The 72,089-nt window shown below is 32.2% G+C and overlaps 3 protein-coding genes across 5 annotated transcripts in view; 2 read left to right on the forward strand and 1 right to left on the reverse strand.

Annotated features, from left to right (window-relative positions):
- LOC109159540 (protein FAR1-RELATED SEQUENCE 5-like) overlaps nucleotides 1–1,719 on the reverse strand; it is a 2,529-nt gene extending 810 nt beyond the window's left edge. Inside the window, exons 1-2 of the mRNA XM_019307639.1 lie at nucleotides 722–1,719; nucleotides 1–602 (exon numbers count right to left, since the gene is read on the reverse strand). The exon at nucleotides 1–602 is cut by the window's left edge and continues 563 nt beyond it. Coding sequence (XP_019163184.1) covers nucleotides 1–602; nucleotides 722–1,719 — 1,600 coding nt within the window. The remainder of the gene's footprint in view (nucleotides 603–721) is intronic.
- Nucleotides 1,720–16,238: 14,519 nt separating this feature from the next.
- LOC109159600 (DEAD-box ATP-dependent RNA helicase 50) lies at nucleotides 16,239–22,055 on the forward strand. Its single transcript, XM_019307716.1, has 8 exons — nucleotides 16,239–16,674; nucleotides 17,636–18,174; nucleotides 18,758–18,952; nucleotides 19,837–20,024; nucleotides 20,456–20,669; nucleotides 21,277–21,408; nucleotides 21,498–21,673; nucleotides 21,775–22,055. The coding sequence occupies exons 1-8, from the start codon at nucleotides 16,302–16,304 to the stop codon at nucleotides 21,995–21,997; spliced, it is 2,040 nt and encodes a 679-aa protein (XP_019163261.1). The 5' UTR covers nucleotides 16,239–16,301; the 3' UTR covers nucleotides 21,998–22,055.
- Nucleotides 22,056–60,606: 38,551 nt separating this feature from the next.
- LOC109159592 (katanin p80 WD40 repeat-containing subunit B1 homolog) lies at nucleotides 60,607–71,848 on the forward strand. Of its 3 annotated transcripts, XR_002050621.1 has the most exons (19): nucleotides 60,607–61,201; nucleotides 61,407–61,537; nucleotides 61,916–62,033; nucleotides 62,131–62,357; nucleotides 62,686–62,788; nucleotides 63,896–63,966; nucleotides 64,269–64,343; nucleotides 64,456–64,599; nucleotides 64,692–64,920; nucleotides 65,108–65,638; nucleotides 66,865–66,924; nucleotides 67,129–67,250; nucleotides 68,527–68,661; nucleotides 69,896–69,970; nucleotides 70,083–70,195; nucleotides 70,694–70,810; nucleotides 71,147–71,215; nucleotides 71,296–71,476; nucleotides 71,576–71,848. XR_002050621.1 is itself a non-coding variant. In XM_019307701.1 (18 exons), exons 1-18 carry the CDS (start codon nucleotides 61,171–61,173, stop codon nucleotides 71,357–71,359), a joined length of 2,415 nt encoding a protein of 804 aa, XP_019163246.1. In that variant the 5' UTR covers nucleotides 60,607–61,170; the 3' UTR covers nucleotides 71,360–71,848. The 3 variants fall into 3 exon arrangements, 2 of the variants coding, with proteins under 2 accessions (XP_019163246.1, XP_019163247.1); XM_019307701.1 differs by having other exon boundaries at nucleotides 71,296–71,848; XM_019307702.1 differs by having other exon boundaries at nucleotides 68,536–68,661; nucleotides 71,296–71,848.
- The last annotated feature ends 241 nt before the right edge of the window (nucleotides 71,849–72,089 follow it).

Genomic DNA, 72,089 nt, shown 5'->3' on the forward strand with positions numbered 1-72,089 from the left:
TTGCTTGGGCATGTCGTTGTGCACTAATAGCACTATCAAAATGCACCAAAAACTCAACCAAACTGGAATGACCATTGGAGAAACTGCCAAAAAAACTATTTTGAGACTCTGATCGAGATGTTGTCCTAACAAATCCCGACATAAACTCATCATGAAAGTATGGAGATGCCCAAAATGTACGAGACTCAAACAAGTAACGAAACCAACCATTATCACCCAAACCATATTCCTCTATAATACGACTCCATAAATCCTCAAAAGTTTTGGAATCTATAGATTTGTTCCAAACAATGCCATTCAACTTCCTCCTAAACACCTCGTCCTTAGCTAAAACCGGTCCAACCTTCTCGCCAACCTTGCACATTATATGCCACATGCAGAATCTATGTTTTGATGTACCAAACACACGAGCAACTGCAATCTTGACAGCTGGATCTTGGTCAGTAACGACACAAATAGGTTCATGACGCATGGTTTTCTTAAATCTCTCCAAAAGCCAAACATATGAGTCTACGTCTTCCCTCGTAAGTAAACCAGCACCAAATGTGATGGATCTCTTATGGTTATCAATTCCAGTAAATGGGACAAACACCAAATTATACCTACATAATGCACAACCCAATAACTACTGAATATACTAAATATAACAAAACACACTATTTGAAATCAAAATATGCACCAATATATTATACATAATACACAATAACTATAAATTACTAACCTGTTAGATCGGTATGTAGCATCGAATAAAACAACATCACCAAACAATGCAAAGTTCTTCCTTGATACTGCATCTGCCCAAAAAACCCTTGTAAGCTGATCAACATCATCAACGTCATATTCAAACTCGAAAGCCTCACACAATTCACGCCTTTTAAAAAGCGTATCTATGAATAGTTGAGCATCACCATTCAATATGTATGCCATCAAATCACGCTTGAAATTCTTAAAATCCACCCCAGTAGCCCCAACATTGGAATACTCACCAACAATCTCCTTAAACAGCTTATACGACCGAACATACCAAATATTTGCCCGAACACAACTTGCAATGAACATTTGATGGCCAGTATCAAGACTACGATTCACCTTTAAAAACTGCTTAGCAATAATTGAACACATCACATGAGTGTGTCGTTCCTCCAAAAAATGCACAACAAACAGTCCATTAGACTTACGCTTAAACACCACTCTAGCCTTGCAGCCAACCCTATTTGTCACCCTCCGTCTCTTCACAACAATAGGCTTACCATCACCAACACACGTAGATTGAGTACTATAAATACTCTGTTTAAACCCCTCTCGGCTACAAAATACCTGTCTCTCCACAACAACACCATCCCTCCTCCTCCGAATTGTACCCTTTCTACAATCAAAACCAACATACCCAGCATACTGTTTATAAAAAACAATAGCACAATCCAATGAATCAAACGTTTGCCCCACCATAGGCTTCAAACTATCAGTGCAAACTGGACGCCAATACTTAGTCAACCCAGGAGACGTTTCCAAAACACATGCATTGTCTTCCGCCTCAACATCAGTCAAACAGTGTTCACTGGCACCCTGACCACTAGTCTCTACAGCAACATCAGTTGAATTCCCTTCATCACACTGACTCCCACTTCCTTCTACGCAACCATCAATATGACCACCACTGCCTTCTACACCGGCATCAATTGACGTATCTTTATCACAAACGAAGCCCACCGGGTCCATAATAATACACCATGTATATATAATAACACACTAAAATAACCAATGCATGACATTTGGTAACTACAAAACACATAAAATACTATACTACTTAATATGCACCACAATCATGCAACTTTCACACTATATTAACACAATAACACACAACATCGTAACAACAACAGTGACTTATCTCACCACCAGAAAAATATCAAACCAGATAAAAAAATGCTATACTACATTAATATGCACCATGATGATTCAAATTTCGCACTGTATTCACGCATTAACGCACAACGTCGTACAGCAACATCGACTTATCTCACCCCCAAGAACAATATCAATCCATATAAAACCGATATAACACATCCATGACATAACAAACGCATATTATTATGATCAAAATAAAACTACAAACGTCAATACATCAATACATACCATTCTCCATCGCACAAACTGCCCGGTATACTCAGATTGCCCTACCAACTGATCTCCGGCGACCTTCTCCGATTTGCGAACCGATCGCGATCTTGAACTTCCCGAAATTGCGATGTGATCGCTATCTTGATCTTCTCTTCACCAAGTTGCCGATTCTCTCCGAGTTTACATATATAGAACAGAATAGAATAGAAATTACCTTATATACATTCCCGTAACCATGTAAATGAAATTACATAACTACCCCCACTTACCAAAACGCGAACAACTCTTCCTTATTTTTGAAAATACGCCTCTGCCGTTAGATTGCCTTGATCCAATGGTTCAAATATAACCACACTGCCACACCTAACTACACTGCCACATTTGAGCATTATTCTATATATATATATATATATATATATATATATATTTAAAATTTTTTTACCAGTAACCTATTGGTTACCTGTAAATTAGGTCTAATTGCACAATTTTAAAGAGTTGAAGTGTGTAATTGAACCTTTTTAATGTTTAAGGGCCTAATTGCTTTTTCATCAAAAGTTAAATGGTCTATTTGACCCTTTTCCCTTATAATTATAATAACAAATCCAAACTGAAGGATAATTTACAAAACAAATCTATATAAGTATTCAGTTGTAATTGTATATGGTAAAATGAGAACAGGAGGAGAATTATTTGTAAATAATATAGAGTTACTATTTTTTTTTTTTGTTGATAAAAATAGAGTTACTATTTTACTATCACAAAAATGTTTGAATAAAGTTTTGATTGTTAAAATTCCTATGTTTTCAATTTATAGTATATTATTTATAACCTTTTACTCAATTAGAGTGATGGTATGATTGATTGACTTTTTTATTATGAATATTATTGCAGTATATCTTTGGCACTTTATATAGTAGGAGAAATGTTTGAATAAAGTTTTGATTGTTAAAATTCCTATGTTTTCAATTCATAGTATATTATTTATAACCTTTTACTCAATTAGAGTGATGGTATGATTGATTGACTTTTTTATTATGAATATTATTGCAGTATATCTTTGTCACTTTATATAGTAGGAGCTGAAAAATCTTGATTGATCCGACACGACTAAAATAATATAATTGTAAACAAAAATGGTCCACTAAGAGAGAAAAAGTGGGTAATTCTATTTGCATCACCCTAATTGCTATTTACACCACCCTTTCATAGGTGTACTAGCTTTATAGGTGGTGTAAATAGAACAACTTGCTATTTGCACCACATTCATTAAAGTTAGTCAAACATTATATTTTTATTTAAAACTAGTATTTTCACCCGTACGATGCACGAAATGGATTTGTTATAATATATTGAGAATATTTGGATCAATATACAATTATTTAAATTATAACATCAAATACTCTGTATTATATTGTGTAATTGAAGATATGGTTTCAATCGTTTATGTTTGTTGATGTTATCATTACTTGAATTCGATCAAGTAATTGTTCAAATTAATAGTTAATGTGTAGATGTACACATGTGGTGCTGTAACTTTAGAGATTTTTATATATCATTGTTTAGAATTTTTATAAATTGGGTAAATGTGCTCTTTCTCTAGCAACTTAGTTATAGTAATCAATTGTTATCCTAATTCATTTGTATAAAGGATATATTTTCGTTTAGATATATAGCAATTTTGTCATTTTGGAAAAAAAAAAACTATCATCGATTGTATTTACACATTATTGAAAAAATCTGTGTAGACGACATTGGTAGTCGCAACACAATCTTGTCCATCCTTGTCTAGAGCTAACACCTTCAGGCCATCAGGATGGGTGACTCAGGAGAAAGCAACATACAATTGTTTATGATTAAAGACTGTTTTTTTTAACAATAACCCAACGTGAGTTAGTGTTTGACCTTGACTTTTGTTGATAGTCATGGAATATGCAAGCATCAACGGGAATGGTTTACGCTAGAACTTGAAGGAAAATCTCGTATCAAAAGGAGTGAGAGACAATCGGGGGATAAGAACTTTGGTTCATTCATGTATTCCATTAACTATTCTTGCTTCGACAATGTGATCTACCAATCTTGTGATGATGAGTCGTGTCCCGTTACAAAGACCAATATAATAGAGTGGTCTATGTTCCGCAATAACATAACAGGTTCACCGACCATTAATGTCAATGAATGATTATGAAGACCCGATAGTCTCAAACTATTTAAGAATTCAGGTGTGTGTACTTCTGATAGATTTTCACTGTCTGATTCTGCCTTACACAAAGAGTTACAAGTTAAATATATTCGTCCTTCTACAGTATCCATGTCGCACATGTACTGATTAATTTGATCAATGACATCTAAAGTCGGCGAGAGGATCGCTCGACCTTCTAGCTACGACTCATCAAGTATGCCATATCTCGAGCTTGGGAATGTGCTTTTCACTATAGTTGCTATGGGATTGTGTCCACACTTCAACAAAAATCTGTGCCAGAATATCGATGTCAAATAAACCGTTGTTTACAACCCTTGCAATCCCATCTCGGATATCTGCAATCTATTTTGAAAACCAATCAACCGTCTATCTATCTTCCTCTAAAGCTAAGGTCCGTAGTCTCAAGTTCTTGGTGAGCCTTAATACCTTCCAATTTGTCCATAGGTATGAAGAATTAATATTTTCTCCAACAACTACTGATCTTGTTGCTTTCAAAATAACAGGTGGGATTTGTTTAAAATCGTTGCCCAAAACTATTATCTTTTCACCAAAAGTCTTTTCAGCACTCCCTGGTATGGTGAACCTTAATAGATCCCTCATGGTTTTGCGAAAAACCTCATAATAGTGTTTGTGCATCATCAGTGTTTCATCCCATATGATCAATGGCTATAACAGAAAGGTAGTTATGTTAGTTACAAGAGGGAAGAGGGGTGGTTGAATCTAATACTGTAAATCTATTTGTTACAAGAATATTTGAGTTGTTGCATACTGCATGTGCTGACAGAATTGACATAAATCCATGCAATTCTTGAAAATGTGAAGTGTTGAACCGATGTTGAATGATAATTTTGCTTTGATCAAGACTTGATTTGATTAATGTGTCTTGTGACTGAATGACTCGGTCGATATAAAGAAATGGTAGCTTGATGGTATCGATGACCTGCACTTTCTCAAAATACTTCTATAGATATGTCATCTACAAAGTAATCCTTTAGCATTCAGATACACATTCTTGCATGCTTTCATCAATTCCAACTCTCGATATGTGACGATAACACGTGGGGTAATGCATCCCTCAATTGTGGCTTTGAGACAATTTAATGCCCAAGTATAATTGGACTCATTCTCTTTGTGCATGAAGGCGAACACTATGAAAAATGTCATATGGGTCAAAGTTACACCAACAATTTCGATGAGGGGCATCGAATACCTATTTGTTTTATATGTCGCATCTATCAACAAGACATGTGGAAATGCACGCTACTTCTCCAGAGATTTAGGATGAACAGAGAACAAATCTTCCAACTCATTTGTTGCATTATTAGTACGGCTCTCATGCACATAACCATTGTCATGTAAAATAGACATAACAACTTGCATTTGAGTTTTACATGTTTTCTCCATCATCCAAAATTTTTTGCGTGCATTGTATATGGCTTTTGTAATGGAAACATTATTCGAATTTTGGCTCTTCACAGACGTTAAAATATCTCGCGGTTTTACATGCATGGCCGACAAATGTTCCACAAACTTTAAAATATAGTTTTACCATTTCAGTAGAAATTTCGCACGCAACATCGAGATTTGGGTTCATCTGATCATCATTTTTATTTCCATTGTCATCATGAAGTTCGATTGCATCTTTGTAATAAACAGACAAACGAATTACAATTTTTAGTAATGATATTTGAAAGTATATATAGAAAAAAATAACAATTCATTAATAATGTTTGACATCATATATATAAATAATACAAATGAAATTGGATATATGATAAAATATATTTCAAACAAATAACAACTTAAAATACCTCATAATGTCGTTGGCTTTGATTTTGATCATTGTAACTATATATATATATATTAAAAAAAAAAAAAAAAAAAAAAAAAAAAAAAAAAAAAAAAAAGGCTTTGATTTTGATCATTGTAACTAAAAAAACTTCTATCCAACCATCCATGGCTTATAGATTGTGTGATACATATACATAACACATGCATATATATATATATATATATATATATATATATATATATATATATATATATATATATATATATATATATATATATATATATGGAATAAGGGTCAAATAGGCCATCGAACCGCACACAATAATGCAATTAAGCCATTGAACTCAAAAAAGCAACAATTAGGTCCCTAAACTAACCCATTTCAAACAATTTGTCCAATTTACAGGTTTTCCCCTTTCTAACAGGTCACTCAATTTAAAATATATTTTAAAAATAATTTTTTTAAAAAAATTTAATCCAAATAAACTAAAATTATTTATTAAACAAAAACAAAAAAAAAAAAAAAAAAAAAAAAAAAAAAAACTTAAACTTCGTCTCCGCCGGAGACGAAGATCCCTTCGTCTCCATGGCCGGAGACGAAGATCCCTTCTTCATCTCTGGCCGGAGACGAAGAGTCTCCTCGTCTCCATGGCCGGAGACGAAGAGTCTCTCGTCTCCGGCCATGGAGACGAAGAATGGATCTTCGTCTCCGGCCAGAGACGAAGAACGGATCTTCGTCTCCGGCCAGAGACAAAGAACGGATCTTCGTCTCCGGCCAGAGACGAAGAACGGATCTTCGTCTCCATGGCCGGAGACGATGATACGTTCTTCGTCTCCGGCGGAGACGAAGTTAGTTAGTTTTTTTTTTTTTTTTTTTAATAAATAATTTTAGTTTATTTTAATTAATTTTTTTAAAAAAATATTTTTAAACATATTTTAAATTGGGTGACCTGTTAGAAAGGGGAAAACCTGCAAATTGAACAAATTGTTTGAAATGGGTTAGTTTAGGGACTTAATTGTTGTTTTTTTGAGTTCAATGGCCTAATTGCATTATTGTGTGCGGTTCAGTGGCCTATTTGACCCTTATTCCTTTAAAATATATATATAGAGTCATATGAGTCCAGTTAGTATTCTCTACCGCCCAAATTACCAATAGTTTCATCCCACAAATATCAATGTTGACTAAGAAATTTAATTACACAAAAAATAAGGTATTGAAATTAGAATTTTCAAAAAAAAAAAAAAGGTATTGGAATTAGCCCGGAGATTACCGACCCACTATCAAGAGTCTCGAGCTCGAGAACTTAAACCAACAAGCAGACTAAGAGAGATATCCAACCCGACATCGTGCTTAGTATTGTATTCGTAGTCATACCAATCGTATATACGACATCATTTGGCACCATTTGTGAACCGGCACGAATATAGCCAGCCAGTTAGCTTCTATAAATCTCCAAACATGTATCCCTACATGGATTTTTTCAATGAACAAGAGGCCGGGGACAGCAGCTCGGACTTGCGTTCCCATTTGAATGCTAGGATGGACCTCAACCACATGCCTGTTGGAGCGATGCCGCCTCTCGAACCCGTAAACGTCGTCCAACAAGGACCAATGTTTCAACCAATCCCTACCCAAATGCCATATCCATACCCAATGGCGCCTCCAAGGATGGTCGACTCGGCATACCAGTGTACGTGTCGGTGCCGAATCCTTGGGTATACCCCCCACCCCCCACCAGTGTACGCGTCAGTGCCGAATCCTCGGAAGGTTACATCGGCCCGGGGGCTCGGGATCATGGAGCTCGAGCTTTGTAGATGAGAGCATTGTTCGGCCCGCGAAAGGTATCAGCCTAGTCACATCAGCCAGTCTGGTCCGGGTTAGGTTCGGCCGAGAGATCGAAAAAGGGGGCTCAACCCCGAACAAGCGCATTCGACCAAATCCACCCATCCATTCCAGCGCGTTTGGGAGTACCCAACGAAAGAAGAACGTCTGTCGACCTCCGTACGACTAGTAGGTGAGGGGATTCAGATGAAGTTAGTTCTTGTCGAGGGCAACGTCGTAGGGAAAGGAGTCGGGAGGATCAGGTCGGCCTCCCTCAGGGGATCCTAGACCAGGTCCGCCAGGAATTCAATAGGTGGAAGCCGGAGCAGGCGCCCGATCTGCCAGGATCGATGCTACACTATTAAGAACGCCATTCTCCCAGGAGATTATCGCCCAACAGTACCCCATCGACTTGCGCATACCGGGCAACAAAGACTACGCCAGAAATACTGACCCAAAAGAGCATGTTAACTCCTATAGGAACATGTTCATGATGGGAGTGTCTGACGCCGTGATCTGCTGAGCGTTTTATTCCACTCTGACCGGTAAGGCCGCTGAGTGGTTCAAATCCTTATAACTTAGGTCAATCAACTACTTTGCCGACCTAGCCACCAAGTTTGTGAGACGATTTGCAACCTCCCAAATCGTCAAAAAACACTTCACATATTGAGAGGCAGCCAAGTAGCAATAAGGAGAAACTTTAACCGACATCCTCGTGAAGTGGAATAACGCGATTGGCGAGTAAGATCCGATGGCCGATCAGACTGCTATCAATGTTCTCCAGTCTTCGCTCCGAGCAGCGGCATTATATCAAGACTTTATCGTGCACCCACCGCACTCTTACGAAGAGGCCTTCCGCTGGGTGACCAATTATACCAACACCATGGAGGCAAACACGGCAAAAAGGCAGCAGGAAGCCGGCTCAGGTTACCATGACCGCCGACCAGATCAGAAGCGTTGGGATAGACAGCAAAGGCCCCGAGACAGATGCGACTTTACTGTGTGAAAGCGTCAAGTCATAGAAGTACTTAATTATGCCAAATCATGCAACTTAGTTCAGCTCCTAGAGCTTGGTCGTGACGACCAAGACAAGTCAAAGTATTGCGCGTATCATCGGAACCGGGGTTACGATACAGAGAGTGCAAAACCCTGAAAGGGGTGATCGAAGAGTTACTGAAGTCAGGGGAATTGGCCCAGTTCGCTGAAACGAAAAAAAGGGTAAAAAATCATGGAAGAAGATGTTTAAAAAATCAGACAAGGACAAAAAAGACAGAGATCCCGAGTGGGACACGAAGCCCTCGTCGACCAGTTCTAAGCAGGTGATCCACGTAATCTTTAGTGGTCTGGAATGGGAAAACAACACAAAAGAAAGACGCCAATGGTGTCAAGACTTGTAGGTCGGGCTCATAGACTCTGGATGGAGTGAAAAGTAGGCCAAGGTTGAGTCGATCGTGTTCTTAGACGACGTCCTTCTCGCTAATCTCGACCATAATGCGGAGGACCTAGTAGTTACGATCGACATCGTGGGCGTCGATGTGCAAAGGGTGATGGTTAACACAGGCAGTAGTGTCAACGTACGATACATGGATGTTTTCATGAAGTTGAAGCTTTACCCGATCACTTTAACTTCAGTTCGAACTCCCCTGTCAGGCTTTACAGGAGATATGATACAGCCGAAGGGAATAATCAGGTTGCCCGTAGAGGTTGGCAAGTATCCCCGGATACTGAAAGTCGAAATGGAGTTCGTCGTTGTTAACCTTGCTTATGTTCATAACGTCATATACTTGGCCGGCCAGGTATCGCCCAAATTGGTGCAATCATATCCATTCCACATCTGTGCAAAACCCAAAAATACTATGTCAAAGTCATACAGAAGCAGGAGGCCAAAACGTCTCGAGTTAACACAATTGCAAAGAAGGGAGATGAAGATAAGAAGGAACAACCGGAACCATCCGAGGAGGTTAAAGAAGTTCCGCTTTGTGAGGGTCGCCCCGAGAGGAAAACACGAATTGGTAAAGCACTCAGCCCTGAGCTCAGGAGCTTAGTCCTTTCGGTTTTGCAGGAATACACGGACATTTTCGCTTGGGGTCTCGAAGATATGCTCGGAATCGACCAGACGGTAATTTGTCATCGGTTGGCGGTTAACCTAGCTGTGAGACCGATCAAGTAAAAATGGATGCATCTTTCATTGGGCAGGCAGGAGTTTGTCAAGATAGAGGTCAGAACCTTAGTAGCCATTGGACACGTCCAGGAAATCGCGTACCCGGATTGGGTCGCAAATGTGGTCCTAGTTCCTAAGCCACCGGCATGGCGCATGTGTATTAATTATACTGATCTAAACCGGGCCCGCCCGTTGGATCCATATCCCTTGCCAAGTATGCATCCGATGGTCGATGAGACGGCGGGGGCCGAGCTTATGAGCTTCATGGATGCCTTCAATGGATATCACCAAATAATGATGGCTGAAGAAGACGAAAGCAAGACCTCATTCATCACACCGGATGGCTTGTATTGTTACCAAGTCATGCCTTTCGGTCTATGAAATGTCGGGGCCACTTACCAAAGAATGACTAACATGCTCATTAAAGATCTGCTCGGGAATACTATTGAGGCCTATATAGACGACATGTTGGTTAAGAGCTCAGATCGGGATAAGCATAGTCAGAATCTCCGCACTTGCTTCGAAATTATGCGCCATTATCGGATGAGGTTGAACCCGACCAAGTGCACCTTCGTTGTGCAGACCGGGAAATTTTTGGGCTTTATGATGACCAAGCGCGACATCGAACCAAACCCGACCAAAGTAAAAGCAGCCCTAGATATGCAACCCCCTACTACAGTCTGGAAGTGCAGCAACTGGCTAGAAGGCTAGTAGGTCTTAGCAATTTTTTTTGTCCAAACTCACTGAACGGCCTCTCCCGTTCTTCAAAACTCTTAGGAAGGTCAATGCGTTCGCGTGGGATGAGGACTGCCCACCCGCGTTCGAGAACCTTAAGGAATACCTGTTGTCCCCCCATCGTGTTATCTAAACCAGAGCCGGGAGAGGATTTGGAAGTTTATCTGGGAGTATCAGACTAAGCCGTAAGCGCAGTACTCTGCTGGACCGATCAGTAGGGTGTCCAAAGACTGGTATATTACGTCCTAGGGCCCCAAACGTCGTTACTCCCATTTGGAAAAGGTTATCGTCACCTTATATACTACTGCAAAGAAACTCACGCCTTATTTCTAGGGTCAAACTATCCGAGTGTTGACCGACCAACCCATTAGGGCTATCCTCCGTACCTCCGTTCTTCAGGTCGCTTGGTGAAATGGGCCATGATGCTCACCCAGTTCACGATCGAGTACAAGCCACGACTGGCAATAAAATGATAGGCCTTGGCAGATTTCATGGTCGAGTGTACATTGAGGGATATTGAACAGGTAGAACAAGCCGATCCGAACGGGCCTTGGTGGGAGGTCGCCACCGACGGATCCAGTAGCAAGAGAGGGTCTGGCGGGGGCATTGTCATCACCAGCCCAGAAGGATTCAAGCTTTATTATGCTCTGATCTATCAGTTTTCACCAACGAATATTGAGGCCAAGTATGAGGAATTTATCTCCGATTTCCGTTATGTCAAAGACCTTCGGGCCAAATGTGTCAAAATACAGACGGATTCGGCATTAGTTGCCGATTAGGTGTTGGGTGGCTCTGAGACGAATAACGAACGATTAGTCCAGTACCGAGATCAAACGCTCGCTAAACTTGTGGTTTTCCAAGGGCATATAGTCGAACATGTTCCCTGATAAAAAAATGTGGATGCCAACATCCTGTCCAAGCTCATTCAGGAAGCTCCCAATCATATCTCAAAGATAGCTCGGGTTGAGGAGGTTTCAAGCGCTAGCATAGATGTACCATCGGTCGAGCCAATCGGAGAAGAAGAAGAGAATTGGATCACAGACATTGTGAGATACCTAGAGAGCGGCCAATTGCCCGAAGACGAAAAAAGGGCCCGCAAGGTCAAACTTCGGGCTCTAAGATTCTGGTTCGTAGATAGCCGGCTGTACCCGGCGGTCGTATGGTGGCCCGTTAATGAGGTGCCTTAACTATTTTGAAGCTGACCTGGTCATGACCAAGCTCTATTTCGGAATTTGCTCGGCTTAACAAGGAGGGAGAGCCCTTGCCTGGAGAATCATGCTAATAGGTTATTACTGGCCATCCATATAGTTAGATTGTCAGAAGCTGGCCTGGGAATGCGAGGCATGACAGGTGTTCGCCTAGGTGCCTAGAAGCCTGGCTACGTTATACCAGCCAGTTAGTACGGTTATCGCGTTCGTCCGGTGGGGCGTGGATATCATAGGATCTTCCCCCGAGTTGGCCGAAAGGAGGAAATTTATCATAGTGGAAGACCGGCTATGTTCTACCAATTTCTCCCCAAATTTAAAAACATTGACAATCCTACAAATATTCAGTTAAATGTGTAAGATAAAGTAATAAAATGTGCACTTAACAAGTACAGTTAACATAAAACAAATAAGCACTTTAAGTCAAACTTACACATTCGGATCCTTAGTTTCAAAAATCTAACGCTTAAAACCCTTCTTAGCGGCTGTGAATACTTGAAATAGACTCACTTGTCTTGATACAAACGGAGATTTCTTTGGATCTGAAATTTTTATTGATCTCTGTGTCACTTCTTTTTGTCATTGCACTTGAAGGGGTGATGCTTGAGCTTTTGAAGCCTTTCTGGACTCATATCTTTTATGCACTGCGGCTCCAGTGTCCTTCCTCGAGTCAGAAGGTTGCTTTTGTAGTGTGGCTGCAGCTGCTGTGCTTGAGTCATCAAGTTGTTGCACCATGGCAGGCTGTTGCTGCTTCTACTACCTTCCACATTTCAGGATGTTGTTGTGCTATAGCTTCAAAATACACCTGAACAAGGGCATGGGCAACTACTTCAAGTTCTGTAGTCCTACTACTTTCAATCTGCTGTTGCATTTGGGTAGGTACTACAACTTCTGGAACAGAAACTTCGTGTTCTTCAGCAACAACTTTGCCTTTCTCATTCTTCTTCGCAGCAACTTGTCGATCAACTTCTTCATGAGCCCGTCTAGCAGCCTGTTGGTCATCATTCTTAGGAGTGTAATGAGCAGCAATGTTTGCAACGTCATCCCAATGAGCAGCTTCTGGTGGAGTGGGGGTCAATCCAAGGTTGAAACGTGGAATATCAGACACATCCATGATATATTCTTGCCTCCTTTGTATAGCAAGGTTAATGGCAGCAAGAGTGTCTAGTTTTCCCCAGAATGAGTCTTGGCTGCTCTTGCTTCAACATCTTCCTATGAAAGAGATGGTTGCAACGCCTCTTTCTTAGCACCAAGCATCTTGTGAGCCATAGACTGGAAGGTCTTCATATGCTCATTGTCTTCAATCATTGATGGAGTTTTTTTTTTTTTTTTGGCCAAATCAATGATCTTTAGCATGTTTCTACCAAACGATTACAAACTCTCTATAAACTCAGAAATGTATGTCTGTTTTCTAATCAAATTTAAAATATATTAGACTGTGAGTGGTTTTGGAGCTTAAGGTGCGTGCTAATAAAACTTAAGGTGCATGCTAATAAAGTTTAAGGTGCGTGATAATAAAACTTAAGTGCGTGCTAATAAAACTTAAGGTGCGTGCTGATAAAACTTAAGGTGCATGCTTTTAAAACTTAAGGTGTTTTTAATAAAATTAAAACTTAAAGAATGAAGAACACACCTGCAGCTCATCAACTGGCCCAAATTGGACCTGAGATTGAACTTGAGGAGATGCTTGACATTGTGCTTGAACCTCTGGAGCGGTTGGGGATGGTCGTTGAACATCGCCAGCTACTAGTACCAACTCAACTGGAGGAGGTACATAACGAGGCTCAATTCTGCCCTATCCAAGACCACCAGCCGAAAGCTCTTTCATTTCTCGATCCTTTAGATGTTTAGATGTCCAACCTTAGAATGCTGGAAGAGCCCTACGAACAGGTCGCTCAAATTGAAGAACAACACGATCAAAATAATGGACCACTAATTTCTCAAAAAAATGCTTCTTTAGCTCTTAATTTTAGTTTTTTATGTATTTAGATGGTTTAAACAATCTTTTGAACAATTTTACAACCACTTACGTAAATAATTTGTAAGAAATAACTAAGGAAACCTTATGTTTTATTAGTGAATTTTGATAATTTTTAATTTTTAATTTTTTTAATTAAAAAAATAAAATAAAAAATCGGCGCCTAGGGGGGGGCGCCTAACGTGTTTTGCAACATTGGTTTTATTGCTTTCGCTGTTTATTTCAGATTTAGGCATTATCTATCTATCTCTCTTAAGTTTTAAATGCTTAAAATTATGCCTAGATTTGGGGGTGTTACAACCCCTTTCTTGCCTCCAAATGCCCTTGCAACCACTCAAACTCCCTAAAAATGCACAATTGCCCCATAATTAGTCCTCATATGCAACTTCACCAAAATAAGGCAATTAAATCCACAAATCAACTCAAAATGACTCAAATAAGGCACTAACAGGTACCAAAACGCTCTACGAAACAAAGCATCTTTAGCACTTATCATATACCATGTAATCCTTAACACCGTGAGGGTCAAGAGTGACCGCAGTGCAATATCAGCATGGGGTTCCATAGCAAGATGTGCCGTATCCACCACAAGGATTTGCCCAGACGTATCAACCATGGCTCGGGACTCCCGAGTACTACTTTGTAGCGTCTACTCCTCAAATCCCAATTGCGGAGTAACAACAACGAGCCGCACAACATGTCCAACAACCGCCCTTGCAACTGCAAAATCACAACCCAGAGGAAATAAAAGTGGTAGACTGGTCACGAAGGCCCAATCTAAAAGGATGAGAAGATAACCATCAACCTGACATCACTCAACAAAGAAGTGTTTTTGACCGAATTCAAAAAAGTCTTAGGTCCTGATTGGGTTCCAAAGACAACCGGAACCGCTCAAGGTTGAAGTCTTGAAGCACTGTAGGGTAGCAGCGCGAGAAGAGCAGTCGGTCGGCTACCGGTAGAGAGTTTGTCCGGTCGACTATTTGATCAAAGTTCATTTGTCACTTGTCCCTACCATTGAGCTACCAACTGACCAGATCATAGAGAGTTTGCCTAGGATAATCAACCTACGCGTAGCTATAGAGCGCCCGACTGACCAGACCAATGAGAGCGCGCCATGTCAAGCCACTGCCATATAGAGCATTTCATGCTTAGCCAACTTGCTTAGTATAAATTTGGGGGGGGGGGGGGGGGGGGGGGTCTTCCCCTCAATTGTCATATATTCATCACATTACAGCATCACACCACTTGTGATACTCATTACATTGCAATATCATACCACTTGTGATATTCACTACATTGTAACATTACAGTGCTTGTAATCATATCGTCTTCTACTAATAACACAATAAAGCCTTAGTCCACTCAGTCGTCCACCTAACAGACCGACTAACTGAGCGCCATTTTCTTGCTCATCATATACGTATTCTTAGTGTAGTCGTGACCCCCGGTCTAATTCACTCTATTAGAAATCAAGTCGTTGGCTTGATTTTGGTTCCAAACAATATTTTTAAAGCAGATGGGATTGGATATCCTGCACCATTTGCGCGTACACGTGCCACGCAACACATAATTGGCGCGTGGCATATGTCCTTTTTCTCCCGAGACAAGTCTCTCCCCGAGAAAAATATCCTCTCCCCACCAATAGCTTTATTCCCCTTTCTCCTTGGTTGGAGATGCCTTGATGAATTCTAAGGTAATACTCCTACCATCTTACATTTTGATTAAAAGTAGAACTAATTCCACCATAGGTCCATTGTCTTTGGTGGCAATTCCAAATTTAGTCTTAGACTATCGTTTTTGTCATTTAACATTCCAGACTATTATTTTTTAGACACTTTTAGTACTTCTCATGACTTTTCCTATTTTTAGTAAGAGTATTTTTGTCTCTTAATATTTTTTTTTTTATTTTTCTGATTTCAAGAGGTTTAATTGGTTTAGGACTTTACTAAAAACGGATTGAAAAATATGGTTATTAAAAATCAGTGGTTACCTAAAGTTCTAAACCAATTAAATCGGTTGAAACCAAAAAAAATAACAAAAGAAAAATATGAAAAGACAAAAATGTCCATACTACAAATAGAAAAAGTCATAAAAATAATTAAAAATATCTATAAAATAATAGTTTAAAATGTTAAATGACAAAAACGACTCTCAATCTAAATTTGAAATTGCCACGAAAAAACAAATAATTCTATTACATTTTTAATCCCTATCTGTCTCGCGTAAAAATTGAAGAATTGAACTTTGTCAAACGAATGTACTCTCCAGCTGAGATTTGAACTGATAAGACGATGATGCTTGCCGAGGCCGCAGCGGTGGCTGCCGCGGTGGCTCCGCCACCATATGTAGTAAATACTTTCACATTTCGGAGAGCCATGGTACTGCAACCTATTCCCCTCGCTGGCAGCGGCAATGTCGTAAACCTTACTAGTTGCAGGAGGAAGAGAAGGGCGGCGGCAGTGGAGGTTCAAGGTTCTTACACTCGTAGGCCCATGGACACCCCCGGCGCTTACGAGCTTATCGACAATGATACAAGAGAGAAAGTCATAGTTTGGGGAGGAGTCGAGAATGACGATGACGACTCTGCTATCCCTTCGAAGGAACTTCTCTCCGCCTGGAAATCCAAGAGCCGTGCAAAGGGCCGTACTGGCGGCGACGTTAAAGGTATAATTCGTATTCCTATTCTTGCGATTAGTTCTCGTCATATCTGCCAATTAGCAAATTGTAATGAATTTCAATAAACTCGATGTTTGGCTATGCTTATGTTTATTCATAGCAGTTTTGGAGACTGTCTTGTGTTGTGTTGCTAGGCTGATTTGCACTACTGAAATAACAGCAAGGGGTTGCAGTAGGTAGAAGTGCAGAAGAAGAGAAGCAGAATTGAGTAGATAAAGAAGAGAGATAAATGTAGAGAAAGATAGAAATTTTGGATGTATTACTTTGCATAACCAATTATTGATTACAACTTCCCATTTATAGGGTCAGACTCTAGCCAATTCCTATTCCAGGCGCATCCATTTCTAATTCTGCAGGTGGCTTGTATTCAGCAATTTCATAATCACCACAACTAACAACCTTACAACTACCGACCAACCTTCATGCAAAGACATTTTGGATCCATTTTTATCATCCTGCCATTATAATACCCCAAGCCTTCTGCACTGCTTCTTATAGCAGAGGGTTGTTACATCTTGCTACATGATGCTTCATAAATTTGCAATAATCTCACCCTTTGTTGCTGTTACCAAATAAAATGTGGATTCTACCAAGATTAGGATGTTAAAATTAGTATTTGACTTAATTTGATGTTGAAATTAGTATTTGTTATTTGGCTTAATTTGATACTGTGATCAGTATCTTATCACATTGCAGGTTGTTTACTTGCAGATGATACTTCCTTTCAATCTTTAAATTTTTTATATCCTCCCATATTTCTTTTCATGCATCCAAAATGAGTGCTATTACAAATAGAGAAGAAGATCCAATACATTTGGTGTTTTTTTTTTTTTTTAAGTTTTAGTTTTTAACTGTTAATCTGATTCTGTTTAGTATTGTATTTCTATTTTCTAATGCTTTGCTGCATTCTTTGTTTGATCATTCATATATCTTTTTTGTGGTTATGCAGCATCTAACAAAACTCTGGCGGGAAGTTTTAGCAGATTGAAATTCCATAAAATGAAAGCTCTTGTGAAGAAAAGCTATACAAAAGAGCAAGAAGGTGATTTTCGTGATCATGGTGAACGAAATGCTAGGGTATCTGTCATTTCAGAAGTTGATGATTTTGGAGAACAAGAGAGATTTGACCTTCTTGATGATAGTTCAAGATCTGTACAAGCACTGGATTCAGAAGTTTTGCTGCAAAAACTCAGGAGAAGGATGGTCAAGGATTCCTCCGATACAGCTAATGAAAATGATGTTAGGCAGCTTCACATTCAAAATAAGGAGTCTGATACTAAATCTATCACACAAACCCTTTCTGCTTCAAAAGATTCTGTTAATCACGTGGGAGGATGGGGTAAGGTAGATGACTTTTACAGGCAAAAGAGGATGTTAAATGACAGTAATAATTTTTTCAGTAAAAAATCATTTCAAGATTTGGGGTGCAGTGACTACTTGATTGAATCTTTAAGGAAGCAGATGTTTGGATTCCCTTCACATATTCAGGTAGACAAATGGATACTTTTAGCATCATTTGTACCACCACCACATGTGCTGCAACTTTCATATTTATTTATTTATTTATTTATTTATTTTTGCAAATAAACATTTAACAAATGATGGTTTACACAAATAATGAATTCAAAGATCATTTTTATTGTGGACATATGTTTCTCAGTTCTGTTGGTGATATTTTATTTTATTTTGGTATCCCATTGCTCACATGGAATGGGTTGCACCCTTTTAAAACTGCTCCAGATAGTATAATCTCAACCACTGATTAAAACAAGACTCTAAGTGCACCTTCCATATTCATAAAAGAATATGACTCTCGTTTCATTCCATTCTAGTGAATCGTGGATGATCAATGGTTTAGGGTGTGCCAGATTTGACTAGCATTCTCAAAAGTTTAGTACGATTTATATACTTACAAATACATATACTATTGTTTTCCTTTTTTGGTTCCATCTAAAACCCCATGCATCATTGTTCTGTCACTTGGAGCTTTTTCTTGTGGCTTAATGAATGTTATCTTTAAGTAACATCTATAAACTCCTTCCATAAGCATTAAAGGTAAAGGTAATTGCAGGCAATGGCATTTGAACGTGTTATTGAAGGAAAGAGCTGCATTATATCTGATCAAAGTGGATCTGGAAAGACTTTGGCATATCTTCTTCCACTTATTCAACGCCTTAGAGAAGAAGAGCTTCAAGGACTTGGTAAACCATTGTCACAAAATCCTCGGGTCATTGTATTGACACCAACTGCTGAGTTGGCTTCTCAGGTCTAATTCATTTCCCAGTTCCCTGGTCAGCATATGCTTTGTATAGTTGTTTGACTTGTTTCACGAATATACATTACATTACTCATCAATAGGCTTCAAACAAATCCAGATGTTTGGTGGGAACTCTCATACCTATTTTCTCTATTCAAGGATCCAATAGAGTACCTTATATTGTTATTCCTGGTCTTTCATCTTTTATTAACATAGTTGCTTAATTTCTCCACATTGGAAATGGAATAAAGACAGGCTTGTTATAGATTGGGAATAGTCATATTACTTATGAAATAACAGAGATGGTACAGAGTACTAGCTATGAATGGTGAATGGCTAAGAGGAGAAAGAGGTAACTGCCCTAGAATGGTGTTTCCTATCTTGGATTTCCTCTAACAAGGTTAAAACCTATTCTTGACAATCTAAACCCTATTTGTATTAACCATAACCATCCTCGGTACTCAAGTACATTTCATTCAACTTCTCTTAGCTGGCTTACTTTTTCCTCAGCAATTATGAAGAAAGCAGCCATTTTCTCATTTACTCTTCTCTGTGATGGTAGAATCACAAGTATGAATAATTAGGTGTAGTTTACTACTAACTGCGAGGGTAGAAAACAAATCCTTCATTTGCATTTTTGACAAGGCAGTCCATTACTTTAGAAGTCAGAAGTCTTTCTTCAAGCATTTTGAAAGCTATCTAATATAAAATGGAAAATTGCCATTGAAGCTATTGAGGTAAGGTGGGGTTTTTTGTTTGGCTTATTCTTGGAGTAAATTTCATTTTGGTCCTAAACAAAAGTTTAAAATGAGTTTCACTCTGGTCCAAAATGTTTAATCATATTAATTTCATCAATCTGCTCATTTATTTCTTCACTTGTATCGCTTTTGCAGGTTTTGAATGTTTGCCGATCATTTTCAAAATCTGGTGTTCCATTTAGATCTGTAGTTGCAACAGGTGGGTTTCGGCAGAGGACCCAACTGGAGAATCTTAGGCAGGAGTTGGATGTTCTGATAGCTACACCTGGTCGATTCATGTTTCTAGTTAAAGAGGGTCACTTGCATTTAACAAACCTTAATTGGTATGTCTTCATGAACATTTCATAGTTTCATGAATTCTTTGACATTCCCTAAATTTTTTCCCTCCTTTTGTTTTTTTGGTTGGTGGTGGTAGTGCTCTTCTTTTGTTGCTGTTGTGGGGTGGGGAGGTATTTGCTCATGAATTTGTGCTTTTATGACTGATAATAATTAGGAAAGCTACCTTATAATATTTTATATTTCAAACAAAAAATTCGTAATATGGTATCTCTTAAATTTTATCAGTTAGTCGTTTTGTCTGCATGATCAGATCATGACCTACTCAATACATATCATGAATCTATTATCTATCACCACTATTAGATGACTTTTTAAACTTCCACCCACCCACCCACCTGGTTCTTGACTTCTTTCTCTTTTCCATATAAAAGCAATATATCATATTGATGGGGTTTAATGTTTAATCGTTGTTCAGTGCTGTGTTGGATGAGGTAGACATACTTTGTAAGGATGAAGATTTTGAGACTGCACTACAATGTCTTGTTAACTCTTCACCTGTCACTGCACAATTTCTATTTGTGACTGCAACTTTACCAGTTGATATATACAACAAGTTGGTTGAAAACTTCCCTGACTGTGAGCTTATAACTGGTCCTGGTATGCATCGCACAAGCACTGGCTTAGAGGAGGTATGTTCTCATTCTTTTATGTAATTAACATTATGCTCACCTTTGTTGCTTTTTCTGGTGAGTATCCTGAAACATATCTTAGAATAAATATCCCTACCATTGGATATGGTCTGTTGTATCAAAAAGTTGAAAACAATTGTGACCTCTCTGACAAATGAACCAAATCTGAATCAGCTAGAAAGTATTTGATGAAGGATGAAAAGAATAAGGGTGTGTTTGGTTCGCACATGGGAATCGAAATCGGAATGGGTATCAAATACTTGGCAATGGTAATGGGTTTTGGTGAAAGTATTTTGCATGTTTGGTAGTAGGGTGGAATAGGAATGATTAGGCTAAGGATGAATAATAGGATGAAACCCTTATAAAATAAGGGAATGGGTTTTTCCATTAATGGGGTATTCCAAGCCCATAGTAGTGTTTTAAAAACCAGTCAACCAAACAATAACAATCACTTCCATACCCATACCTGAGTGCTAAACCTGCCAACCAAACACACCCTAAGTTTGATTTCAAAATGTCAAATGTGCAAGGTCTCAGTTGTATAAAAATCAAAATGGTAGAGCTGAAATAGGAAAACTGGAATTAATAACTGAATTGGATGTTGTAGGTCCTTGTAGATTGTAGTGGAGAAGAAGGATCAGAAAAAACCCCAGATACAGCATTCCTCAACAAGAAAAATGCACTTTTGCAGTTGATGGAGGAACGCCCTGTCCCCAAGACAATTGTTTTCTGTAACAAGGTAAGTTTCGGGATATATTCAGTAAGTTTCTTGTAGTTGACAGAACCCAGGTTAAAATTACACTTTGCTATTGCTATTGCTATATGCAGATTGAGAGCTGCAGAAAAGTTGAAAATGCATTAAAGCGCTTTGACAGGAAAGGAATCTATGTTAGAGTATTACCATTTCATTCCGCTTTGGATCAAGAAATGAGGCTTGCTAGTATGAAAGAGTTCCGCAGCCCTCAGCCGAAGAACGTGTCTATGTTCTTGGTTTGCACCGACAGGTACAGTAGTGAATCTAGATATCAAGCAGTCTTCATGGAAAACATACTAGCGGGCTGTTTTCATGTACCATGAAATAACGACTTTGTAAAATAATTTGCAGAGCATCTAGAGGTATAGACTTCACGGGAGTGGACCATGTAGTGCTGTTTGATTTTCCTCGTGATCCAAGCGAATATGTGCGCCGTGTTGGGAGAACAGCCAGAGGGGCTGGAGGAAAAGGAAAAGCGTTCATATTTGTGGTAGGTAAGCAAGTTTCTCTTGCTCAGAGGATAATCGAAAGGAACAAGAAAGGTCACCCATTGCATGATGTACCATATACCTAGGACCATGTACAAAGTGTCAATTCTCAAATAATACCAATGGAACTATCTACTTCTACTACTAGGATAATATTGTTCCCAGCGGTTATAACCATTTCTCTCGAAATTCTAGTTAAAAAAAAAAAAAAAAAAAAAAAAAAAAAAAAAAAAAAAAAAAAAAAAAAAAACAAACAAACAAACAAACAAACAGGTGAAAGTGTTGCTCCTTATTTTGTTCTCAATTAAATCCATTGTAGGAAATTTGCTGCATATATATCTTCACTGAAATGTTAATGATTTTGCCCCCCTGTTTTTTTGTTATTTACAAAAGAGTAATGCAGTATTCCCTTACAAAAATTATTCTTTAATATTCTCTATGTTGGGTGAGATACTTGGGCCTGGACAACTGGCCCAGATTAATTTGCCAGTTTAATTTGACTAGATGTTTGGTAAAGGCCCAAAATATATATAGCGATCCAGCCTATATATCCCACTCAATCAAAATTATGAAGATATAATTAAGGAAGAATGAATTGGAGCAAAATGGCATGAAGCTCGGCACAGGATTGTCCAAATCAAGCGGCACCGGATTGTCCAAATCAAGTGATTCTTGAATCAATAGAAAGATAACTCAAAGGGCTACAGCTTTTATGAAGACCATCAAGCTTGATTCGGATGTTATCACAATAAAAAAATGGCATGGAAGGCAATCATACTTAATTTTCCACAAGGGAATGTTATAACTTTGGGGAATATATATATATTACATAAGCTTGAAGACAACTTATGGAGAGTTAGTTGCAAATTATGGAAAGGAAAATATATTTTATAGATAAATTATTAAAGTGAATTGAATGTCTACTTCTTTATCTATCCAAACCCAAGGAGGGGGGATGTCTATTTCTTTATATGGTCGCATCACAGAAAGTGGTCGGATCAGTATTAGTCAAGGAAGAAGATTGAGTCCAGCATCCAGTCTACTATGTGGGTCGAACCTTGAAATGTGTTGAAGTCCGCTACTTCCCACTTGAAAAAGTGGTGTATGCATTGATTATAACAATAAGAAAGTTGGTCCCCTACTTTCAAGCTCACCCGGTCAAGGTGCTAACTGACCCTACCGTTGGCCAGCATATTGAGAAGCCCGACATCCTCTGTCGACTAGTTAAATGGGTCATAGAGCCCACTCAATATGGTATTGAGTATCACCCACGACTGTTTATTTAAGCTCAAGCCTTAGTAGACTTCATAGTTGAGTGCATCGCTCAAGAAGTTGAAGATGGTTAGCCAATTACCCCTGAAGAAGGGGATTGGCGGGAATTGCATGCGGATGGAGCAGCTAGCTCACGTCATTATGGATGAGGAGTCATGTTAACCACTCTAGAAGGCTTCTATATTACACGTTAAAGTACAAATTTTGAACCTCTAACAACAAGGCTATAATAGGAGGACTTTGGCTAGCACAAGCACTCCATGCCAAAAAAGTGCGGGTAAAGACTGACTCACGACTTGTAGTCAGCCAATTGTATGGCTCATGCAACACACTAAAGGCGAGAATATAAGATTATATAAAGATGTTGCTAAGGGACTACTAGGAAGTTGGCCGCTTACGAAATTGCGCACATACCCCGAGCTGAGAACACGGAGGCATACTGTAACACCCCCAAATTCTAGATATAAGAAAGCCAAAGAAAATGCGGAAGCGAATTCAAAACTTTAAACTCAATGGGGTGTTATGCCACGCTTAGGTTACTCTAAACCCAAACGCACAGGCTTACAAAGGTTCTAAATACAAACCGTTTACAAGGTACAAATGAACTAACTATAGAACAATCTAGGTTTTATTCCAATCAACTAAACCATCCATTCTAGATAGCGCTCTCTCGGGAAACATCTCTAAGCCAACCTGAAATCATTTTAGAAAAATTAGCGAGAGATGCTAAGTAAAACCACTCCAACACGTAAAGATACATAAGTATACTTTTATATGAAAATAGGTTTTGCAATGGTATGACTATATACATATATATATATATATATATATATATATATATATATATATATATATATATATATATATATATATATATATATATAGAATTAGGTTCTGGTGCGGTTAGAGTGCCCAGGAGCGGTTGTGCGGTTTAATCTGGACCATTCATCTCGCTTAAATCAACGTTCAGAATTGTCAAAATAAAAAAAAAAAAAAAAAAAAAAAAAAAAAAAAAAAAAAAAACGCGGTGGCAATTTTGTAATTTATGCATGTAGGTCAAAATTAAGGTGAGCGGATCTGTGCTTAATGTGCGTAGGGTTTGTGCTTAATGTGCGTGAGGTTGTGCTTAATGTGTGTGGGGTTTGTACTTAATGTGCGTGAGGTTGTGCTTAATGTTGAAACTTAAAATCTGTGAGTTAATATATTAAAGTGCGTGGGGTTTGTGCTTAATGTGCGTGAGGTTGTGCTTAATGTGTGTGGGTTTGTACTTAATGTGCGTGAGGGTCAATAGTTGTTGAAACTTAAAATCTGTGAGTTAATATTTAAAGTGCGTGGGGTTTGTGCTTAATGTGCGTGAGGCTGTGCTTAATGTGTGTGTGGTTTGTACTTAATGTGCGTGAGGTTGTGCAGACGCTATCATTTGTGTAGACGCTGTGTAGGCGCTATCTTCTTCCCGACACGCGTTTTTTTTTTTAATTTTTATTGATTTGAGCCGTTGATCTAAATTTGATCAACAACTCAGATCTAACCGCACGGGAAGCTATACCCGCACCTGAACTCTTCCCTATATATATATATATATCATACCAACAAACTCAGCTGAAGGATTCCAAAGACAGATACTCAATCAATAAAGCTCAATTCTAGGGGCATTAGGCTCATTCAGTAATGACAACTCAATTCAAGTTCAAGATTACTCAAGTCACAAGACAGTAGAATGCAGTGGTATATAACATAGCCAAAGGAGTTTATATAACAATAGTCAAATGCTCAATATCAAATATCAATCAATATCCAACCAAACTCCAATCCAACCTTTACACAAAGAGACCACCATGTACACCAGTCCAACCTTATCCATCAAAGTGAAACATAAGCTTCTTGCCAATACAAATGGAGTCAAAGCTCCTAGCCACCAATACAAATGGAGCAAAGCTCCTAGCCACCCGATACAAATGGAGCTGAAGCTCTCCAATTCCACCAATCCAAGTATACAATAATAATACAATATAGCCAACAAAATGCATATATATACCATCATGTTACTCAAGACTAAATTGATACCAATGAACAATGATTCATGAAGGAATCACAACTCAAACGGAGGTCAAAGAGTTCACAACATACCAAGAAAGACTCGCAATGCACCAAAGATCGACCAATATTGCACTGGAAACCAAAGTAATACATTCTAGGAATCAACTCCCAGGACCTGACGGTCAGTCGCCCCGGGAAAAGAACACCCGCCACGTTATACCGCATGAAGGCGACAGGTAAGTGTAATGGGAAAGAGATTCCCGCCACACATCCCTGCGAGTGACCTTGCGAGTATCTCTCGCGTGAAACTCATGCCCGCGAGGCATGCCCGCATAGCCAAAATGATAGCAGAAACAGTACGTGATCTGAAGCAATATTTCAACACAACAGAATGCTATTTCATCAACACAAGGGCTACAACTCAACAAGAAATCCATTCTACAATACTAGAATGTCAATAAATCATAGGGAATCGAAGATAGACATCATAGCTCAAGAACAACACCAAAATATACTCAAGAGCAAAAATTATTTCAAGATCAACATCAAGAATATACTCAGGGATTTTCCAAGAAATAGGAGAACATTTATATAAGTTGGAAATAGGTTTTAATGGACATGAAATTTACCTTTTAAGCTTAGCAACCAATCCTCAAACACCAAGCATCACCCTAGCAACTTATCTCCATCTTGGACCTCTAAGAATCCCAAAACCCCAATGTAGGAAGAATAAGAACATGCAATAAAGACTATGAAATGAGAAGGGGAATTGCAAGGTGAAGGATGATCTTATTTTATTTTATTTTGTTGGAAAGATGCATAAAAGAGTAGTCTTGGTGGAGTTTTGCTTGTAGAAGATGAATGCTATTTTCTTGTATTTTGAGGCGAAAATGGCGTGAAAGAGTAATATGGTGGAGTAGGGAAGAAGACAAAGTGTAAGGATATTATTTGTAGGGATTGTTAGGATAAGGCATTAGATACAAGGTAGTGTATATATATTAGGTCAAGACTATAGTTGTAGGAATGGATATTATATGGTGTAAATGGGCTATTTAATTCTTATAACATGTTTGTCTAATATTAAATAAGTTGGGCTAGAAGATATGCATACATTATAAAGTAGAATTAAGGCTAAGGTCCAAAAGTATATTAGTCTTAGGAAATTGGGTTTTAGTATATTTATATAGGCTAGGGATTTATTTATGTTAAGAAATTGGGCTCAATTGAAGAACAAATCCCTTATCAAAATGATTACAAGTACTAATTATAGAATAATTAGTACGGGGTGTCACACATACATATTGTCAAAACTAGCATTGGGTGAGCTGCTCGACCATCTAACAAGAGTCTGTTGAACGGAGGTTGTCGAAAGACCGAGTACAGAAACGCTCCTCGTCTGTCCAATTACCACCGCTAGTCCCAATTTTCCCGATTCGGACAAGCAACCAGAGTGGTATTGGATTGATGACATTTTGAGATACAAAGAATGAGTTGCTGGATGACAAAGCAGAGGCTGACAAAATCAAAAGGCGTGCACCCTCATTCGTCATATTTAATGGCGAGCTCTACAAGAGTTCCTTTGGAGGACCCTTGCTTCGCTACTTACTCCCAAATCAAACCAATATTGTAATGAGGAGGCTCATCGGGGAATTTGCGCAGCTCACCAAGGAGCCCATATGCTAGCTAGAAAGCTAGTGGTTCAAGGGTATTACTGGCCAACTATGATCCAAGATTGCATTGATAAAGTTTCAAAATGTCTCATTTGCCAGGCATTTGTGAGAAGGGAAACTCGACCGGCTACTTTCTATACCCTCGTCACTACAGCTATCCCATTCGCCAAGTGGGGAATTGATCTCTTGGGACCTCTACCTCAAGCCCTCAGTCGATATCGATTCTGGCTATCGACTACTTCGCTAAATGGGCAAAGGCCGAGCCCCTAGTGACCATAACCGAGTACCAATGTCGCCGTTTTTGTGTGGAAGAATGCCATTTGTCGTTTTGGTTTGCTTGAATAATTGATCAGTGATAACAGTCGACAATTTAATTGTCTACCCTTTGTCGAATTCTGCAGGTAGTATGGCATTAAGCACACCAACATAGCTGTTGCATATCCTCAAGGCAATGGCCAGGTAGAGAACCTCAATCGAATTATTATGGATGGGTTAAGAAGGAAGCTGGAGGACCTATATGGGATATGGGTCAATGAACTAGAGAGGATTCTGTGGGCCTATCGAACGACACCTAGGCGGGCAACAGACGAAACACCATTCAAGCACACCTCGGAACTTAAAGAAGGTAATTGCAAGGGGGACAAGTCTAGCATTAAGCCACAATCTCTTGCAAGTCTAATCATACTCAAACCTCATGCATGTGATGCACATTCCACACACAAGAGTCCATACAAACTCCCCTTACAACAATACATCACACATAGCAATAACTACCTAGATCAATCCACACACAACACAAGGAAATAGGATCCAATTCACAAAGAGATTCTAGCCAAGCATCATTGTCTAGATTGCAATATAAACACAATCAAGCAAGGTAATACAAATACAATATGGAATTGAAGATGAAAAGTGTAGGAGATTACCAAGCTAAATTGATACAATCCACTAGATTACTCCACAATCAAGAGAACAATCAATACCAAGCATCCATCCATAACGCCAAAGCCCAACGCATAAAGTAAAGTGAGGGTACAACATGAGCCTCTACCAGTCAATTGGATTAGGCGAGCACTCTTTTCTTCTCAACCCCCTAGAATAACGTCATCGGGTGACCCGACTTCACATAGAGCTCCATGCTTTTTCGAAGACGGTGCAATGGGTGCCCGAATCCTAGCGGGGTGGCTCACCTCCTCTTTTATTTTCTCGTCCCCTAGGATAACGTCGTTGTGACAACCGACTTCACGTAGAGCTCTACGCTTTTTCGAAAACAGTGCAATGACTTTGCCCCAAATCATAGCGAGACGGCTCTCCTCAGATTTTACCTCTCACTGCGTGGCCATTCTTTTTTGGTCTTTGTTTTTTTCTTTTCTTTCTCCATGACTACCCCTCATGCCTTTTACTAAGAAGATGAGGTTCACACTCAAGCTCACCAAGTGCTCACCTTTTGCCCCATGCCTTACCAAGATTTGTTCAATTCGGGGCTTTGCTTTCAATTATCTTTCTAAAGTTGAGGGGTACACACTCTCACTTCGAGAGATCCTTTACTAAGGTCTAAGCAAAATAAGAAGTGAATAACATGCAAGCACAAAAAAGATGTAAACTTATTTGGCTTCTATGTATTTCCTCACTTGGTGTAAAGAGGTAACTTCCAAAGGATATTCCCCAAATTAAACATTTTTGGCACATGACTAGCATACTAACATCTAGGACCAAACTTGTCACTTCGCTCGTAACTGAGAGGTAAAAAATAGATACGGTCATAATTGAGGGATTGAGTCAGAACTTGGTATAACTAAGATCAAATATGTATTTTTTTTCACAACAACAACAACAATAATAATAATAATAATAAATTTATATATTTAGGGTCCATTTGGAAACATGAAAAATGTTTTTCAAAAAATAATTTCTAGAAAATGTCTCATTTTTTAAAAAATAATTTAATTTTCTAATGTTTGGCTGAAAGTCAAAAAACTATCTTTATCTATTTGGCTGAAAGTTAAAAAATTTTTTTTTTTTATTTGATTCATTTTCCTACAAATGAAAATATTATTTGTTATAATAATAATAATAATAATAATAATAATAATAATAATAATAATAATAATAATAATAATAATAATAATAATAATAATAATAATAATAAAGTGGTAGTCGTTGTGATTGTGGTGGTGGTGGTAGTGATTATGTGGTGGTGGTTGTGGTGATGTCATGGTTGTGGTTGTGTCGTGGTGGTGGTGGTGGTAATAATAATTATGCACATAGAGCGGATATATACTACGGGGGTGGGGATACCTCTCCCCAACACCTGCTCCCATACCCGTGCGGATATACAAAATTTTCCCCTATCCTCGTACCTATTACTCAAACCATGCGGATTTTACTACCCCCATCCCTAGGGTCTTGTGAGTCTAGTTAGCAAAGAATCACAATAAGGCAAACAAGGCTAGGTTACACATAGCTGACTAATAACTAGCTCTTATGGGGAGTTGGATTTGAAATTTTAGAGTTACCAAGCGTATTGTCCAATAAACTTGTTTGATAATCTCCATCAAATATACATATTGATAAGCTCTTTTTGGTATGGGCTATTCCTTCCCATCATTTATCTTGGTACTGGATTGAGTCGAGTCAAAATCTTATATTTCATTAAATACCATTAGATTTTCATATAAATATGCTATAAACAAAATAGCTATATAGTGCAAGTAGTTTAGTAAGTTACTTGTCTAGAAGTATTATTAATTAAATTAATTTTATAAAACTTTCTAATTTATTAAAAAAAAAAAACTAAAATATTGGTAGGGTCATGTTTTATGTGTATAGTATATACAACCTCAAACATGACTTGAACTCATAGTGGGGATTAGTGGGTACAAAATTTAAAATTCACCCCTAACTTACTAACTAGAAATGACAACTTGATTATTTCACCAAAAAAAAAAAAAAAAAAAAAAAAACTAAAAAGAATTTTACATACTCCATTTGTCACATTTTACATGTCATGTTTACTATTTATTGATCAAATAAATTCTGTCTATTTTACTTATTTTCTTTAATAAATTTTAATTATTTTTAAATTTATTTTTTTTGTATTTAATAGTATTATATTTTTAATGTAATTTTTAAATATATAATTTGATATACTATTAATAAACTTAATATTTATTAAAAATTAAATTAAAAATAATTTCAATACTGTCTCGTTAACTAAATTAGACACATAAAATGAGACGAAAATATTATAATTTAAAATGAATATTATAAAATAAATTTAGAATAACAATATAATATATAATATCACTCTTAAATTATTATCATTTAAATAGATTTTTAGAAGTCTGTATAGTTTCAGTTATTATTTTTGGAAATAAAGTTATATCAAAATTTTAAAGATGAAATATTAAATGCAAATGATGGGAAACAATGGATTTAATCTTAACCCATAACTAGTATTTGCACCCGTGCGATGCACGGAATGAATTTTTTAAGAATATATGAATTTATATATAATTATTTAAATTAGAACATCAAATATTATATAGTGCATTTAAAGATATGGTTTAGATCGTTTATATATTTTAATGATATCATTTCTTGAATTTGTGCAAATAATTGCTCAAATTAATAGTTAATGTCTAGATGTACGCATGCGGTGCTATAACTTTAAAGATTTTATTTATCATTGTTTAGTATTTTCATAAATTAGGCAAATGTGCTCGTACTCGAACAGCTCAGTTATAGAAATGAATTGCTATCCTTATTCATTTGTATGGAAGATATATTTTTTTGTCTAGATGTATAACAATTTTTTCATTTAAAAAAAAAAATTTATATCACCGATTATATTTACACATTATGGAAACCACTTTCTAGACGACATTGCTAGTGGCAACACAATCTTGTTAATCTTCATCTAGAGCTAACACCTTCAATCCAACATGACGGGTTACTTGGGTGAAAATATATAATGGTAGAATCTCAATTAGTTATCCTTTTATATTTTCAGTCAATTAGAATATCAAATGCAGTGATTTTTTACATAATTTTCGTTCCATTTTTAATTGATGATGTAGATATTATTATTGAAATATTTCCGTTCTTTACTTTTACTATTTTTTAAAATATGCATTTACTATTGATAATGTAGAATATTATTATTGAAATATTTCCCTCTAATTTTTAATTTTCATTCCATTTTTAATTAAAATGCAATGATCTGACCATTTTTTTCTTGTTTTTTAGTCAATTATGGATCATTTTTTATTTGCAGTCAATTATTAAAATTCATTTCCTCTTATAATTTCAGTCAATTTGTAAAATTAGATTCATATTTTACCTAATATTTTCGTTTCATTTTTAATTTTCATTGACTATTTATAAATAGTTATGCTGTGAAACCGTGTCCACATTGCAAGGTGGACACAATTCTATTTTCATAATTACTGAACTATATGTTCATAATTATAAAACTATATATTCATAATCTCTGAACTTCATATTCATAATTATTGAACTCTATATTCACAATTACAAAACTCTATGTTCATAATTATTGAACTATATGTTCATAATTATAAAATTATATATTCATAATTTGTGAACTTCATATTCACAATTATTGAATCTCTATATTCATAATTACATAACTATAAGTTCATAATTATGTTCACAACACTATATTCATAATTATAGAACTATATGTTCATAATTTGTGAACTATATATTCATAATTATGAACAATTTTGGAACCGTGTCTACCTTGCAAGGTGGACACGGTTCCACAGCATAATTTTTCAGGTCAATAGTACTAAAAAAAAAAAAGAAATAATAATAATAATAATAATAATAATAAGAGACTTTGGACTTCTCAATACTTACCCACATTGATGGTCAAACAATTGCGTTACAAAGGGAGCCTGTGGCTCCCTTTTGTCTTCTTCTTATTATTTTTAATTTTAATTTTATTTTGTATATTGTTTTGTTTGGATTATTATTATTATTATTATTATTATTATTATTATTATTATTATTATTATTATTATTATTATTATTATTGATAAATTCGTTAAAATTTTAACGAATTCGTCATTTTAACATTTTAACTTTAATCATAACAACAAAAATTTTATATAATAACTCATAAATTTGCTCCAAACTACTAATAACTAATACAACACATACATTTTGGGTTAATCTTTCACAACCCCCACTAATAATAAATAAATAAATAAATAAATAAATAAATAAATAAAACTAAAATAAGAAGACAAAGAGAGCCCATGACTCCCTTTTGTCTTATTTTTTATTTTTTAAATTTTAATTTTATTTTGTATATAGTTTTGTTTGGATGATTATTATTATTATTATTATTATTATTATTATTATTATTATTATTATTATTATTATTATTATTATTGTTGTTGTTGTTGTTGTTGTTGTTGTTGTTGTTGTTGTTGTTGTTGTTGTTGTTATTATTATTTTATTTTATACTTGAACAATAATATTATATTATAGAATATAATACCATGTATAATATTACCAATTAATAGATTTTATTTAATTTCCATTTGACATTTACTTACCAAATATGTTTTGAATCTCTATATTCATTATTACATTACATAACTATATGTTCATAATTATGATCACAACACTATGTTCATAATTATAGAACTATATGTTCATAATTGTTGAACTATATATTCATAATTATGAACAATTTTGGAATCATGTCTATTTTGCAAGGTGGACACAATTCCACAGCATAATTTATTGGGTCAATAGTACTAAAAAAAAAAAAAAACTTTGGACTTCTCAATACTTGCCCACATTGATGGGCAAGCAATTATGTTTGTAAAAGGAGCATTGCTCCTCTTACAGTCGTTATATTATAGACTGCGGTGCATGTGCACCGCGGTCAAAAACGACGCCGTTTCTTTAAGTAAAGAAACGGCCCGCCGTTAGAGTTAACGGAGTCCGTTTGTTTGGTGTATTAAACATCAACTGACACTACAGTATATCTAAACCGACACTGCAGTTATATCAAAATGATACTGTAGTTATAGTGAAATGAAACTGCAGTGTATATAAACTGAAACTGAATAACATTTCACATATTTGAGTGTATATTGTACAATGAAGCTGTAATTATATCAAAATGATCATATAGTTGTGTTTTAATGAAACTATAGTGTATATAAAATAAAATTAAATAACATTTTCACATATTTGAGTCTATAACTATCGAATGAAACTATAGTTATATCGAAATGAAACTGTAGTTGTGTTCAACTGAAACTGCAGTGTATACAAAATGACACTGAATAACAGAGTTACTTTTTGCAAAAGGGTGCGAAACGGCGGAAATAAACACGGTTAATTTTCATTTAAAAAAAAGACGCGCGGTGCATAATCGATTATGCACCGCGGTGCATAATATAATTTGCCCTCCTCTTATATAGAGCAGCTCAAGAGCTCCTTTTCTAAACATTTTCAATGTGGGATCAAATGATCCAACATCATTTACAGAGGGAGGGTCCGTGACTCTTCTTCTTATTTATTTTAGTTTTAATTTTATTTTGTATATTGTTTTGTTTGGATTACTATTATTATTATATTATATTATATTATATTATTATTATTATTATTATTATTATTATTATTATTATTATTATTATTATTATTATTATTATTTGATTGTTGATAAATTTGCCAAAATTTTAACCAATTCGTCATTTTAACATTTTAACTTTAATCAAAACCCCCTAAAAAATTATATAGTAACTCAGTAATTTGCTCCAAATGGCTAAAAACTAATACAACACATACATTTTGTGTTAATCTTTCACAACCCCTATTAATAATTAATAATTAATAATAAATAAATAAATAATAAATAAATAAAAACTAAAATATAAGAAGACAAAGTTGAGGCTTCTTAAATAAGAACCTTTTGACATCTCAATACTTGCCCACATTGATAGGCAAGAAATTATGTTTGTAAGGGGATCATTGCTCCTCCTATATAGAGGAGCTATCTCTTTTCAAACATTTTCAATGTGGGATAAAAATTATCTCAAAATCATTTACAAAGGTAGCCCGTGACTCCCCTTTGTCTTTTTTTGTTTTGTTTTGTTTTGTTTTTTTTTTTTAATTTTAATTTTATTTTGTATATAGTTTTGTTTGGATTATTATTATTGTTGTTGTTGTTGTTGTTATTGTAATTTGATTATTTGGCAAATTCGTCAAAATTTTAAGAAATTCGTCTGTTTAACATTTTATATTTTATAAAAACACCAAAAATATTATTTAATAACTTAACAATTTGCTCGAAACTGCTAAAAACTAAAAAAACTCATATACATTTTTGGTTAATCTTTTCCCAAACCCCCTAACAAATTTTTTTAAAAAAATTAAAAAAATAATTAAGAATCCATTATGATAAGTTTTTTTTAAATAAGAGTCATTTGACACGTTGGGTTTTAATAGGTTGTGGAACCGTGTCCACCTTGCAAGGTGGACACAGTTCTATGTTCATAAATACTGCACTATAAGTTCATTATTATAAAGCTATATATTTTCATAATCTTTGAACTTCATATTCATAATTATTGAACTCTATATTCATAATTACAGAACTCTATGTTCATAGTTATTGAATTATATGTTCATAATTATAAAGATATATATTCATAATTTTTAAACTTCATATTCACAATTATTGAATCTCTATATTCATAATTAGATAACTATGTGTTCATAATTATTTTCACAACACTATGTTCATAATTATAGAACTATATGTTCATAATTTTTGAACAATATATTGATTATTATATTCATAATTATGAACTATTTTTGAACCATGTCTACCTTGCAAGGTGGACACAGTTTCACAGCATAATTTGTCGGGTCAATAGTAGTACTATAAAAAGCATTTGGACTTCTCAATACTTGCCCACATTGATGGGCAAGTAATTGTATGGTTGTAAGAGGAGCATTGCTCCTCTTATATAGAGGAGATCAAGAACTCCTCTTTCCAAACATTTTCAATGTGGGATCAAAATGATCCCACATCATTTACTAAGGGGAGCCACCTTTGTCTTCTAATTTTTTTTTTTAAATTTTAATTTTATTTTGTATATAGTTTTGTTTGGATTATTATTATTATTATTATTATTGTTGTTGTTGTTGTTGTTGTTGTTGTTATTATTATTGTTATAATTTTAATTTTATTTTATACTTGAACAATAATATTTTGGAATAAGGTTCAAATTGGCCACTGAACGTAACCTGAAAATGCAATTAGGCTATTGAACGAACAAAAAGTGCAATTAGGCCACTGAACACTCCAAAAACATGCAATTAGGCCACTGAACTCTCCAAACGTATGCAATTTCACCGGATAACAGGTTACCATCAATTTTAGCAGGTTACCTGCTTACGTGGCAGCTGAGTTGGCATTTTTAATAATTTTTAAATAATTTTTAATAATTAATTTTAATAATAAATTTTATAAAAAATTAAATAAAGTCGTTTTTATTTTTTAAAATTTTTTTAAATAAAAATTTATTATTAAAATTTATTAAAAATGATTTAAAATTTATTAAAAATGCCAACTCAGCTGCCACGTAAGCAGATAACCTGCTAAAATTGAAGGTAACCTGCTATCAGGTAAAATTGCACATTTTTGGAGTCTTCAGTGGCCTAATTGCACTTTTTTTTCGTTCAGTGGCCTAATTGCATTTTCAGATTACGTTCAGTGGCCAATTTGAACCTTATTCCTAATATTTTTATTATACTTGAACAATAATATTATCAATATATTATATTATAGAATATAATACCATATATAATATTACCAATTAATAGATTTTATTTAGTTTCCATTTGACAATTACTTACCAAATAAGTTTTACTACAAAAGTTTTGGGGGGAAAATTTGTTAGGAGGATTTTACTTTTATATATACTAGTATTTGCGCCCGTGCGATGCACGGAATAGATTTGTTGTAATATATTAAGAATATTTGGATTGATATATAATTATTTAAATTAGAACATCAAATATTATATAGTTCAATTGGATATACGGGTTGGATCACTCGAATTTAAGCAAATAATTGCTCAAATTAATAGCTAATGTGTAGATGTATGCATGTAGTGTTATAACTTTAGAGATTTTATTTATCATTGTTTAGTATTTTTTTTTTATAAATTAGACAAATATGTTCGTTCTCTAGCAACTCAGTTATATGAATGAATTGTTATCTTAATTCATTTGTATGGAGGATATTTTTTTATTTTTTTTTGTCTATACATATAGCAATTTTGTCATTTAAAAAACATAATATCAACAATTTTATTTACACATTGTTGAAACCTCTTTGTAGACGACATTAGTAGTAGCAACACAATCTCGTCCATCATCGTCTAGAGCTAACCCCTTCAATTGATCAGGATGGGTGACTCCGTGAAAATATATAATGGTATAATATTAGTCAATTAGCGATCCTTTTATATTTTGAATAAATTAGTAATATCATGTTCATTTTCAGCCAATTATTCTTTTTTTTTTAGTCAATTAGAATATCATATGGAGTGATATTTTTACCTAATTTGTGTTCCATTTTTAATTGATGATGTATAATATTATTATTGAAATATTTCTGTTCCATTTGTAATTTACCTTTACTATTTTTTTAAATATGCATTTACTATTTATGATGTAGAATATTATTATTGAAATATTGGCGTTCAATTTTAGTTTCCCTTCCATTTTTACTTAAAATGCAATGATCTAACCATTTTTTTTTTTTCATATTAGTCAATTATGGATAATTTTTTATTTGCAGTCAATTATTAATATTCATTTCCTTTTATATTTTCAATCCATTAGTAATATTATATTCATTTTCATCCAATTATTTCTTTTTTTTTTTTATTTTTAGTCAATTAATCAATTAGCGAACTAAAATATCAAATGCAATGATATTTTTACCCAATTTTCGTTTCATTTTTAATTCTGATTTAGAATATTATTATTGAAATATTTCCATTTCATTTTTAATTTTCGTTACATTTTTAATTTACCTTTACTATTGTTTAAAATATGTCTTTAGTATTGATGATATAGAATATTATTATTGAAGTATTTCCTTTTCATTTTTAATTTACCTTTACTTGATAGTGTAGAATATTATTATTATTGAAATATTTCCATTCTATTGTTTAAAATTGTGAAAAATTTATGACATACTTGTGATTTGATGTATTATACTATGTAATATTATTGTGAAAAATTAAATTGCAATGATCTGACCATTTTTTTTTTATTTTAGTCAATTATGAATCTTCTCTTATTTTCAAACAATTATTAGTATTCATTTCTTTCAATTAACCTAATGTTTGTTGCCAATCACCTTGTGCTCATATGGCATGTAGTGACCTCTCTCATGTGGGAAGTCATGAGATTGAGCCTCATTGAAGGCATTGGTTGAGAAAATATGTTTGAATAGATACTTATTTATTTTTTCAATTTACCTAATTTTCATTACTTATTTATTTTTTCAATTTACCTAATTTTCATTCCATTTTTAATTGATAATATAGAATATTTTTTGTAAATAGAATTTTGTTTTTAATTATATTATAGATTTTTTTCTTTTTCTATTGTTTGGGTGTGAAAGTAAGGAAGAAGGATTTTGTTTTTAATAATGGTATAGATTGAGAATCTTTTTATATTTTCCTATTAACTGATTATTATTAGTATTAATCAGTGAATTTTGATTCTTTTTCTATTTTTAGTGAATTAAGGATTCTTTTATATATTTTTATTTTTAATGCTAACTTTTAATTTTTATTGATTATTATTAGTATTAATTATTCAGTGAATTCCATTTCCTTTTCTATTTTTCGTAAATTATGAATCTGTTTTTTTTTTCAAATTTTTTTTGTAGAATTTTTTTTACTGTTATTTTTATTATGACCCCTTTTTTAAAAGAAAAAAAAATACTTTCATTTTCATTTTTAGTGAAGTAAGGATTTTTTTTCTTCATATTTTACTGTTAATTTTCTTACTGATTATTATTATTATTATTATTATTATTATTAATTAATCAGTGAATTCCGTTTCCTTTTCTATTTCTCGTGAATTAAGAAACTTTTATATATATATATATATATATATATATATATATATATATAGATTTTTGGTAGAATTTTCTTTTTTTACTGTTTTCCTTATTATGACCCTCTTTTTTTTTTTTTCACACCCTTCCGTTTTTTTTTTCCATTTTCATTGAATTAAGACTCATTTTTATTTTCCTATTTTACCAATTATTATTAGTCATAATCAGTAAATTCCATTTATATTTTCATTTTTAGTGAATTAATGATCTTTTTTTACTGATTATTGTTAGTTTTAATTAATTAGTGAATTCCGTTTCCTTTTCTAGTTTTTGTGAATTAAGGATCTTTTTTTCTATTCTACTACTAATTTTTTTATTAATTATTATTAGTATTATTAATTGGTAATTTTTTTTTATAGTTTGTGCGGGAAAGTAAGAAATGGGGGTTTTGTTTTTAAGAATAATATAGAATTTTAGTGAATTAAGGATCCTTTTTATAGAATTCTCTTTCAATATTTAAATACATTAGCATAGTAATTGCACGAAAGAATGAAAGAAAAATTATTAGAATAATATAATTTTCACCCGTTCAATGCACGGAATGAATTTGTTGTAATATATTAAGAATATTTGGATCAATATATAATTATTTAAATTAGAACATCAAATATTATATAGTGCAATTGAACATATGGTTTGGATTATTTATGTGTTTTGATGTTATCAATGCTTAAATTTGAGCAAATGATTGCTCAAATTTATAGCTAATGTGTAGATGTACGCATGCGGTGCTGTAATTTTGGAGATTTTATTTATCATTGTTTAGTATTTTTTTTTAATAAATTCGGCAAATGTACTCATTATCAAGCAACTCAGTTATAGGAATGAATTACTATCTTAATTCTTTTGTATGGAAGATATATATATATTTTTGTCTAGATATATAGCAAATTTGTCATTTAAAAAAAATATCAACGATTGTATGTACACATTATTGAAACCTCTTTCGACATTGGTAATAGCAACACAATCTTGTCCATCATCGTCTATAGCTAACACCTCCAGTCCACCATGATGGGTGACTCGAGTGAAAATATATAATGGTAGAATATTAGTCAATTAGAGATTTTTTATTTTTTTTTATTTTAAGTCAGTTAGTAATATCATATTCATTTTCAGCCAATTTTTTTTAATCAATTAGTCAATTAGAATATCATATGCAATGATATTTTTACCTAATTTTCGTTCAAGTTTTAATTGATTATGTATAATATTATTATTGAAATATTTCCGTTGCATTTTGAATTTAACTTTATTGCATTTTCAATAATATTATTATTGAAATATTTCCGTTGCAATGATATGTCTTTATTATCTATGATATAGAATATTATTATTGAAAATTTCCGTCCAATTTTAGTTTCCATCAATTTTTAATTAAAATGCAATGATCTAACCATTTTTTTTTTTCATATTAGTTAATTATAGATCATTTTTTATTTGTAGTCAACTATTAATATTCATTTAATTTTATATTTTCAGTTAATTAGTAATATCATATTCATTTTCAACCAATTATTCTTTTTTACTTTCAGTCAATTAGACGATTAGAATATCAGATGTAGTGATATTTTATCCAATTTTCGTTCCATTTTTAATTGATGATGTAGAATATTATTATTGAAATATTTCCGTTTCATTTTTAATTTTCGTTGCATTTTTAATTTAACTTTATTATTGTTTAGAATATTCCTTTATTATTGATGATGTAGAATACTATTAATTAAATATTTACTTTTCATTTTTAATTTACGTTTACTTGATGATGTAAATATTATTATTAAATTATTTCCGTTCTATTTTTAAAATTGTGAAAGATTTATGACATAATTATGATTTGATGTACTATATTGTGTAATATTATTGTGAAAAATTAAAATGTAATCATCTGACCATTTTTCTTTTCCATTTTAGTTAATTATGGATCATTTTTTTTAGTCAATTATAAATATTCATTTCCTTTTTAAATTAACCTAATTTATGTTCCTTTTTTCATTTTTAATTTTCAGTCAATTATTAATATTCAGTTATTTTTTCAGTTTACCTAATTTCCATTCCATTTTTAACTGATGATGTAGAATATTATTGTGAAATATTTATGTTCTTTTTTTTCATTTTTTTTTTTATAAAAAATTTACCTTTACTATTTACTATTGTTTGGGTGGGAAATCAAGTAAATAGGTTTTGTTATTAATTATTGTATAGATTGACTCATTTACGAATTGGTTCAAGTTATTTAATAAATTTGAAATTATAAAAATAAAAAATGATTAAACTGTGTAAAGTATATCAGTGAATATTACAGATTATTTGCTTAGAGGAATTACTTACTGAAAAAACGTTAGTGAATTATTTTATTATAAGCAGCAAAAAATTGTGTATATAAATTAATAAATTAGTTGTATAAATTAAAAATGAAAAAACCAGAAATACATACTTAAAATTAGATTTCTAACTTATTTAATTTTCAGAATTTCGGAATAAATTTGTAATTGTAAATAGTAAGGTAAGAATAATTCTTATGCAATATACGATTTGACAACTCAATTAATATTAAGATTTCGTGCAATGAACATGTACATCATCTTGTGTACTCATTTGAACGGTAATTTATTTTTATACAATAATTATGCATAATAAATTAATATTATGCTAATTAATAACTAATAAAATTTATTATTAATTTGAGCATTAAAATTAGTCTGGATGGAAAAAAATGGATTGGTTCAATAAATTGTAAATATTACCAATTATTTGGTTAGAAAATGATCATTATCAAATTAAAATTGATTAATTTGACAAATTATACTTAAGATAAATATTACGAATTATTTACTTATATAATACTTTTATTGAATTATTATTTTATAATAAGGAGTGAAAATTTATATATATATATATATATATATATATATATATATATATATATATATATATATATATATATTAGTTATTGGTTATATACCATATTATGGATTTACGTCCATATGGGAATATGAAAAGAATAAATGTACAACCTAATTAATACTACGTATTACATAATATCATACCTAATATTACTATACATGATACCATACGTAATTATTATTTTTAATATCATGCATACGATTACCATACATACTTGAATTGGTTATCAATATAGATTTCTTAAATTGGTTATAAATCATATTATGGTATTACGTCCATATGAAATAATATTAACATACATAAAATTACCATACATATTTGTTAATATTTAGATTTATTAAATTGGTTACAGTTCATATTATGGTAAAATAATTCTTTTGCAATATACGATTTGGAAACTCAATTAATATTAAGATTCCGTGCAATGAACATATATTCCATCATGTGTACTCATTTGACCAAAAATATGAAGGTTGGTTCAATAAATCGTAAATATTACTAATTGTTTTAGTTAGAGAATAATCTTTATCAAATAAAAAATAATTAAATCTCTATCATATTCATATAAGATGTTGCTTTAGGTTTTTGTCAAGGAGCACTACTCATGATCCTTAACACATTGCCATGGCTCCAAATCTTTGTTTTACTCCTATTGGTGCTGGAAGGAACGTCACATTAGGAAAAAAAATATTAATAGTCCAAACTCAATCAATGATGTCCCCTCTCATGCAAATGACCTGCAGATCTAGTTGCTCAGAATCCACTAATAATCAGATGGTCGTTTTTTTTTTCTATCATTATGAATAGTGCATTATTTAATCCTGCCCAGAGTCCAATAATAAATAACATTTAACAGATTGAGATAAGGTATTAAAGAAATACCTTTTAATGGGTTGAGCAAACTCGTCCAGATTGATGATGAAGAAGATGAAGTGAAATGTTTAACGATATATATATATATATATATATATATATATATATATATATATATATATATATATATATATATATATATATATATATATATATATATATATATATATATATATATATATATATATAATCATAGTTTATATAATATATGTAGATATATTTTAAATTTCACCAATGGTATGATTTTCTATTCTTTATTAAAAAAAAAAAAAGTTGAAAAAGGATACATAGATTTACCAAATGTGCAGGTGTAGTGTAACAACTCTTCTGGATATGGAAGCTTCGGCGGCCACACCTCACGCAAAGAATATGGGTCTTGTTCCTCCTCCTCTTGAAGGTCCCTGTTCTCTACACCATTGCTATGCAGTTGCAGAGAATATTCCCTTTCGTTCTTTGTAACTTGGTACTGTTTGTATTGAAGAGAATGTGATGTATATATAGGTGTTTAGATATGATTAAGGGTAACAGTTATGGTTTTTATTATATTACCAATTACCAATTACCAATTACAAATTAAAATTAGGGTTACCATTTTACATTTGCTTACCAAAAAATTATATATAGATACTTAATTTATATTTGAAGAATATATTTACCTAATTTACTTTATATACAGTATTAAGTATGTCTACACGTAAATGAATAATATATAATATATAATTTCTATATTTTGATAATTAATTAAATTAGAAAATTAGGATATTATATAAATGCCCCTAAGTTTGGGGGGGGGGGGGGGAATTTATATGGTTTTTATTATATTATTATTATTATTGTTGTTGTTGTTGTTGTTGTTGTTGTTATTATTAGTATTATTATTGTTATTCTATTGTTATTGTTATTATTTTTATTTTATTTTATTATGATTACATTATTTCATAATATTTTTATTATACTTGAACAATAATATTTTCAATAATATTATAGAATATAATACCATACATAATATTACCAATTATGTAATATAACAATTAATAGATTTTATTTAATTTCCATTTGAAATTTACTTACCAAATAAGCTTTACTACAAAAGTTTTGGGGGGGAAATTTGTTAGGAGGATTTTACTTTTATATATACTAGTATTTGCGCCCGTGCGATGCACGGAATGGATTTGTTGTAATATATTAAGAATATTTGGATCGATATATAATTATTTAAATTAGAACATCAAATATTATATAGTGCAATTGAAGGTATGGTTTAGATCATTTATGTGTTTTTATGTTATTAATTGCTCAAATTAATAGCTAATATGTAGATGTACGCATGCGGTGCTGTAACTTTGGAGATTTTATTTATCATTGTTCAGTTCTTTTATAAATTAGTCAAATATGCTCGTTCTCTAGCAACTCAGTTATAAAAATGAATTGATATCCTAATTTATTTGTATGGAAAATAAATTTTTTGTCTAGATATATAACAATTTTGTCATTTTAAAAAACATAATATCACATATTGTATTTACATACTATTGAAACCTCTTTGTAGACAACATTGGTAGTAACAACACAATCTTGTCTATATATCTTCGTCTAGAGCTAACACCTTTAGTCCAAAATGATGGGTGACTCGGGTGAAAATATATAATGGTATAATTTCAGTCAATTAGTGATCATTTATTTTCATTTTTCAGTCAATTAGTAATATCAGATTCATTTTCAGCCAATTATTCTTTTTTATTTTTAGTCAGTTAGTCAATTAGAATATTAGATGCATTGATATTTTTACCTATCCGAACCATTTTTAATTGATGATGTATAATATTTTTATTGAAATATTTCCGTTTCATTTTTAGTTTATTTTTACTATTGTTTAAAATATGTCTTTACTATTGATGATGTAGAATATTATTATTGAAATATTTCCTTTCCATTTTTTATTTACTTTTACTTGATGATGTAGAATATTATTATTATTGAAATATTTTCGTTCCATTTTTAATTTTTGTTTCATTGCTTAAAATTGTGAAAGATTTAAGATATAATTGTGATTTGATTTATTCTACTATGTAATATTATTGTGAAAAATTAAAATTCAATAATCTGACAATTTTCTTTTCCATTTTAGTCAATTATAGATCATTTTTTATTTTTAGTCAATTATTAATATTCATTTCCTTTTCCAATTAATCTAATTTCTGTTTCTTTTTTTATTTTTAATTTTCAGTCAATTATTAATATTCATTTATTTTTCAATTTACCTAATTTTTGTTCCATTTTTAATTGATGATGATGTAGAGAATTATTGTGAAATATTTATGTTCTTTTTTTAATTTACCTTTACTATTTACTATTGTTTGAGCAGGAAATCAAGTAAATAGAATTTTGTTTTTAATTATATTATAGATTTTCCGGCAATCCAAACACTCCCTTACAGGGCGTTTGGTTGGAGGGAGTTTAAATTCTCTTCCCACTTAATTCCCACTTAATTCCAAAGGCCATAAAATTCCTTAGTTTGGTTGGAAGGAATTGCAATTCCATGGAATTGCAATTCCCCCATTTTCATGGAATTAAAATCCCATGTCCCCCCTGATATTTTAATTCCTGGAATTTTAGGAAGAAAAAAAGCTAGTGATAAGATAAAATTATCCCTCTTTTTTTTTTAACATAAAATTAATACCACAACAATAATTGGCTTTTTAGACTTTATACCATTTATTTATTCCCTTTCAATTCCCATGTATACCAAACATTGGAATTAAAATTCCCAATAATTCTATTCCCGTATACCAAACACTGGAATTTAAATTCCCACTTTATTCCCAGTAATTCATCTCTCATGAAATTGCAATTTCTTTCCCACGTAATTCCGCCATTCCAACCAAACGCCCTGTTAGTATCCCATCAAAAAATGGATAAAGAAAAGTCATTTCATTAAGAAAATTAAAACTAATTAAATTAAATTTAATCATGCTATATTTATTTATAACTGTATATTAATTTCATTTTGAAATCATTGGTTCACATATTTGAATTATTTATTTTTTCTTTAATTATTATTGTAACACCCCGTGTTACGGCCTTCAATCCCGGATTAATTATTAAATTAATCCCGTTAATAATAATTAAATATGATTTAATTCGGTTAGGTTTCCTTTAATTAATTAATAAAGGTCCACCATGAACCGTGGACCCTTGCCTAAATTAGAGTCCTAAGCCTATTAGGAATAAAGAAAGTAAACCCTTTACTACTCAGATTCTAATTAGGAATCCTAGACCTAGTTACCTATTAGGAATAAAGGAAGTAGGCCTTTTACTATTCAGAATACGATTATGATTCTCTTTAATTAATTAATATGGTCCACTATGGACCATGGACCCTTATCCCTAAACCCAATCCTTAGTTCCAAAAGGAATAGAATTAGCAAGCCTATAATATTAGTTCCTAACCAGGACTCCTAAATATATAAATAGGGGACTTAAGAGGCACCTAGAACCCCCCACCACAATAAACGTTCCACCACCCCAAAGTGCTCCAAGAATCCCCTTAGAAGAAATCAAGAAAGCAAGGAAGCTTAAAGAAAGACCCTTCATAGCCAAGGAATTAATTAAGGCTAAGAGGTAACCCATGTCTCAACAAAACCTATTTTCATAGCTATGATTTCCCCCGTAGGATTTCCCCATATTATTGTGTATTGATGATTTGTGATATTATTATTGATGATTGATGGGATTATTCCATGGGTGATCTTGATATTGGGAGATTCTTGATAATTATGGTGTTCTTGATAATTATATGGAGTTCTTGATGATTATGTGTCGTTCTTGATAATTGTGTGATGCTCTTGAGGTTTATGTGTTATTCTTACCGAATCTTGCAATTAGAAGACGAACCGTATTCTTGTTGATATAAAAGTGATTAGAACCCTAGGTTGTATCGTATGATCTTATTCTTGGATTATCGGGTGGGGAAATCGCATGTTTGGGTGTTGATTATATTTAGAAAAGCATGATAGGTTATGTGCCGTTCGTTTCTCGTAATTGATCCGTTAATTGTCTACGTGTTGTCGTTAATTGCGTTGTAAAGTGTTTAAGCATGGTTTCGGGTTCCACAACGGTTCCCGGGGCGCAATTGATGAAAAAGAGTCAGTGGGGGGTAGGTGGGGGTGGGGGACCCGCCACCTACCCGGTGCCGAGAATCACCGCCTGGCAGCGGGTGGCCGGCGGGCGGGCAGCTGCCCGCCGGCGACCCGCTGCCCGGAACAGTAAAACCGGCGGGTGGCCCCCCCACCCACCGGCTACCCGCTGGAAATTCCCCCACCTTGGGATCCCGGCTTTCCCGTTTGATGTTCCCCGTTCCCCGTGGTGTCCCAACGGACTCCGTTTATCGTGCCTATGTCTAGTTTGATATTTCCGGTACCATTCGTAGGTTTATGAGTCTATTATATTGCATGCTAGTTGAATTGGTATCCCGTTGACCTAGGTGGAAGAAGTATGAACCCCTTAGGACTATTCTTAGTAAGTGATGGATCACGCATAGGTTTTGTTATACGTTTTCTCCCCCTTCCTAATGTGTAATGTGGGTTGCATGTGCTTGCTATGTGTTATGTGTGTGTGTTACCCAATTCGGTTGCGATCGGATTGGTTATCCTGAGCTGCGGTTCAGAAGCTGGCTGCGGTCAGATTGATACTCTTGGGCTGCGGTCCACCGTTTGGTTGCGATCAAACGTTTCTATACGAGCTGCGGTTCGTCCTTTTTCCTGGCTGCGGTCAGATGACATTCTCTTGGGCTGCGGTCCACTGTTTGGTTGCGATCAAACACTATGATGAGCTGCGGTTCATCGGTCGGTTGCGATCGACCCCTCCGTGTTGCGATACGGGGCAGGGTGCTGCGGGGCCGTGTCAGAGCTATATGCGCTGACCCTCATGTATGGGCGTGCGATTGGTCCTGTGGCGCCAACAAAGTGTGCTATGTGTTGTGATACGGATGAGTTGTGATTACAAGTGTCTTGGGGGGATGTGACTATGGGATTTATATTGGGGATTGTTCATGTTGGGTTATGATCATTGTTTATGCCTTGCCTTATCTGCCTTATGTGTTGTGAACTGCATATGCTCGTTATAACTGTTGCTTGCGTCTGGCCTTATCTGTCGAGTCATTCCCGGTTTTTAAAGCTAGAGTTCGTAGGATATATCTTCATGCTCAAAATGGTTTTCGTATATCTATATATATCTCTATATGTATTGTATTTCAACGCGTTGGAGTGAGTTACCAGCATCTCTCGCTGAACAGATATATTTGGCTTTCAGGCACAGAAGATTAAGTCACTGGAGTGCGCTAGAACTTAGAGGTAGATAGTTTCCCTTTTGGCCTGCGTGCCACGTTTACGTATTTACGCTTTGAGGATATTAGTTAGTTAGCCTGTGCACTTGGGTTCTCTAGCCCAGGTGTGGCATAGCACCCCGAACGCTTGTATTTATATCTTGGGATTTAATAAGATTCTACCTTTATTATAAGTTTTAAAAGTCTTGAAAATCTGGGGTGTTACAATTATAAACAGAAATGATAATGTACTAATTAATTTATGATATTTATCAAATTGTATTTTTAAAAAATATAAGATTTACACATTTTATGAGGGGTTAACAAATATTTTAAAATTATTTTTTATTAGTAAGTATTTTTATTTTTAAAATATTTTCCAGCGGCCCACACACTCCCTTAGTCTCCCATAAAAAATTGATAAAGAAAAGTCACTTCATTAAGAAAATTAAAACTAAATAAAGTACATCTAATAATGCTATATTTATTTGTAACTGTATATTAATTTTATTTTGAAATCATTAGTTCACATATTTGAATTATTTATTTTTCTTTAATTATTATAAACATAAATGATATTGTACTAATTAATTTATGATACTTATCAAATTGTATTTTTTAAAAATATAGTGTTTTACCGGCAATTTATATCGTGCACCAGGGCGCGCATTGCATTGTGCGCCCTGATGCAATACATAACTGTATAAAAAAATACACATAATTGTATAAACAAATACACATAATTGTATAAACAAATACACATAACTGTATAAAAAATACACATAATTATATAAATAAATACACATAATGATATAAACAAATACACATAATCACGTCAACCCCCTTCCGCGCCTCCTAAAACGACGTCGTTTTGGGAGGCGCGGGACGCACAGTGCTGTGCGCGCCGTGGTGCAGGGTATAACGATTGTGTTTTACCAGTGCGTTGCACGAATTTTTTTTTATATTATGAATTTAAAATTAAAAATAGAAAACAATTAAATACATTATAATGTACAATATAATAATATAGTTGGACTTTTATATATTTGGTCAAGTATCTATTTTCATAACATACAAAATTTATTAAGAAAATTCACATAAATTTAAATTTTGTATGGTTAATATAATCTCTAATCATGTTTATATTTAGATAAATTTATTGAAAGAATTCATATAATTAAGTTGATTTATTCATACCAGGACTATGTGGTCCAATGGTATCCGGGTTGGACTTCCATGTGGAAGGTTGTGAGTTCGAGCCTCAGTGGAGGCGTTATTAGCTCTTTGCGTTTCAGTAGGTTGAGAAAGTATATGAACAGATACTACAATGTAATAGAGCTAGTAGCATTCAAAAAAAAAAAAAGTTGATTTATTCGTAATTGTATTTTATATATATTATAATTCTAAAAATATGAATACTAACTAAGAGAATTGTACTTAGAAATCAATAAAAAAATGTAAATTCTAAATTCTGTATGAATAAATTTAAACTCTAATCGGACGCATTACCTTATATGATTGTATAATACATTGTATATACAGATAATATTTATTAATATGTATATAGAAAAATTCTATAATATAATTTCATTAATTATAATTTATATTGATAGATTTATAATTAAAAAATTACATTTAGATTTTTTTTTATATGTCGGAAAGAGAATACCCTTTTAGGATTGCCCAAGCTTCAGCTTCAAAAGGTGTACATGTGCCTAGCTTCACCAGGAAGCCCTTCTTCCATGTGCCCGTCGAGTCCCTAAAAACCTCACCACAGCCTACAGCATGCGAGTCATTGACAACAGCTCCGTCGATATTTAGTTTGAGAATACCATCCGGAGGTTTGGTCCAGCAAAGCATCTTCCATGCCAGGTCGTTATTATAGTATATGATTATTATAGTGTATAATTGTATGTATATATTTTTTAAAAATTATAAATATTCATGTTTTGTTAATTTTATACTTTCATTTCTTTAATTATATTTCATATTTTATTAATTATAATTTAATGAAATTATCACAAATATTTTTAGGGAAGAAATCTTATATTTCTCAGTTTCAATAATTATATTAATTATAATTAATAAATATTGTGTCAATTACCATAATAATTTCATTAATTATATTAATTCTAATATTTGTTCTCTTCCAATATTTAAACACTTTACCATAAAATTATCATAATAATTACACGAAAGAAAGAAAGAAAATTTAGAAAATTATATTAAAAATTAATTATATATTAAGGTAAGTATAATTTATTTTATACAAATAATATTATACATTAAGTATATATATAATTATAGAAAATAGGATATAATTTTACAAAAGTAAATTATTAATTAGATTACCTAATATAATTGTCCTACTAATTGATTCCATACTACTATGTATAATTCATATATTTGAATTTTTTTAAAGCTAAATACCTATTAATTACCTTAATAATTAAGATAATTTTTAGTCAATCAATATTCAATACCACTAAATGTATTACTTCGAATTTTTATAAATAAGATATAATATTATTAAATTCAAATAATTAAAAATAATGTGTGCATATTACAAAAGATTTTATAATAGTAATTTTTATTGCCTAATATAATTTGTCAATTATTAAACATTATTTATGGTAATTATTGTATGACATTTAATACTAAGATTATTAGGTATAAATTTTATAATTAAGGTATAATATTACTAAATCAAAATTATTAAAAGTAATCTGTCCAAAATATAAAATAAATTATACTTGTCTTAATGATTATTTATTAATATAAATTTACAATTATAAATTTGTATACGAAAAAACATAGAATCTGAAACTTCTAGTTTAAAAAAAAAAAAATCTCTCCATTTTTTTTTGTCACCAATGGATTGTATTTATAGGTAGAGAATGTGAGAATTATAAATTAATAATATAAGTTTCATTTTCCTTTTCCTTTTCTATTCAGTCAATTAGGGATTTTTATAATTTTCAGTCCATTAATAATATACGTTTCCTTTTTGGATTTGCATAATTTCAATTTCCTTTTCCAAATCCGTGTTTCATCTGTTATTCCTATACATAATATTCACGTTACTATAAATTGATTAGCAATTAATACATTTACAATACCATAATTATGCAATATTACCAATTAATACATTTTAATTAATTTATATTAAACATATGCTCACCAAATAAGATTTATTAATTATTTGACTAAAAAATATAAAATATTTAATTAATTTAGTACAAAAGTTTGGACGTGAAAATGATGTGGGAGGATTTTACTTTTAATATATATATATATATATATATATATATATATATAATGGTATTACGTTCATATGAAATAATATTACCATACATACTTGTTAATATTTAGATTTATAAAATTGGTTACAATTCATACTATGGTATGAATAATTCTTATGCAATATACAAATTGGCAACTCAATTAATATTAAGATTTCGTGCAATGAACATATATTTCATCTTGTGTACTCATTTGACCGGAAATATGAAGGTTGGTTCAATAACTCGTAAATATTACCAATTGTTTGGTCAGAAAATAATCTTTATCAAATAAAAAGTAATTAAATTGATAAATTATACTTAAAAGGTAAATATTACGGGTTATTTTCTTATATATACACCTTTATTGAATTATTTTATTATAAGGAGCAAAAAATTATATACATAAATTGTTTTATAATTTATTTTGATCGTGAGGTCACACACACGCATATATATACACACCGTAAATATTACAAAATACTTGGTTACGGAATAAGCTTTATTAAGTTATATATAAATTAAAAATGATTAAATTGTTAAATGATACAAATTGGAAAACTCTTAACAAAAAATTGGCAAAAATGTAACAACATTCGTAAATTTGATTCTATTTCGTAAATGATTCGTAAAAGTCTGTGTGATTCTATTTCAAAAATTTCAAAGAATAGTGCAAAGTAGTAGTAAATTAAGGTAAATATTACCCAAAATTTTCAAAATCATAAACATATTCTTATTGAGAAGTGAGAAATTCCTATTACATAACAATAACGAAATATAAAATCATAAGTGAAGTTGAATGTTGAAATAACTATTTCAATCTTTAGAGCTATTAACATATCCATCATTATTTGAATCACATTCTTTCGAAGAATATGCATATGTAGAAAAGTACCATGAATTTGTAATGTAAAAAGAAAATGTTATAAAACAACCATATGCATAAACTAAAAGTTTTGAAATACAAACTATTAAAAATTTAAAATTAAGATCATAGTACCATAAAAAAAAAAAAAAAAAAAAAAAAAAAAAAAACTCTTTATTATGGACTACACACTCTATAGAGTTTATTGTTTCAAAACCTCTTGCCTCTAGAAGATGAACAACACGGAGCACTCTAACATTGATTCTATTCCAAATGAGTGTAGGATGAAGTTGACTACCAACAATTTCGTTGTGACTTCCTGCTACAACAATTAGACAATTATATTATTATTAAAAGAAATATAGAAAAAAATAAAAGAGAAGTAATTTAAAAAAATAAATGTAGTGCCAACTATTATATAATAATAATGCATATTACATGTAAATTTATAAATTCGTTGTAATTGCCAAAGCTTAACATCATTCTAGTTTATCCAGTTATTGTGCGTACCTTCTACAATGTGAGCACAAGTGGTGTTGGAAGTCATCAACTCTCCTTAATGCATGTAAATAGTTGCTCAGAACCATTTCAATTGTCTCTATATTTGTATCCTGCAAAAGATGCAAAAAAGAAATAAGAACATAAATTAAGAATTATGCCATTGGAAAATGAAAGACGCAATACAGAACTCACCCCAGTACAAAAAGGAAGAGTTATAATTTTTCTAGTCACTAATCCATTGTATTTATAGGTAGAGATAGAGAATGTGAGAATTAATTTCTTTTTATATTTTCAATCAATTAGGCTTTATACTTTTCAGTAAATTAATAATATCCATTTTATTTTTCAATTTGCCTAATTTCTGTTTCCTTTTTCATTAGAATCCTTTTATATTTTCAATCAATTAATAATATTAGTTTCCTTTTTTCAATTTATCTTTACTGGATTTCACAATGATATATTGGTATTACATAATATTACCAATTAATAGCTTTTATAACATTTCCATTTTACATTTTCTTACCAAATAAGTTTTATTAATCTATATCTATATCTATATCTATATCTATATATATATAAAAGTAAAATCCTCCTAACAAATTTTCCCCCCAAAACTTTTGTAGTAAAATTTATTTGGTAAGTAAATGTCAAATGGAAATTAAATAAAATCTATTAATTGTTATATTACATAATTGGTAATATTATGTATGGTATTATATTCTATAATATAATTGAAAATATTATTGTTCAAGTATAATAAAAATCTTATGAAATAATGTAAGCATAATAAAATAATAATAATAATAATAATAATAATAATAATATAAAAACCATATAAATTTTTTCCCAAAACTTAGCGGCATTTATATAATATCCTAATTTTCTAATTTAATTAATTATCAAAATATTGAAATTATATATTATATATTATTCATTTATGTGTAGACATACTTATTACTGTATATAAAGTAAATTAGGTAAATATATTCTTCAAATATAAATTAAGTATCTATATATAATTTTTTGGTAAGCAAATGTAAAATTGTAACTCTAATTTTAATTGGTAATTGGTAATTGGTAATTGGTAATATAATAAAAACCATAAATGTTACCCTTAATCATATCTAAACACCTATATATACATCACATTCTCTTCAATACAAACAGTACCAAGTTACGAAGAACCTAAGGGAATATTCTCTGCAACTGCATAGCAATGGTGTAGAGAACAGGGACCTTCAAGAAGAGGAGGAACAAGACCCATATTCTCCGCGTATCCAGAAGAGCTGTTGCACTACACCTACACATTTGGTAAATCTCTGTATCCTTTTTCTACTCTTTTTTTTTTAATAAAGAATAGAAAATCATATATACCATTGGTGAAATTTAAAATCTATCTACATATATTATATAAACTATGATTATATTGATCATATATATCATCTTCTTCATCATTAATCTGGACGAGTTTGCTCAACCCATTAAAAGGTATTTCTCTAATACTTTATCTCAATCCATTAAAAGTTGTTTATTATTGGACTCTGGGCAAGATTAAATAATGCACTATTCATAGTGATAGAAAAAAAAACTGACCATCTGATTATTAGTGGACTCTGAGCAACTAGATCTGCAGGTCATTTGCATGAGAGGGGACATCATTGAATGAGTTTGGACTATTAATATTTTTTTTCCTGATGTGACTGTCCTTCCAACACCAATAGGAGTAACACAAGGATTTGGAGCCATGGCAATGTGTTAAGGATCATGAGTAGTGCTCCTTGACAAAAGCCTAAAGCAACAGCATATGAATATGATAGAGATTTAATTATTTTAATTTTTATTCATAAAGATTATTCTCTAACCAAACAATTAGTAATATTTACGATTTATTGAACCAACCTTCATATTTTTTGTCAAATGAGTACACATGATGGAATATATGTTCATTGCACGGAATCTTAATATTCATTGAGTTTCCAAATCGTATATTGCATAAGAATTATTTTACCATAATATGAATTGTAACCAATTTAATAAATCTAAATATTAACAAGTATGTATGGTAATTTTATGTATGTTAATATTATTTCATATGGACGTAATACCATAATATGATTTATAACCAATTTAAGAAATCTATATTGATAACCAATTCAAGTATGTGTGGTAATTGTATGCATGGTATTAAAAATAATAATTACGTATGGTATTATGTATAGTAATATTAGGTATGATATTATGTAATACGTAGTATTAATTAGGTTGTACATTTATTCTTTTCATATTCTCATATGGACGTAAATCCATAATATGGTATATAACCAATAACCAATATGGTATATATATATATATATATATATATATATATATATATAAAGTTTTATATAAGTAAATAATCTGTAATATTTATCTTAAGTATAATTTGTCAAATTAATCAATTTTAATTTGATAATGATTATTTTCTAACCAAACAATTGATAATATTTACGATTTATTGAACCAATTCATATATGTTTTTTATCATCCAGACTAATTATAATGGTCAAATTAATAATAAATTTTATTAGTTATTAATTAGCATAATATTAATTTATTATGCATAATTACTATATAAAAATAAATTACCGTTCAAATTAGTACATAAGATGATATACATGTTCATTGCACGAAATCTTAATATTAATTGAGTTGTCAAATCGTATATTGCATAAGAATTATTCTTACCTTACTATATAAAATTACAAATTTATTCCGAAATTCTAAAAATTAAATAAGTTAGAAATCTAATTTTAAGTATGTATTTCCTGTTTTTTCATTTTTAATTTATACAACTAATTTATTAATTTATATACACAATTTTTTGCTGCTTTTAATAAAATAATTCACTACATTTTTTTCAGTAAGTAATTCCTCTTAAGCAAATAATCCGTAATATTCCCTGATATACTTTACACAATTTAATCATTTTTTATTTTTATAATTTCTAATTTATTATAATATATATATATATATATATATATATATATATATATATATATATATATAATTTAATATAGATATAATTAGATAAAGCTTATTTTGTGACCAAACAATTGGTAATATTTATGATTTATTGAACCAATTCGTAAATGAGACAATCTATACTATAATTAAAAACAAAATCCTATTTACTTGATTTCCCACCCAAACAATAGTAAATAGTAAAGGTAAATTTTAAAAAAAGAATGAAAAAAAAAAGAACATAAATATTTCACAATAATATTCTACATCATCCGTTAAAAATGGAATGGAAATTAGGTAAATTGAAAAAATAACTTAATATTAATAATTGACTGAAAATTTAAAATGAAAAAAGGAACATAAATTAGGTTAATTGAAAAAGGAAATAAATATTTATAATTGACTAAAAATAAAAAATGATCCATAATTGACTAAAATGGAAAAGGGAAATGGTCAAATTATTACATTTTAATTTTTTACAATAATATTACACAATATAGTACATCAAACCATAATTATGTCATAAATCTTTCACAATTTTAAAAATGGAACAGAAATATTTCAATAATAATATTTTACATCATCAAGTAAACGTAAATTAAAAATGAAAAGGAAATATTTAAATAACAATATTCTACATCATCAATAATAAAGGCATATTCTAATCAATAATAAAGTTAAATTAAAAATGCAATGAAAATTAAAAATGAAACGGAAATATTTTAATAATAATATTCTACATCATCAATTAAAAATGGAACGAAAATTGGGTAAAATATCACTACATCTGATATTCTAATTGACAAATTGACTGAAAATAAAAAAGAATAATTGGCTGAAAATGAATATGATATTATTAATTAACTGAAAATATAAAATGAAATGAATATTAATAGTTGACTGCAAATAAAAAATGATCTATAATTAACTAATATGAAAAAAATAAATGGTTAGATCATTGCATTTTAATTAAAAATTGATGGAAATTAAAATTTGACGGAAATATTTCAACAATAATATTCTACATCATAGATAATAAAGGCATATTTTAAACAATAATAAAGTTAAATTAAAAATGCAACGGAAATATTTCAATAATAATATTATACATAATCAATTAAAACTCGAACGAAAATTAGGTAAAAATATCATTGCATATGATATTCTAATTGACTAATTGATTAAAAATAAAAAAGAATAATTGGCTGAAAATGAATATGATATTACAAACTAACTTAAAATATAAAAAAATCCCTAATTGACTAATATTCTACCATTATATATTTTGACTCGAGTCACCCATCATGATGGGCTGAAGGTGTTAGCTATAGACGATGATGGACAAGATTGTGTTGCTACTACCAATGTCGAAAGATGTTTCAATAATTTGTACATACAATCGTTGATATTTTTTTAAAATGACAAATTTGCTATATATCTAGACAAAAATATATATATCTTCCATACAAATGAATTAAGATAGTAATTCATTCCTATAACTGAGTTGCTTGAGAATGAGCACATTTGACTAATTTATAAAAAAAAAAAATACTAAACAATGATAAATAAAATTTCCAAAATTACAGCACCGCATGCGTACATCTACACATTAGCTATTAATTTGAGCAATCATTTGCTCTAATTTGAGCAATGATAACATCAAAACACATAGATAATCCAAACCATATGTTCAATTGCACTATATAATATTTGATGTTCTAATTTAAATAATTATATATTGATCCAAATATTCTTAATATATTACAACAAATTCATTCTGTGCATCGAACGGGTGAAAATACTATTATTCTAATAATTTTTCTTTCCTTCTTTCGTGTAATTACTATGCTAATGTATTTAAATATTGAAAGAGAATTCTATAAAAAGGATCCTTAACTCACTAAAATTCTATATTATTCTTAAAAACAAAACCCCCATTTCTTACTTACCCGCCCAAACAATAAAAAAAAAATTACCAATTAATAATACTAATAATAATTAGTAAAAAAGTTAGTAGTAAAATAGAAAAAAAGATCCTTAATTCACAAAAAATAGAAAAGGAAACGGGATTCACTAATTAATTAAAACTAACAATAATCAGTAAAAAAAGATGCTTAATTCACTAAAAATGAAAATATAAACAGAATTTACTGATTATGACTAATAATAATTGGTAAAATAGGAAAATAAAAAATGAGTCTTAATTCAATGAAAATGGAAAAAAGAAACGTAAGGGTGTGAAAAAAAAGGGGTCATAATAAGGATAACAGTAAAAAAAGAAAATTCTACTAAAAATAAGAATAATAAAAAAAGTTTCTTAATTCACGAGAAATAGAAAAGGAAATGGAATTCACTAATTAATTAATAGTAATAATAATCAGTCAGAAAATTAGCAGTAAAATATGAAGAAAAAAAAAAGATCCTTACTTCACTAAAAATGGAAAAATAAACGAAATTTACTGACTAATACTAATAATAATCAGTAAAATTGAAAATAAAAAAGGATTCTTAATTCAATGAAAATGAAAGAATTTTTTTTTTTAAAAAGGGGTCATAATAAAAATAACAGTAATAGCAATCCTACAAAAAAAATTGAAAAAAAAAGATTCATAATTTACGAAAAATAGAAAATGAAATGAAATTCACTGAATAATTAATACTAATAATAATCAGTAAAATTAAAAGTTAACATTAAAATAGAAAAATATAAAAGGATCCTTAATTCACTAAAAATAGAAAAAGAAACGAAAGTCACTGATTAATACTAATAATAATAAGTTAAATAGGAAAATATAAAAAGATTCTGAATCTATACCATTATTAAAAAGAAAATCCTTCTTCCTTACTTTCACACCCAAACAATAGAAAAAGAAAAAAAATTTATAATAAAATTAAAAATAAAATTCTATTTACTTGATTTATCGCCCAAACAATAGTAAATAGTAAAGGTAAATTAAAAAAAAAAAGAATGAAAAAAAAGAACAAAAATATTTCACAATAATATTCTATATTATCAATTAAAAATGGAATGAAAATTAGGTAAATAAATAAGTACTATATTATCAATTAAAAATGGAATGAAAATTAGGTAAATAAATAAGTATCTGTTCAAACATATTTTCTCAACCAACACCTTCACTAAGGCTCAATCTCATGACTTCCCACATAAGAGAGGTCACTACATGCCATATGAGCACAAGGTGCTTGGCAACAAACATTAGGTTAATTGAAAAAGGAAATGAATATTAACAATTGTTTGAAAATAAGAAAAAATTCATAATTGACTAAAATAGAAAAAAAAATGATCAGATCATTGCATTTTAATTTTTCACAATAATATTACACAGTATAATACATCAAATCACAAGTATGTCATAAATTTTACACAATTTTAAACAATAAAATGGAAATATTTTAATAATAATATTCTACACTATCAAGTAAAGGTAAATTAAAAATGAAAAGGAAATACTTCAATAATAATATTCTACATCATCAATACTAAAGACATATTTTAAACAATAGTAAAGGTAAATTAAAAATGTAGCGAAAATTAAAAATGAAATGAAAATATTTCAATAATAATATTCTAAATCATCAATTAAAAATGAAACGAAAATTTGGTAAAAATATCATTGCATTTGATATTTTAGTTTGCTAATTGATTAATTGACTAAAAATAAAAGAGAAGTAATTGGATGAAAATAAATATGATATTACTAATGGATTGAAAATTTAAAAGGAAATGAATATTAATAATTGACTGCAAATAAAAAAGGGAAAATAACACTTTTTCCCCTGAGTTATATACTTATAGCACTTTTTCCCTCTCAATTATTTAGGTAAGCACATTAGCCCCCTCAATTATTTTAAAAGTGGTAGTTATCCCCCCTAATATATTAAATTGACATTTCTACCCTTAAAGTAAACATTTTATTTATTTTACTTCTCCAACAAATTATTGCGTATACGTAGGGATCACCACGGTTCGGTTTGAACTGAACCAGACACTATAGCAATCGAATTAAAAGTTTCCGGTTATGATTCAGATCGAGAACCCAATATTTGGATTTCAATTTATTAAAATTATGAATCAAAAAAATTGGATCCTAAACCGTGAATCAGCGGTTCCAGATCCGATTCGCGATTTTGAACCGTCTTTATTTTAAAATTTTATTTTTTATTTTAAAATAGTCTAACTTCAACAATAAATGTATTTTATTTTTTTCAGTTCGGAACATGAACCGTCCGTTCCAGTTCGCGATTTTGATAAACTCTAAATATCGAGTTTCGATTCTAAATTGTAATTGAAATATTTCGGTTTGGTTGCTATAGTGTTTGTTTGGTTTGAAACAAATTATGATCATAATTTGATGGAGATGAAAAATAAATGAAATATTTATTTTAAGGGTAAATATGTCCATTTAACATTTCAGGGGGAAAAACAGCCACTTGAATAATTAAGGGGGGAAAAGTGCTATAAGTATATATCTCAGGGGAAAAAGTACCATTCTCCCAATAAAAAATTATTCATAATTGACTAATATGAAAAAAATAAATGGTTAGATCATTGCATTTTAATTAAAATGGAAGGGAAACTAAAATTGAACGCCAATATTTCAATAATAATATTCTACATCATAAATAGTAAATGCATATTTTAAACAATAGTAAAGGTAAATTACAAATGGAACAGAAATATTTCAATAATAATATTATACATCCTCAATTAAAAATGGAACACAAATTAGGTAAAAATATCACTCCATGTAATATTCTAATTGACTAAAAATACAAAAAAAATAATTGACTGAAAACGAATATGATATTACTAATTTATTTAAAATATAAAAGGATCGCTAATTGACTAATATTATACCATTATATATTTTCACCGAGTCACCCATCCTGATCAATTGAAGGTGTTAGCTCTAGACGATGATGGACAAGATTGTGTTGCTACTACCAATGTCGTCTACAAAGAGGTTTCAACAATGTGTAAATAAAATCGTTGATATTATATTTTTTAAATGACAAAATTGCTATATGTATAGACAAAAAAAATATCCTCCATACAAATGAATTAAGATAACAATTCATTCATATAACTGAGTTGCTAGAAAATGAACACATTTGTATAATTTATAAAAAAAAATACTAAACAATGATAAAAAAATCTCCAAAGTTATAACACTACATGCATACATCTACACATTAGCTATTAATTTGAGCAATTATTTGCTTGAATTCATACAATGATAATATAAAAACACATAAATGATCCAACCCGTATATTCAATTGAACTATATAATATTTGATGTTCTAACTTAAATAATTATATACCAATCCAAATATTCTTAATATATTACAACAAATCTATTCCGTGCATTGCACGGGCGCAAATACTAGTTTGACCAATAAAATATTTAATTAATTTGACTATAAAAATTTGAGCGGGAAAATTACATAGGAGGATTTTACTTTTATATATATATATATATATATATATATATATATAGATATAGATATAGATATAGATATAGATAATAATAATAATAATATATATAGATATAGATATAGATATAGATTATGCCTTCTTCACATTCCATAATCCTTTCCCTTTCCAAAAGATAGAAACATGATTAAACTTTAAAAAATTTGAAAAATAAGTTATTGTTGAGAAAAAAGAAATTTTGAAGAAAAAGAAAAAGGTAGACAAGGTGAGAGAGTGTATAGTTTGAGTACGACAGCGCGACAAATTTTGAAATTCATTATCGAGGATTTGAAAAAAACACAAATGATCCCAAATTTTAAGATTAACCATTTACTATAATTTGCAGTATAATTTTGTTGTCTGCTATGATCATCAAAGAGGGATCTTGAAAACCCCATTTCTTCCTCCCTCAACTTCCTCTCTCTTCTTCTCTTCTTCACTATAATCTTTTATATTGCACTGTTAATTCTTTCATTTTCTGCCGAGAGAATCTCTGTTGCCCATTGCCAGAGCAGTACTGCTCGTAATTTCTCCGCCATTTTCAAAAAAAGGGGGGAAAACCCTTTAAGAAGAAGAAAGAACAGTGACTCAGACTCTCAGTCGGCTCGCCGGACGCCGGGAATTGGAGAAGTCTTGGGAGGTGTGCTAGCAGTGTTTTACTAGGGATTGGCGTCGGTAATTTGGTAATATTGTAGTTGGGTTTCGAAAATGTGGAGGTGGGTTGGTGAGATCTGGAGTGGTTCAGTAGCATGAAGAGACCAATTCCTCCGATTCTAGCCGCCGCTACTAGGGTTTTTCGCCGTCGAAAGTTTCGTTTGCATTTTTCCGCACCGACTTCTCGATGACTACTACCAAACGTGCTTACAAGCTACGTATCCTTTCCATTTTCCATTATTCTTTTTTAAAAATTTTGTTTACTGCTGGAAAATGTGGTTTGGGTTCCTATCTGTAAGAAAAAGTAAAGAAACTAGATCTATAATGTTGTAAGATCTAATTGGTTATAATAAATTGCTGAAGAATGAGGAAATTCCTTTCGTTTTGTTTTAATTTGTTGGCCTTGACAATGTACTATTATAGAGGAGTTTGTAGCACATTCTTTGAGTGTGAACTGCCTCAAAATCGGGAGAAAGTCATCTAGGGTTCTTGTAACTGGTGGAGAAGATCACAAGGTTAATCTTTGGGCCATTGGCAAGCCTAATGCTATCCTGGTGGGTTCAGTTCTCCTCTCATTTTCCACTTTTCTTTTCTACTCAAGTTGTTAAATTTTCTCATGTTAGTGTTAACTGAAGTTGAGATGGTGGAAGACAGTAGCATAAAAGACTAGTATTGCTTTGTAATGTTGAGACATCTGCACTATTTTAGTACCAACAAGTATTTAGTTTTAAGTTATCTTACTTGTTAAAGGCACCTTATTTTTGTTGTGCTTTCTTGTGTGTGCATTACATGGACCCATTTGTGTTTCATATTGCGGCAATTGCATTGGATGCTAAATTGATGATTTCATTTGCTTTGCAATCCATGTATTAATACTGTTTTTCATTGCCGGTGTATCTCTACATTATCTTGTGCCTCTATTCCTTGTGTAGAGTCTGTCAGGTCATTCGAGCGGGATTGATTCAGTTAGCTTTGATTCTTCTGAAGTTTTGGTAGCTGCAGGAGCAGCAAGTGGGACTATCAAGCTTTGGGATTTAGAGGAGGCCAAGAGTATGCATGCTGTAGTTCCTTTTTATTTATTTATTTTACTTTTAATACCTGCTGTAGAACTTTATCATTTTTATTCGTTGGTTTTCTCTTTTCTTAGTTGTCCGGACACTCACCGGACATCGGTCCAATTGTATATCTTTGGACTTCCATCCCTTTGGAGAGTTCTTCGCATCTGGTTCTCTTGACACGAATCTAAAGATATGGGATATCAGGCGAAAAGGGTGTATCCATACCTACAAAGGTCACACACGAGGTGTTAATGCCATCAGGTTTACACCAGATGGCAGGTGGGTTGTATCTGGTGGAGAAGACAATACTGTGAAGGCAAGATCCTTTAACCTTTTTTAGAACCTACCATACAATTGACAGGGTATTGTTTGGTTTGAAAGTACTAGTTCATTATGAACTTCATGTTTAGATACATGCTTAAACATGTTTACTAAGTATCCAAACCATCCAAGTTTTACTTTTTGTTCAATACATTGTTACTAAAAAAAGAGCTCTATCTTTTTATCTTTTCCTTCCCTAGATAAACAATAGCTATCTGCTGGCTTATGTTAGCACTTAGCAAAATGTAGGTTCAGTTTTTTATAATGATTGAATGAGTAAAGGAAAAAATCATAAGTTCCTAACAGTAAATTCTATGTTGCAGCTGTGGGATTTAACTGCTGGAAAGTTGATGCATGAATTTAAATGTCATGAAGGCCAGATTCAGTGCATTGATTTTCATCCACATGAGTTTTTGCTGGCAACAGGTTGGAGAATAGTTTTTGGTTTGATGCTACATAGTTTTGTTTCATCTTGTATTGATTTTTTTCAACCAGTTAAAATCATTTGCTGTTTTTTGCTGTCTTCTTCTAGTCTTGACTATAGATGATTGAGACTATGTTTGACATCTGTTTTAGTTGCAACTTTCAGCTGATTTGTTCAGTAACAGTATCAATCTGAGTAGAGGTCATGTTTCGCTATTCAGGTAATAAGTTAAAATATGGTAACTGGGAAGAATAATATACTAAATATATAACCTAAAGCTCAGTGTCATGGTTTCCTGTTGTTAGTCAATCTAACCTGACAGAATAGTGGAGTCATGATTGGAAAGAATGGACCAAAAGCTACAGAAACTTGTGTTCCCAATGCAGATCTTGAATTTGTATCCATAATTAAGTTCTCTTAGAGAAGGCATGACCTTGAAGTTTGCTATCTGTGCTGAAAGCAGTTTATCAAATGAGACCTTATTTTTGTATCTCTGCTATGAATTTGGCTACAATTTTTTACTCTTTGATTAGATGGAATCAGGATATCCCAAAATTTATGTCAATATTTGCTGTCCTCATCAACCATGCAATATTTGAAATGAAAATGATAACAAGTAAGAGTTTTTCTAATAAGACAGTGTAATACAAATATCTACAATGCTTCCCAGATGACTATTATGAACCTACCATTATGGATTGACATGAACCAACAGCGACTGCCTAATTGAGATGGAATATTCTGTAGCCCATAAACCAAGATACAATTATCACAGTCTGGATACAGTCTTTGGGATATGATGGTTTTTATTTTCATCTTTCTGGTTAGAACAGCTTAAAATAGGCTTATCTTGTTCTGATGTCTAGAGCAATTGAATAATAAAAAAAATGAAGAATAGCAAATGATGCGTGAAATTGTACAGATGGACTGTTTATATGAGATAACAACCAAATTTAATCAAAAGGCTAGTCATGCAAACATTGGGTTTTCAACCTTTAAATGCTCTTTTATTCATTAGATTATGTAATTCACTGTCAACTGGTTATTTTCTTAGTAAAGTTATCTCTTATCATCAAAATCATTAACCACCTCATTTTTGTCTTTAACAGGTTCAGCTGACAGAACAGTTAAATTCTGGGATCTAGAGACATTTGAACTTATAGGCTCAGCTGGACCTGAGGTGACATTCTTATTGTCATTGTTTCCCCCTTTTTTTTTTTTTTTTTTTTTTTTTTTTTTCCAGATTTTGGCTCCTAGCCTCTTGTTATCTTAAATTAAAATAGACCTCTCTGTTTTGTTTTATTTTGTGTTTGTGTGTGTGTGCTTTTTTGGAGTACATCTGATGGGGTATGAGGGTGTTGTGATTTGAATCCAGGTCTACCACATGGAAAGGATTATAACTTACTATGCAACTACACTATGAACCCAAAATAGACAGAACTGCTTTAATAGTTTGTGTTTGTTTCCTTGTTGCAAATACAGACTTCTGGAGTGCGCTCTATGACATTTAGCCCTGATGGGAAAACCCTACTATGTGGTTTGCATGAGAGCATGAAGGTTAGATCATTTTTTATCTCTTGATCTCTTGATAAAGTAAATATTGGATTAATTTGTCATGGCATTTATCTCCTTTTAGGCTTTCCTTTAAAGTGCTGTGCTTCTTTTGTAGGTTTTCTCATGGGAACCAATTAGATGTCATGATTCTGTAGATGTAGGATGGTCCAAACTGTCAGATCTAAATGTCCATGAAGGGAAACTTCTTGGCTGTTCCTACAATCAAAGTTGTGTTGGTGTATGGGTTGTGGATATATCGGTATGACTCATTGTTTCATTGCTAAATGCCTTGTTTATGTTTTAATTCTTTGGATTTATAAGTAATGTATTTGTGATCTTGTGTTCCCACAGCGCATTGAACCATATACAATTAGAACTAATACTCGATTAAATGGTCACTCTGAAGTGAAGTCTAATTCAAGCACAACTTTATCGGGACTGGCAGAGGATTCTGCAAAAGCCAGCTTAGGCAGGCTTTCAATTTCTCAAAATTCAGATCCTGTCAAAGAAACTAAATCTTTTGGAAGACTTTCGGTATCCCAAAATCCAGACATTCAAAGGGAGCCCAAATCTCAAGCATGTATGCTATATCCATCTTTTAAGCTTCTGAAGCTAACATGGTGCCCCTCTTTAATTTAGTTATTTTCTGTAACTTTCCTGCTAACATTCTGTGTTAGTTTTGAGTTCCTCCTTTCTGTTATTTCTATGTTCCAAATATTTGTGTTAAAGTTTTCTTGGCATTCTTTTAACATTCTGCTTAAATGAAGCTACTGGAAATGTTCCTGGTACCCCACAAAGGATAAATCTGAATGTCGGTCAAAGAGCAACTTCAGTAAATTCAGTTGCAGTTCCTAACATGACATCTCTAAAGAGGAATTCAGTCAAAGTTCAATCATCAACCAACTCTTCAGCTTTCAACAGATCAGAAGTGGTGCCTGTTATTGTCCCAAGAAATAACAACATAAAATTGGAGCAGTTAGCTGAATCAAGGAAAGAAGGAGTTGGAGCCCATGTGCCACCACAATCCTTGCAATTGAAAACATCTGATTTACGTAAGTTTTCAAATGCAACTGGTGACCCAGGAAGGCCGACTTATTCTACAGAATCTGACATTGATGTCCCAAAACCTGCTGAATTGATTGGAATTCCAGAGAGGAACATATTTCCTGCAATTAAGAATTCAGCAATTGGAATTGCTGCACCTGAGAGGAATATGAAGGATGACAGACATTTTCCTTCTCTAAAACTTGAAATGAATACTACTGCTGAACCACTTGCCAGAAACCAGCATGAAAACTGTGCGTACACTCTTAAGCACTATCTGCTTTTGCTTTTCAATTTTGTAATCTGTTTCCTGAGTTTGTCTATGTAACTTTGTGTCTATTTTACTCTATCAGTCCTTTCTAGTATGGATATGGATATAGGCATCAAATCATTCTTACTGCAGGTGACCATAAGTAACATTGTTCCATGATTGTTGATTTGTGGGTACATTGCTGGTGCATTATACACATTGTGTTTTTCAGCCGCTTCATGTTTCGAATTTTTTTATCTTTATGCTAATGTTTTAACAAATATTTTAAACTAAAGGGATAATCTATAGGTTCAAATGTTTAATTAGAGTTATGTCATGCCTCCAGCCCATTTTCTTTCATAAAACCAAACTTTATTTCCGTTTTCTCCTTTTCTTTACCCTGTATGTGTGTATATAGACTTGGAAGTGAACCTAAAGCTCCTTTACATGGTTTGGTATGCCTATTGCTGGATTATCTACTGCAAGCCTGCAACTATTCTCTGAATCACTTTCTTATTTATGTAACAGTTCATTTGAACTACAATTTTCATATTTTCTGTTTTATTTTTTTATTTTTTATTTATTATTATTTGTTTTTTTTTTTTGGGGGCAGAACTATACCTATTATCCTTGATCCTTTGATGATTGTTGTGGGGGAAAATTTTCTGTGCAACATTTTTCTCGCTGAAGTTGCTACCTTCTCTGCTTCACACCATGATTTCTTTGACGACATTTTTAATGTGCATTTAACAGGATTATCATGAATTTGTTTGTGGACTGATGATTGGACTAAACTTGATGCTCATCACATTCCTGGTGCATTTTTACTTGTAGGCTTGTGGCTTCTGAATGATTGCAGTATTGTGTGTTAAAAGTAATTCAATTTTCCTCTGGTTGTCTGTAGGTTGCATAATGTATTTCCAAATGTGCTCTAACCACTATTCTATGTGCTGTGCCAGTATGTTTTTGTGAATACTTGATATAAATTATTGTCTTAAAGTTAATATACTTGTGAAAACATAGAAGTGTCTCTTTAATGCTTTGCTTTTATTGCTGCAGTATTTATACAAGGTTATCTTCTCTAATTTTTGTTCAAGGAATTTTTTTTCCCTGAATTTACAGCCAATGTCATTTCATCCAATTATTTCCTGCAGTTATTGTTTCTTCTTTCTGAGAGAACATCAAAAGGATATGATCCTTTAAACTCTGCTAACCCAATTTACATGGCAGATGATACCCAAGTGCCTACGTCTAATAAAGATGCATATTCCATGGAAAGTCAAAGAAGAGGTATTTTCTTGTGTCTATTTTATTTTTTATTTTTTATTTTTTAAATAATTTATTTATATAATATAAATGAAAATCAACAGTGGAGGTACTAAAAAACTTAGATACATATAACTGACTGTAAAGGAACCCCTGTTATTTTCTTTTGAATGTTATTGACTGTATCCTGTGGAGTTTGACTTATTATTCTGAATTTAAATTATTTAGGGAGAGCACGGCCACTCGTAGCAAATTGGGACAAGAGAGAGAGAGTTACTCAGTTTGACGGTTTTGCAGTCAGCTGTCCTACTGGGAATCTACATGCTCAGAGCACACTCCAAGCTAATATAGTATGTCCATATATGCTACATTCTTTATTCTTTGTTGGTATTGCTTTCCTCCTGCTGGCGGTATCAGTGGTATTTTGTAGTGCAAACACATCAATTTTCCGAATTATTGATCCGTCAATAAAGTTTTTTGAATTGTGTACGCTTTAAGATTGTCATAGTGAGATAATCTGGTGTTTTTTTTTTTTTTTTTTTTTTTTTTTTTTTTTTTTTGTGATTGTAGTGACAGTGTAGTTAGGCTTGACCACAGTTTGGTTCAAATTAGACAGTTCGGACCGAACCGTCTACTGTTTGAACCAGATTTTTTTTTAAAAAATAAATGTTAACTATTATTTAAATACAAATTATTTGGTTAAAGTTTAACTATTATTTGATTAAAGTTTTAAACTTTAAATAACAATATAAAGTTTAACTATAACAATTATTTTTATTTTTTAGTTCAACTTTGAAGTTTAAATATTTCATATAACCATTTTTTAAAAAAATCATTATGAAAAAATTAATTGTTGAATTTGAACGCTTTTATAAATACAAAATAGAATTTACACAAAAAAAAACAAAAACTTGATTCCAACCGGAACCGCCGGTTCCAGAACCATGGACATGACTAAGTGCAGTTGACTTTAGTTAAATGGGATGGTTGGTTCATTGAGAGTGGTTACTTTATAGTTCCAAACAAGATAATTCAGAGGCAGTAGTCAGGTTGGATGATTAAGATTTAGGTTTCACTTCAGTAGGCAAATATACATTGTGAATCCAGCTGCATACATACATGCTAGGCTGCCAGTGTATATTCCTAACCCAATGGTTTTCTTTCAACTGGCAGAGGTCATATCTTCATTTCTTGTGATCTTTTCTTTGCCAAAGTAGAATTGTAAAAATTGGGGATCTTGCCTATATTGAATCTCAAATAGTAAAAGGGCGGTGTAGTGGGGGATTATAGCTGTAACTTTGTTATCAGGATGTCTCACCTGGAATAACACAAACTAGTATGGCTTGATAGATAAATTCCAACAACCAAGCTCTGCATTTTGGATTTTTGCCTTACGTGTCACACTGTTTAATTACGTTATAATGCAGTAAGGCACATGTTGTAGTGCAAAAAAATTGTTTTCTAACATGCTTTGAAGTCATTCATGCTATTACAAATGTTTAACACTTTAACCATGTTGCAGTAGTTAGTTTTGAGGTTCTCTTTGACTGTACTAGTTACTGGACTTGCTAGAAAATTACCTTTTTTTTTTTTTTTTTTTTTTTTTTTGGCTTTAATGCTATGCAGTATGAACAGAGGGGGCACACTTTATCAACTGAAAAGGAGACACTTTCTTATAGCGATGAGGACTTCATTGCCAACCTAATGGAACAACATGATCAATTTGTTGACTCAATGCGGGCTCGTTTAGCTAAATTAGAGGTACGCAGTGATAATGCCTTTAATTTCCTGCTTGATTGCTGATGATTTTTTATGCTTCAATCCTACTGTCTTATGACTGGATGATGAAATAGAAATTATTCTTTATTTGTCATAAGTATATTGTGGTATTTGCTTAACTCATACAATACTTTTACAATTTATTGTCATCGTCGTGTTATTATTAATTATATTTTAACTACTGTATTTTGTTTTATTAATAATAATTATTAATAATAATAATGTTATAATTATAAAGAAATACTCCCTACTTAATAATAATTCAATATTAAAAATATAATTTCAAATAAAAATAGAAAAAAAATACGTTGTTAATAATAATTCAACATAACGGTTTACACAATTTTCTTAGGGTCAAGAGTGAATTCAGATAGATGTCAGACTTTAGGCGGTTCTGGTGATATTAAAAATGTAAATTTTAATAAAAATTGAATAAATATAAACACTATAATAACCAACAACTATTAAGGGTAAATTAGGCTTTTAAAATGAAAATGCAATAAGTTGATATCAATAAGCTACTCAAAGTAGCTTTTTCATTTTCAGCTTATTGGCACTAATAAGCTAAGCCAAAAAGTTTACCAAACACTCATATTAGTTGTTTGACCAGTCAAATAGCTAAAGTTGGTCAAACAAGCTGGACTTTGGCTGGTCCAAACACCCCCTAAGTGAATAAAAGCTCCATCAAGACCCCTAAAACTGGCAAAAATGTGCAATTAGCTCCAAAATGTGGTAACCTGCTGAATAAGTTATTTTGGACCTAATTGTTCTGCATTCTAATTCTGCTCTCTATCTGAACACCTTCATAAAATCCTTTTCTAGTGCCAGCTTCATTAATTTTTACTGTCGGACCGTGTAGTTTAGTTCAGAGTTACCATATCCTTGCACACAACACAATCTGGAATTACCTACCTATTCAGTTCAAGTCATACTTAGTATATCAAGTTATGAAGACTCGAGCATTGGTACTCTTTGCTGTATTGCAGCTATTAAAATTAAGTGATTTTAACCATTGTAGTACACATTGCAAAATTTTAGTTTACTGCACAGCTATAGACTAAGCCAACCAAGAGTTTCTCCATGTCATCCATATTCTATTTCAAACTTCTTTATAGTCAGAAGATGAAGCTGCGTTACAATGAACTTATTGTCTTTAATTTTTGCTGGTTCAGTTCCCTTTAAGGGTTGTCTGAGTATTATATGAAACTGTTTGCAGGTAGTCTGCAGATATTGGCAACGAAATGATATTAAAGGGGCACTGGGTGTGATGGAGAAGATGTCTGATCATGCTGTAATACTGTTTTTACATAGTGTGATTTTGTTTATTTATTTTTATGCTCACTCCATATATCTCTGACGCTGACTTATTTTGTCTCAATGTAATTGTTATGCTCTGGATACAGGTGCTTGCTGATGTGATGTACCTCTTGACCAAACAATCTGACATAATTACATTAGATATCTACACCTCTCTTCTGCCGCTCCTTTCAGCGCTTCTTGAAAGCGACATGGATAGGTAGAGGATTTTAGCTGGATTTATCTTTTGGTTCTTTTATATGTGTGTGTGTATATATATATATATACACACACACACACACATATGGGAATTTCTGAGGTGCCAATTGACACCCGTAACTCTTATACCAAGTACAAACCCTCAATGCCTTTTGCCCTTTTCAAAGCTTTAAGGCTGTCCATGGGTACAAGAGGCACGGTGTCGATCATCACCATAGCTCCTCCTCCCCCCCCCTCCGCCCTTCCCCCCTCTCCCCCCTCCCCCTCACACCCACCCACCACATATATATTCCTTTTCTGCTCAAGCTTAACATCTCTGAAATCTGAATCATTGAAGGTAAACGGATTAAAGAAGTTCTTTAACAAGATTATTGAATAATGAGTTAATGTATACTCGAAAATTTGTCTTCATGTACGCAAGCTTCTTTGGATGCTTTAAATTTCAATACATGCCTGTAGTGGACTGTCATGCCAAAGTCTAATATATTGGTTATCTTAGGCATCAAGATATTTCACTTGAAATGCTGCTGAAGCTGGTTAAAGTATTTGGGTCTATGATATATTCTTCACGGTCTGCTCCAGCATCAGTTGGCGTGGATATTGAGGCAGAGCAAAGGTAACTTTTCTCCATCATCCAAAGCTTATACTTGAGTTTGTTGAGCATATTATATTATATATAAACATAAATGTGTAATCCAACTATCCTTCTTAGTTGAGATGGAGCACATACTTCAATTTGGTATCAAAGCCAACCCCATGCAAGAGGTCATGGGTTTGAATATCTGTGCCACCCGATAAAAAGAAACTATGGTTCATGTGTTGCTTGGGCCCCATCAAAAAGTAACCGGCCCGCACATGTGAGGGGGCGTGTTGAGCATATAATATAATATATAAACATAAATGTGCAATCCAACTATCAGCTTAGCCTAGCTGCTGTTTCTGTGTTTGAAAGGTTGGAGCGCTACAATCTCTGCTATGTTGAACTTGAAAAGGTCAAATGTTGTCTGCCTACTCTAACCAGGTATGTTCCCATTTTCTAAACGTCGAAAATGCTTCTTCCATATCATTGATGACTAAACCAAGGCATATTTCGTTTTACAGAAAAGGAGGATCTATTGCCAAATCTGCACAGGAGCTGCTTCTAGTACTCAAAGAATTTTCATGACAATAGTATAGTACTGATTAAATATTTTGGACAGCAATGGTAATGTTGCTCGGGTGGGTTGTGATGTTTGGGGCTGCGAAGTCTGCTCGTGCTGTCATGTATTTATGGTTTGCAGAGGTAGCCACATTCTTGCAGGGGTGAAAGAAACATTAACGAACAACTAATTCTTTCCGTATTTTAACTGATAACTCTCTCACTTGGGACTCTACGGTGCAGCTCTGCTGGAGTGGTTGCTGGCAATGGACCAGGAAGTGGTGAAGAATTCATCACATTTTCCGTTCTAACCCCACTATTCACATGTTGCCGTGTAATTGTAGGCATTTTGAGTGAAACCGTGTATCGATGAAATTGGTTTGTGTATCAATCAATGCAAAAGGAGTGAATTGTAGGAAGAGGGTTGAACTATAACTATTGTGTTGATATATTTATAGTTGTTGAAAAATTGCAGTTATGGGCAACAGGTGAATAGGCAAAGAGTGTGTTGTTTCATTCTTCAATGTGCATCATCCATACACTTAATTATCTGCCCAATATTCAAATACTGAATAAAAGACAGGGTAATGTTGTGTACTAAATTTTGTCTAATTAATTCGTAATTGATTAATATATACTCCGTAAAAGTTAAAAAGAGATGCAGCCTTCTCCTTCAAATCGACTCAAACCCGGCAAATTATATCGTGCACCGCGGTGCATAATTGATTATGCACCGCGCATCAAAATGACGTCGTTT

The sequence above is a fragment of the Ipomoea nil genome, unplaced genomic scaffold (genome assembly GCF_001879475.1).
Source record: "Ipomoea nil cultivar Tokyo-kokei standard unplaced genomic scaffold, Asagao_1.1 scaffold2833, whole genome shotgun sequence".
Classification (NCBI taxonomy): domain Eukaryota; kingdom Viridiplantae; phylum Streptophyta; class Magnoliopsida; order Solanales; family Convolvulaceae; genus Ipomoea; species Ipomoea nil.

What these genes read in the sequence shown, in the direction of transcription:
- LOC109159600 (XM_019307716.1), top strand. Translation starts at nt 16,302, where the DNA reads ATGATGCTTGCCGAGGCCGCAGCGGTGGCTGCCGCGGTGGCTCCGCCA. An exon ending in TACTGGCGGCGACGTTAAAG is followed by an intron (nt 16,675 to 17,635) that starts GTATAATTCGTA and finishes GTGGTTATGCAG; the next exon opens with CATCTAACAAAACTCTGGCG. An exon ending in CAAGCACTGGCTTAGAGGAG is followed by an intron (nt 20,670 to 21,276) that starts GTATGTTCTCAT and finishes TGGATGTTGTAG; the next exon opens with GTCCTTGTAGATTGTAGTGG.
- LOC109159592 (XM_019307701.1), top strand. Translation starts at nt 61,171, where the DNA reads ATGACTACTACCAAACGTGCTTACAAGCTAC. An exon ending in TGAGTTTTTGCTGGCAACAG is followed by an intron (nt 62,789 to 63,895) that starts GTTGGAGAATAG and finishes TGTCTTTAACAG; the next exon opens with GTTCAGCTGACAGAACAGTT. An exon ending in TATGGGTTGTGGATATATCG is followed by an intron (nt 64,600 to 64,691) that starts GTATGACTCATT and finishes GTGTTCCCACAG; the next exon opens with CGCATTGAACCATATACAAT.